Source organism: Carica papaya, chromosome 6 (assembly GCF_054855325.1).
Source record: "Carica papaya isolate Zhongbai chromosome 6, ASM5485532v1, whole genome shotgun sequence".
NCBI classification, from domain to species: domain Eukaryota; kingdom Viridiplantae; phylum Streptophyta; class Magnoliopsida; order Brassicales; family Caricaceae; genus Carica; species Carica papaya.
Window position 1 is genome coordinate 17,415,394 of NC_142314.1, and position 72,089 is coordinate 17,487,482.

Here is a 72,089-nt window from a genome sequence, read left to right on the forward strand (position 1 = left end):
ACCATTGGGACTAAGCATGTAAATCCAACTAAATGGATCCAGTTAAGTTGATTCAATTTTAGATGTTCAACTTGACAAAAGAAGCTTTAGTTTGAGAGATTCTGAGAACTCGCTGAGCCATGATATGATATGTAAAAACTCCAATATCTATTTGATGAATGGAAGGAACTAGAGCGAAAGACATTAAGAGAAGAGATGGTCAGGTCATCTAATGATGTGACAAAAAACCTTTCAAGTCAAGAAGAGATTCATGCTCCTGTAGAAGTCAAACACCTTATCATAGAAGTTACAAAAAAAGGAAGCTAGCCACCAAGATTAGCCTTGTTTAGTTTCTTATTCTTCTTTTTCTAGTAATGATATCTTGCAGGACTCTGGAGAAAACATTCTACTTTAAAAAAGACAAAATTCGTGGATGAATCTTTTTGAAGAAGGGGGAGATGATATTTAAAATAGTTAGGCCAAAAAAAGTCCTGGAAGTCCAAGTCGAGTCCACCTTTGAAAGGGCTAAGACTCCTGGCCCAAGTAAGAGTCCAATAGTGGACCAAGCAAAAAATTCGTATAAGGAGGGACTTGAAACTCAATCTAAGGGTCCAAAAGAGAATAACTCAAAGCCCTTGCACATGGGACCAAGTAGCCAACTCAATAAGCATCCAAAGAAGCCCAAACCTTATGTCTAAGTTTGCGTCAAGAAGGGGGACAACTTTGGAGGCCCATAAGTTGCTAAAAGAAGGCTCAACTGGGTCTAGAGATCCAAGACAAAATAGAAGAATGGGTTTGAGGCCCATGAGAGAACCCGTGGGCTTGGAGAATCTCAAGAGAAGAATTAGGGCCAACTTTTTTCTCAATCCAAGAAGGCATCAAGCCCTCTCGACCGAGGGAGGCTGCGACCAAGGAAGGGCCAAAATATTTAGCTACATACACACATGCGGGGTAATCGCATATGTGGGAAGAATTACCTGCACACCTGCGGGATCTTTTCCTATATGAGAAGCAAGCTAGGCATGCAGGAAAGACTTGTCTACATGATGAAAAGTGCACATGTGTAGAAGCAGCAGATCACACACGTCATGCGCACAAGGAGCCACCAAAAACATCACAAGCCATGTGCATGCAGGTGAAGCATTTAAAATGGAGATAGAACTCGAGAATGACTCTTCTTTTTTCCTAATTCAACATGTAATTTTCCTGGTAAATTTTCTAAGGAAAACTCTTCATCAACTTCAAGTCTACATAGAGATTAAAACACATGGAATATATGAAGATAAAGAGAAGATTTATCTAGTATTATTTTATTAGTATTTTTATTAATACTTTAATGTTAGGTTTATCATTATGATTAATTAATTATTATCTTATGATTAAGATTAGGATAAATTATTATTTTATTAAAGTCTTTTAGTCCTAAGGATAGATACTTATTAGAGTTTCAATTAAATACAAGTGTTTGCAATTAAGTAGAATTTATTCTATGAAAGCTTGTAAAAGGGCCTCACCTTAGGCTGTAAAATAACAACTCATCAAATCATAACATTCAAAGCTTTTGCTTTCTTTCAAATTGGCTTGGCTAATTTTTGAGTGTTCTTCAAGTTTTTCAAATTAGGGAGCTTTCAGAAGCCTTGTTAAGTTAGGAAATCAAGATTGACTTATTGGATAAGCTGTGAGTATTTTCTTTTCCTTTTCAATTTTCCAATTATCTTAATTATTGTATTCTATGTTGGTGGGTGAAATTATCAAGTAAAGAGGGTGAATTAGGTGGTTAAGATCTTCTGATCATATGTGGTGTGAGGTTCCAGGAGTATTACGATCCTTCTAAGTCCTTCCAGCATCTTGCAATCTTCATTGTCATATCCGCCATCTCTTCTAGATCTAGATAGTGGTGTAGCTCAATAACATTGGCAATCTCTCTGTTTAGCCCGTTTAGGAAACAAGCAATGGTGGCTTCAAGACTTTCATAGACGTTGGCCCTAATCATTGTCATCTCCTTATGGTAGTCTTCTATAGACATAGATCTATAGGTCAAGCCTTGCAGGTTTTGGTGCATTTTTCTATTATAATAAAAGGGAACAAATATTTTTCTCATAATGGACTTCATCTCCCTCCAGGTTGAAACAGATTATCTCTATCACTCTTCTGAGAGTTGTCAATTGATCACACCATAATAGAGTATAAGTTGTAAATTCTATTGCTGTTAGTTTTACTTTCTTTGATTCACTGTAATTGTGGTAATCAAAGATGAGCTCGACCTTCTATTTCTCCTCGAAGTAGGTCTCAGCATCATTCATTCCTCTTAATGATGGTATCTGCATCTTGATGGATTTGATGTCATCATCTTTGGTATGATATTCTCTTTTGTCATCCTCACCATTGTCGCCACATGATTCAGCATCTTCTTAGGTAGGTCGATGTTTGGTATTTGTTCTTCTTCTGTCCCTTCCATCCATTTTAGCTACTAGATATTCAATGGCTAGACTAAGCTTGGTAAATATGTCCTTCATGCATTCTTCTAGATTTCCTATTCTATTAGTCTCACTTGGTTGAGACATTGTGATACCCCTAAAAAAAGGTCAATGGAAAATAATACTTCCTTACAATCACCCTTGTTAACACTCAACTCACAATCTCTCAACTTTCACTCTTCTTCCCTCAAGTTAAGGGGTAGAACTGGATCTTTTTAAACTTAGACATACAAAATTGTCTTTAAGAATGTGCAAGGAATCTCTCATTTTTAGAAGTTTAGAATTAAGCACACAAATGAAGGAGATATGTAGCTTTATTATTATGATGCTAAAGTAACTAAAATGCAATTAGCTACTTAGATGTGTCACAGAACAAAAACTTAATGGAAATAATGAAACGTGGAGTGCAATGAAGACAAATTTGGACTTAAAACGTAATGGATTTGATTAACCTCTATGAACATAACAAAATATATAATACTTAAATATTCTACCCGATTATGACTACACTCGACGAATGATTTAAGTTCTTTATGTTAAATGCATATGCAATGCAACGGATGCAATATGCTGAAAATAGGAGAGAAAGGGGAATCACACACTTTTTTGTGTTTGTGGAGGTTGGCCTTACACCAATATGATAGTACACTATTTGATTTACTATGAATGATGTATCAAGTAAGAATGTAATTAAATAACCTTCGATTTGCTTTTTTAAAAAAATAATCGGTCTTCAGTGATTTTTCTTACTATAATAATACGATCACTTGAAAAACAAATATAAACAGAATTTCAAATGGTATGAAAAAAATGGATTAACACTTGTATGTAACGTGTGCTAATTATACAAAAGAAAATGTAAGGAAAAAAAATCGAAAAATGATAGTAGATTTACTAGAGTATAAGCTCTGATACTAAATGATACGAAACTCGGGATAAACAATACAATATAAAATTTGGTATTAACATTAGCATGTAAAAAACTTAACCCTAAGTTACCCTATCTAATTTGCAATCAACATTGTAAAGGCAAGCTAAGGTAACTGGAAATTAAGAAATAAAATTAAAAAGACGCCATGAGCTTACATTGATAAGTATATCCAATTTCTAACTCAACAAGATAGCTGAAGAAGCTCTCGATGAATGCTAACATAGAAAGATAGGTAACAATAATAAACTGAATATTTTATTAATATGAATTGAAGTGAATACAACTGAAAGGGTTTGCCCTTTATATAGATATTCACCTTACATATTTACTAGAATTTGGAAATTAAAATCTTAATTAAACTCTTAATTTAATTATATTTAGGATTACAATAAAATAACTTTAATTAAAAGATAAAATCTTCTCTCTTTAATAATTTAAAGTCTCCTTGCCGAACTTGTCTTTTTGAACTCTTTGAATTAGGACTTTGATTAATTAATTATTTTATGTTGTTGAATCCAATTGAGAATTATAGTAATATTTCATTGTTGAAGCTGAAATAAAAGACACTTTCCAAGAGGATTCTTGATAGAAGAATTCAGCTAGGATCAATCTTGTTCATGGTCGATTCCTTTTTCATTTCTTCCTTTATTAGTTAATTAAAATTTAATTGAAGATAATCCTTTCTTGGAGTCTTGTATCCAAAGTCACATGTAAATCTTCCTCTTCCTGCAAATATAAATCCTAAGAGGACTTCTTGGTCGTTCTTGAGAGGAAGAGTTGGAGGTAGGATGATTCCTCCATGGGTTAAAATTCTCGCATGGGTAAGAGTGATCTTCCTCCTTGGCCACGTCTTTCACTCTCTTTATGACTCAAACTCGAATGCTCCTCGGACTTTTTTTTCCTTATTTGTTATCTTTATTCAATTTGGAGTTGAATTCTTCATACAAATCAAAAGGAAAATTAGTGGAGGAATCAGATTCCTCATGGGGGAAGAAATCTAGCATAAGAGGGATTCTTCTTTTCCTCATCTTCTCGACCAAGTGTATGAATCACATATGGCTGCATGTGTGAAGCATGTCGCGATTATTTATGGCTAAATAAGCCAAGGTTTATTTCTTTTTGGGCTAAGTTGAAGCTTTTCTGTAACACCCCACCATTGCGCTAATTTTGTATGTGAAAATCTCTATTTATTCAGGTCTTAAGGCCACTTGAACTCATTTAAATTTATCTTGTAGTTTTATATCGTATTTTATGATTTAAATTCTTAATTTTAATTTTATTCTGATTTCGTTATTTTATTTTATTTTTATTTATTATTATTATTATTTTATTTTATTTTTGTTATATATTTTAAAATAATTTTCAGGAGAAAAGAAAAAAAAAGGGAAAATGGGTAAAATCCCACAGGAAAGGCCTACTTACGCGGGCATTACACGTAGTGCACGGGCATGCACATACGGCCAACGCAGGACGTGAGCACTGTGCATACGTCTCGTTCGCACAAAAAGCGAGACCGATCTACGCGCGCGTCACATCGCACACAGATAGGCCAATTTGCTCGGGGACAAGGCCAAGGTGCGTGCGCCGTTCGCACAGTAGGCCTACACGGATAGGCTTGGGGGCATGGGCCTGTGAATAGTAGACTTGCGTGTACCACCCTGTGCACTGTAGGCCCTGCACGCGACAGGATAGGCTTGCAGCGTGCAGCCAGCTTAGGGAGGCACACTGCTGCCTCGATCAGTGTGTCGAAGTCCCTTGGCACCGTGTGACACCTTGGGTAGTGTGCCGCCACCACCTTGGGTGGAGAGCCACTGCCAGTTGGAGGATTCTTCCTCCATTTTTCGCACTACCGTTGCATTGCGACAAATCACTCATCTTCTACTTAACTTTCTCTCTCTTCACTAGATTTTGCCACTTGATGCAAATCTAACAGTACCCATTATCTATAAATAGAGACCCCTTTATTCCATTTTTCTCATCACTTTTATTTCATTCTTCCATCCTCCAAGAGTTTAGGGATAGATGGAGTGATTTAGAGAGAGAATTAGAGGAGAAAAAGAAGAAAAGTGTAGGAAATCTTCAAGGTTTCGATAAGAAATTTAATATTTCCTTAAATATTTTAAGGAGTATTTCAAGAAATCAAAATTATGAAATTTGAGTTTTATATTTTGTATAATTTATGTTTATTAGTTTCAATAAAGTTATTTGTTCTTGATTAAGCATGTTATGTGATTCTACAGGCACTTACATGTAAATTAAAAAATATGAATATGGAGATAATTTTGTGAAATATATATAAAAAAAGGGAATGAACCTAAAATGATCCAAAAAATAAATGTATCTATATTGAAATGCATAATGCATTAAGTATCTCGTTAGTCTTTTTATCTCTGAGAAATTTTTGTTTTTTCTTCCCCCATCTGGTCTGGAAAGACATGAGAGAATCGCTCTATGTGAATGACGACATACCATCTAACGAGAGCGGTGACACGAATATCTGTTAGGGGTCACTTTTAGTTAAGTAATGTCATGACTATAAAATATCTAATAGGACCATTGTGGTTGGTATGGTCGTGGTCATAGATCGTACCATGGTTTGGCAAGCCAGAAATATACTGTGAGGAAATTGCCATTATATATTTGATCGGGTCATTCCACATTGGTAGTCAGAAATATGTATCTACCCTCAGTAGATGGAAGTTGGAACGACTTCACGAAGTATGACACAAAAATCTGAACATTTCATGATTCATTTTGTTTTCTATATTGTTAAACATGATTTGATTTGTTTGTTGTGACTATGATATGATGGATCTGATGTTTTTTTAATAAATAAAATTATTTTTATAAAGTAAGAAAAAATCTTGACGTGATCGGATGGTAAGTGTTGATAACATAATTATTCACTTTTAAAATCTTATGATGTTATTTAAATACTATTTTTCTTACTGAATATATATAACTCACTCTTTTCTATGCCCTCCTGATGAGGAAGATAGTGAGGAACTGATTCTTGACCTACCTCTTGAAGTTTATGAGGATTCCGTGGATCCACAAACCTTGAGTGCATGACTTGTCCTACACTCTGATGAGTCTATTCGCATAGTGAAAGAAGTGGCTTCTTTTGTATTTTGATATTTTGTATTTTTTTGTCACTTCTAACCTCAGTTATATATATGTGTAATTGAAACTTATATATTTTGGTGAGGGATTTGTAATAATTTGCTCCGCTGCATATAATTTTATCATGCACTCATAATCTGTTTCAGTATCTGTCACCTTTATGCCTTAATTAGCATTGGAGATGTCACACTTTCTCCCTGCTATACAATACCTTATGCTCATGGGAGTCCAAGTCTGCCTCAAGTATGCGGGATAGCAAGCTTTCCTCAAGCTCGTGGGAATCCTTCTTGTCGAGGGACTCTTTCCCACGAGATTTCTTCTTGCTTTAGGAAAACTTTTTGTTACACGATTCCTTAAACTTACGAGTCCCTCTTTGCTCACGAGTTTCCATGCTTCTTCGGTTCACATCAAGTTTCCTAGATAAGATTATAACTAGAATTAATTTAATATTTTAATTTTTGAGTTCAAATAGAATTGGTAAGGTGAATGCCTATATAAAGGCTTTATTCTTAAGTTATAATAATCACTTTTTAAATTAATAAAATTTAAGATTATTTTGCTTTAACTTTGGATATTGTGGGTGCTCTTGTGGAAGTTTTTCAACCGTCTCGTTGAGTTAGGAATTGAATATACTTATAGAGATAATCTCGTAGCCTCTTTTTAATTCTAATTCTTTGTTTTTCAGTTACCTTAGTTTGTAGTTATAGGTTGATTGTGGGTTAAATAAGGAAGGTTTATTAGAATTTAAGTTTTTCATGTTAAAATTGGATGTGGGAGTTTTGGATTGCATGTGTTGATCTTGAGTTTTGCATCATTTGGTATCAGAGTTTAGGCGCTAAATAAATTTTACTATCTTGCATAATCTATCCTTGCATATTTGTTCCATCGGTTATCCTTTTATATGTCTTTACATCATCTCATACCCATTATATAAATAAAAATAAAATTTTAAAAAAATCATATTCATAGTGTATTTTCTTGTAGTCTAGGTTTTTTTTTTCATTACACTTTTATTCCATTACATCACTAAGAAATTAATTGTATTCTACTTATTTAGCCTCATATATAAACATACACCATCATCATCTATGTGTTTAAATTTTATCGCATATAGAATTATGTCACAATTTTCTTTCCCTAGGATTCCTTAAAGTGTTTTAAACAAAATTTGATTACATTGATTTGAGAGAATTAAATTATGGTATTCAACTTGAGGGAAGAAGATTGAGAGGTAAAGTTTAAGAGTTTGAGTGAAACTTGTGAGGAAGTGTTATTTCTTAACTTTTCCTTGCAAGTTTTCACAATGGCTTTATATGACGATATAAGGTTCTTTATGAAAAATTTTCAAAGAAAGGTTATAAAGCTGAGAGATAGAATATCTCAACAATAAAGTGAAGCAAAGAACTCCTAATTCATCAAGAGCCAAAAGTTGAAGATGAGGCCCATTCATATGATGATTTAGAGGAAAGATAATCCCATCAAATGGAAGAAAAAAGAAATCTTCTATACTTGTTGTTTTATGAGTGAAAAAGTGTGTAGCCTATAGATTGATAAAAGTAGCTGCACCAATGCACTTAGTCCTATAATAGCTGACAAATTGGACTTAACATATACAACATATTCTCATCCCTACAAGTTATATTACTATATGAAAGTGGAGATGTGCAAGTATCCAAGTAGGTATTGATTTCTTTTACTATTGAGCGATTGACTAACAAAGTTCTTTATGATGTTGTGTTCATGAATGCTACTCATATATTACTTGGGCAACTATGGCTAAATAATAAGTGTGCAATCCATGATTACTTTAGGAATCGTTATTCTTTTAACATGAATGGACAAAAACATATTCTCACTCCTTTACCACCTCAAGAAGTGCTTAAAGATCAAATATGGATCAAGAAAACACTTAAAAAGAACATGAGATGTGAAGATAAAGAGTAAAGAACAATAATGATGTGGGAGGAAAGGAGAATGATGCCGTAGGAGAAGAGAAAAATAATGCCATAAAAGGAAAAAAAATTGATTGTGGGAGAACAAAAACATGACACCACATGAGAGAAGAAAGTTGATGATGACCCCTTAGTGGAATAAAGAAAAGAGACTTTATCTAACCTTAACCCTTATTTGTCTAGGGTTTTATTTCTTTCTTGCGAGAGACGAAGTTAGTCAAACCACAACATAAGAAAGTCCTAATTTAAGGATAAATCATTTTGAAGAAGGGGACATGATGCAAACAGATGAGAAGGGGGCAACTCACACTAAGATCCCATAACCAAGATGGTTACAAGCAAACAATTAAAAGAGTCCTCCCAATTATGGACTCTTGAGTATTTCACATGAGGGAGTCGTATACTCTTACTGAGAGAGTCATAATTGGACACTCATATCTTTTAAGACACATCAAACATATGAATAATAAGAGTTATAAAGATTTTAGACACTTTATTATTCATTCTTTCATAAGAGAACATAACTCTCCTCATAAATGGTTTTCAACTTCAAGTAAATCTCTTAAAAATTCAAGAATCCTTATCATATCAAGTGTGATTGAGTTTCAAGAGGTTTACATCATCAAACCAAGAGTTTTCATCAATTTAGAGTTTTTGTCAAGATAAGAAAGGAAGAATCTTTTTATTACAAGTCTTGGTTGTGATTACACTTTTCTTCATCTCATGGTAGATTTTCTCCTGAATTTTCTTTTAAATTTTCTCCTAAATTTTACTTTAAATTTTCTTCTAGATTTTCTTATGGAAGAGGAATTATCTTTCTAGTTCAAATTAGAAGCCTTTAAAGCATCTTCAAATCACAACATAAGAACGTCCTAATTTAAGGATAAATCATTTTGAAGAAGGGGACATGATGCAAACAGATGAGAAGGGGGCAACTCACACTAAGATCCCATAACCAAGATGGTTACAAGCAAACAATTAAAAGAGTCCTCCCAATTATGGACTCTTGAGTATTTCACATGAGGGAGTCGTATACTCTTACTGAGAGAGTCATAATTGGACACTCATATCTTTTAAGACACATCAAACATATGAATAATTAGAGTTATAAAGATTTTAGACACTTTATTATTCATTCTTTCATAAGAGAACATAACTCTCCTCATAAATGGTTTTCAACTTCAAGTAAATCTCTTAAAAATTCAAGAATCCTTATCATATCAAGTGTGACTGAGTTTCAAGAGGTTTACATCATCAAACCAAGAGTTTTCATCAATTTAGAGTTTTTGTCAAGATAAGAAAGGAAGAATCTTATTATTACAAGTCTTGGTTGTGATTACACTTTTCTTCATCTCATGGTAGATTTTCTCCTGAATTTTCTTTTAAATTTTCTCCTAAATTTTACTTTAAATTTTCTTCTAGATTTTCTTATAGAAGAGGAATTATCTTTCTAGTTCAAATTAGAAGCTTTTAAAGCATCTTCAAACCACAACATAAGAAAGTCCTAATTTAAGGATAAATCATTTTGAAGAAAGGGACATGATGCAAACAGATGAGAAGGGGGCAACTCACACTAAGATCCCATAACCAAGATGGTTACAAGCAAACAATTAAAAGAGTCCTCCCAATTATGGACTCTTGAGTATTTCACATTAGGGAGTCGTATACTCTTACTGAGAGAGTCATAATTGGACACTCATATCTTTTAAGACACATCAAACATATGAATAATAAGAGTTATAAAGATTTTAGACACTTTATTATTCATTCTTTCATAAGAGAACATAACTCTCCTCATAAATGGTTTTCAACTTCAAGTAAATCTTTTAAAAATTCAAGAATCCTTATCATATCAAGTGTGACTGAGTTTCAAGAGGTTTATATCATCAAACCAAGAGTTTTCATCAATTTAGAGTTTTTGTCAAGATAAGAAAGGAAGAATCTTATTATTACAAGTCTTGGTTGTGATTACACTTTTCTTCATATCATGGTAGATTTTCTCCTGAATTTTCTTTTAAATTTTCTCCTAAATTTTACTTTAAATTTTCTTCTAGATTTTCTTATGGAAGAGGAATTATCTTTCTAGTTCAAATTAGAAGCTTTTAAAGCATCTTCAACTCAATTTCTATTGCAATAATTAATTAAATATTTAAGACCAAATCCAAGTCAAATAAAGTGTGGAGAATTCGACCATAACACCATCACTTTTCAAGAGACAAAATTTTTTATTTTACTTGGTTTGTCTTTCTAATTAATATTCTAATAGTTTCGTAGATAAGGTTGTAATTAAAATTATTTTAGAAATTTAATTTTTGAGTTCAAGTAGAATTGGTAAGTGAATGCTTATATAAATGTTTCAACTTTTTAGTTGTAATAATCACTTTTCAAATCAATACATTTCAAGATTATTTTGATTTAACTTTGGCTATTGTGAGTGCTCTTTGGGGAGGTCCTTCAACCGCTTCGTTGAGTAAAGAATTGAATCTACTTATCGGGATAATCTCGTAAAATCTTTTCAATTCTAATATTTTGTCTCCTAATTACCTTATTTTGCAGTCACATGTTGATTATAAGTTAAATAAGGTAGGTTTATTACGAATTTAAATTTTACATGCTAAAATTGTATATGGAATTTTAGATTGCATTTGTTGATCCTAGATTTTGCATCAATCTCTCTCTCAACAAACATCATTTTCTGCTCTTTACACTCTCTCTCTCCTCAATTGCTTCTACTGTTGGTGAGTCTCAGACTTTTCCTCAAGCTTCTTTCATGAGCATTTAATGAATGTGTTTTAAATGTGAGATTAGGGTATGAATGTGTGGGTGAAGAGGACACTTATCTCCTAAAAAGCATAATATTAGAATCTAAGAAATTTGTTCTAAGCATAAAATTAATCCAAAATCTAAATAATTTTTTTGTTCAAATTATAAAATTAGAATAGTTACATAATTGAATTTATAAAATCTAAAACTACAGAAATTATACTAAAATAATGTTAGCGTTTAAATAATATAGTCCTTGTAATTTCAATCCCAAATATTTTTTTGTGTGTTCCAAAACAACTAAAATTTATGAATCTGATGCAATAAAAAATAGCCTTTATTTGACAAAGAAAACCATCAGTTGCTAAGCAATGAAACTTTTCGAATCAGTAGGAACCGTTTTAGTGGGACCCACCGCTTTCTAGCAAAACCCAGTCTCCATATAATCATGATTTTAATTTAAAGGCGGAAGCGGAACCTAACATTCGCGATTACAACATGAACTAAGCGGGAGCCAAGGGGCGGCATCTCCTTCTGGTAGAAGCTGAGGTATATCTACCGAAACCAAAACTTTTCTTTACTTCTCAGTACTGATTTTTATCATAAATTTAAGATTCTTGTTCAGTTCCCTGTTTTTTTGTCTTCTTGTATTAGCGGGATAACCTTGTCAAGCACTGAAAGTACTGTTTTCTGGAGAAAAGCCTAAGGAAACAGAGGAGATTGAGAGGCTTTGCTGGTGAATTGCAAGGGAAGTTGAGCGGTCACTCAGGGTCGCAACCTCTTTAGGTACTTTCGTGAAATCTAATGAACTTAGGTTTCGCTCTTGTTTCCTCGTGAATCTCCGCAAAATGATTTTTTTTTTGAGATAAAGAATCTCCGCAAAATGATATGGCTTTTATTATTATCTAATCATTATGTTGGAATAGTGTGTCAATATTTCTTGTTCTCCCTTGCTTTAGATTCTAGCAGATACGTTTCTTTTTCCCCCCCTAATTTTATCTAGAATTAAAGCTCATTAGAATTTGTAATGAAGCAAAACCAGAACAGATTTTACTGCATGGCCTTAATGGATTCGGGCGGCAATTCCCTACCGTCTGGAGCCGATGGGGTTAAGAGAAAGGTTTCTTACTTCTATGATCCAGAAGTGGGAAACTATTATTATGGACAAGGTCACCCTATGAAGCCACATCGCATCCGAATGACACATGCTTTACTTGCCCACTACGGTCTACTTCAGCATATGCAGGTTTTGAAACCCTTTCCTGCCAGAGATAGGGATCTTTGCCGCTTCCATGCTGATGATTATGTGGCTTTCCTCCGCAACATTACTCCTGAAACACAGCAAGATCAGCTTAGGCAACTTAAGCGCTTCAATGTTGGTGAGGACTGCCCTGTTTTTGATGGTCTCTACTCCTTCTGCCAAACCTATGCTGGTGGTTCTGTTGGCGGTGCAGTAAAGCTAAACCATATGCTGTGTGACATTGCTATTAATTGGGCTGGTGGCTTGCATCATGCTAAAAAATGTGAGGCCTCTGGATTTTGTTATGTTAATGATATTGTCCTTGCAATCTTGGAACTTCTTAAGCAGCATGAGGTTTGTCCCCTGATACAATCTCATATTTAAAATCTAGCATTCATCTGTTTGCTCGTATGATTTTTGTTATAATAGTTTGAAACCCTCTAATGTTATGTGCGCAATAGTACTGTCAATAATTTTCATATTTAAAATCTAGCATTCATCTGTTTGCTCGTATAATCATTTGTTATAGTAGTTTGAAACTTTCTAATGGTATGTGCGCAATAGTACTGTCAATAATTTTCACTATGTATGAATTATTCGCAAATTGTCTTCTTGACATATAATGGCTAAGCTCATTTAGCTTTTCATCGTGGCATTGAGCATCGGATAAAGTCTAAAATGGTGTAACAGCATTCAATTAGAAGTTTATAGTTTTTCAGCTAAATATTTTTTAAAAAATAGTTTTCAGCTATATACTCAATGTGAATATTATGTTTAAAATAACCAGGTCGATCTTATTTTTCATAAATACCTTGAGTATCTGATCACATTCTGAATTATCTTTATTACTTTGCTTTCAGTGCCTTTATTTTTCTCCTCTTCTCTTTTGGCAATTAGGAACGATTTGTTATTTAAATAATCTGGAAGCACATATCTACTTCTTATGTAATTGGGCCTATGATCTCATAAGCTTTTTTTTTTTAATTGAAATAAAAAGTATAAAAATCTATTAACAGGTACCAAGGAGGTGCCAACCTGTATGCAAAGTATTTACAGCTCTAAAAAATGTCTATAAGGTCCCCAACATTCTCTATAGAATAAAGAGGATGACCTAAAATAAAAAACCAAGAGTATGAAATCATTTATTTCTGATCCTATCAAAATCTACCACATCAATAACCCCTTCAAAAGCTCTTTTATTTCTCTTCTATTCCTCTCCTGTGATCTCATAAGCTTATTATCATGACTATACAATAAAGCTTGCCTCATTTTTTGGCACTTGATCACCTGAAGTATAGAACTTCCCTTTTTTCGGATAAAAAGGAAGGGAAATAGAACCTACAAGAGAGATGAAGAGGAAAAGTTATTCTCCCAGCAAAAAAGAAAGAAAAAAGAGAGCCAAAAATTATAAAAAAAAAAGAAACGAAATTCCTTCAGAACTATAGAGGTCCAGTCCCTTTGCAAACTGTGTAAAGACGTCCTGGAAATAAAAAACTATGCACTGTAGCCCAAAGAGGTGAAGAAAATTATCCCATGTCAGACCATTTGAAATGACTTAAAACTTTGAAAATTGTTCTAATTTCAAAAAATTGGAACTGTTGGCTAAACATTCTTGCATTATGTGCAACCTGCCCCCAGATCAGCTAACGTGATCCCTCTCTGCAACATGTATGCTCTATGTTCTACGCCGTGTTGATAGAAATTCCTAATTAAAAACACATGGCCATATAACTTTAAACATAGAAAGCAATTTACATCACAACTTTCATGCTACAAAACAATGGAGAAACAAATGAAAATTGTTCTCTAAACTATGAAAACATATCTAAAAATTTGCAGGAGAAAGACCTTATGAGATCTACAATTTTGTAGAATATCATTGGTGTTGATCTTATAATAAGAAAAACAGTCCAATAAATAAGAAGTAGCTTTTAGTTTCCAACGGTTTCTAATCTCATAATTTCTAGATTTTCTAAGCTGTACGAGTGGGTATTCTGAACATAGACAAGAAACAGAGGATACTAGAAAGTCAAGCTAGGAGGGGTGGAACTCAATCCCCTAAAGAGAAGAGAACATCTTCCTGATTCTTGAGATGCGTGGTGGTTGCGATTTTACTCAGGAAAGGGTTCCAAAACATGGATTAGCACCAAGTGGCACCCCTGCACAGGTTTTTGGGCAATGCAGAATACTGCAAGTCAATATTCACAGCAAGATCACTGATGACATAACTCTGAAGAACTAGTTCTAGCCTATCCACTCTTCTTTAGATTAGTAGCAAACTTGAACAGTCTTAAACACTTGTAAAAGGGAGATGATGTTAAGAAAGCCATTCTTATCTTGAGGGATGGAAAGGATATTTTCATTTTCAATTTGCTAATAGGAAACTTCCAGATTCTCCTTTCCCATAAACAAATCCTAAACAATCCCCTATCTACTCCATAGGAAAGCATATTACTTAAAAAATCAACTACCAAGGGGGACAAGAAAAGAAAAGAGGTTCCCAGTCTCACTCCTATTTGACCTTTAAACCAAGTTTTGGGCTCACTGTTAATAAGGAAATAGAACTTAGTGGAAGAGGAACACCCTTGATCCTCCTACATCTATTGCTAAAAACATTGATGTCCATGACTTTATCCTAAAACTATAACTAATCACATTGCATACTTTCTTAAAATTTAGATTGAAAATAAAACATTTGTTCTCCTTCTTGATCTCCTCCTCAACTACTTCATCCGCGATCAAGAATTTCTCTATTGGAGACAAAAACACTTTTTGATTAATAGAGATTGTGTCTTGAACATTTCTACTAGCGATGAAGACAAGATTTTTGTAATAATCTTATAACAATGATCATCAGGTGATAGGATGAAAATCGAAAACAATAATGGACTTGTACTCTTTAGGTAAGAGTGATGTACCTAGGATTTATGCTAATCCCTATCCTCCCATTCGTATAGAACTAATGAAAAACCTTTAGCAAATTGCATCTCACAAACTCCCAAAAATGAGGAAGAATGGAATGAAAAACCTTTTCAAGCATAAAGCTTTATTAGTCCCTAACTCCCAGACAACCTTTCTTATCTGTTCGTCCTCACAAGGTCTCTTTAGCCATCTACGTCTAGCATCATTAACTAGATTCGACACCAACTCCTTAGAGAAAGGTCTATTCAATTCCTCTATGTATATTCAACTTTTATTTTCTTGTAAAACTCAATGATCTCAACCTCAATTGAAGCAAAATTCTTAACAAACATACAGTTATAGGGTTCCAACTCCTTAGTGAAGCTCTTGTGGTTTCTCCCATTAGCCACCTTGTGGAGAAACTCCATAGCCAATTTCATTCTAGATTTTTGTCTCAAACTAATTTCCTCCTTTAGAATAAATTCATTGAATTGAATGTGCACCAATCTCTCCAGTTGATTCTTTGCAAATAATTCTCGGACTTTAAATATATCCAAAATTGTCATTTGATTAAGGTCTTTCTTCTTATTCTTGATATCACCAAACACCTTATTGTTCCAAAATTTGCTTTTAGTGAATTGGGCAAAGTAAAATTTACTACTCTATTATGTGGCCTTTTTTTGCTTGTGGTACAAGTGTTTTTTGTTTTATCATTAGCTTTTGTACCCTTTTATTATAACATTTTGTTTTTTCCCCTTCCTGATCTTGGTTTGTCTAGCCATAAAATTCTTTGTATATGTTACAAGGAACTAACATCATTGTGTAAAATGACCAACTATTGAACCATAAGTACTGAATCTGCAGAAAAGAGACCACATGTACTGAAAATTGAAGAAAAAAGGTATTTGATTTTAATTCCCAATAAAGTTGAGCCTCGTGAATTTGTAACATTCCCATCCCTCTTTCAAAAATTCGCCAAACCATTTTTCCACCTGATTAAGCAAAGGAGGGTGTTGGAGCCACATTTTTTTAAAGAAAAATGAATGGCCAACACTAGTTGTTAGGGTCCAGCAAGATAGGAAATGAGTGACATCGAGTGAGTGTGAAACCTCATGCTTTAGACCAAGTTATTCCCTGCTAGTGTTGATGAATTTATTTTTCATCATGCTCTGCTAAAGTTTAGGATATGTTTGGCTTTTGTCTAAAAGAAGATTTAACATTTTCTTGACCTAAGCACTTGATACAAAACAAGAAGATCCTAAAGATGGACTTTTAAGTTTATTATTTCCTATTTACTTAGTATCTTATTTAGTTATTTTCTGTTAGACATTATTTTAATTAATTAGTTATTTTCCTATTTCATAGAATTCCTAAATAGACTTAGAAAATTCCTATGTTTATTGTACTTTGGTGCCTATAAATAGGATACACTACTTCAGTTCTTCAATAGACGATTCATGATTATTATACAAATATTGAGTTATTAATTGGATCCTTAAGATCTGAGATCTCTCTTTGTTTCTCTGCTTGCCTAATACTCTTCAATTCTTCCCAGGAGTCTTTACTTTTATCTCCTATTTCCCGCTGTCTATCGGGTCTTCTGTTTTCTTCCTGATATTTTCTCTATTTCTATACATTATAGGATAATCGTGTGTCTACTATTACTTGTTCCCCATTAGTGCCTTTTAGTCTTCATTTTGAATGTGTCAATCTTTTTACTTAATTCCTGAAGAGTTGTTTTTAGATTCTCTCGATGAGCTTTAAAACGATAGGAATAGCCCATGTGGGTCCTTTGACTTCTTTTCTCTTTGGATGGAACACTTGATTTCACTGTTTTAAGCCTTGGAAAATAATATTGAATTTTTATTTGATTATATTTTCGTTTGAAAAGCATAATATGCATATTCAAAGAGTACTGAGGGTGCAACTCGAGTACAAGAATATTTACAGTTCTGCCAGAATATCCTTTTGATAATGTCTATCAAATAAGCATCCCTATCACATAAGCAGTTTCCTTGGAGAGGATCAGGGGCCCAAGTAGCATTTTGGCTTATTTTAATTTTCTCCACATATCCATATTGATATGAAATTTTTTGTTACTTATCTTGTAGATTGTCCTTTGTAACCGAATTATATACTCGACAAAATCTAACTAGAAGAACACACCTAACTTTAGTCTTGCTGTAAATCCACCCAAGTTTCTCTTCTCTATATCTTTTTCTTAAAGAAATACAAAATATATCAAAAGGGCACCAATGGGGTGTCAACCGTATAGAAAGCAAGAACTAAGAGACAAAAGTCAAAAGAACAACAAAGGTTCCAAGATCCTCTCCAAAATAATATGGTACTTCTAAATAGAAAACTTAAGGTACAAAATCAGTGGTCTTTGACATTAACAAAAGAAGAGATATTTTCACAAAAATTCTCTATGTATAACCTGGGTAATGACCTGGTGTGTGAGTGGAATGAGATTGTTCCTATCCTTGCTAGTTGAAAAACCATTTCAATCCCAAATGTTTTTGACAATAGAGCCACTGATGATCCAAGAGAGATTGAGAAAAGAGGGAGTGGAGTCCCATAATCTTCCTGCCTCAAGACATCAAAGAAGAAGATGATTAGGGGATTTATTCTCTCATTAACAATGATTCTACACATCTTTTTATATTATCTAGGGTTAAAATTCTCCCCCATGCTGCTTTTCCAAGCAATGAACAACCATTAAAGTTATGCTTTCCTCTTCCAAATATGTTTCCAGACAAATTTAAAGGCCATAGTAGGCTGGGGCACAAGATTGAGATAGTAAGACTTCACAGAACCATTTAGAAAACCCCCATAGCAGTTTGTCAGGGATCCCAAAAGAGATTTGAGTATGAATCGGCCAAGTTAATAAGGTGGTAAGGTCATTGGTATGCCAATTATTAAGGTTATAGGATATTGCTAGGTCAAAAGAGGGAGAAGGGTTATCCTATGTCACATGGTGATTGTGAGGCCTTTTTGGGACTAGCAAACTCGAAAAGTTTAGGAAATTTAACTTTGAGGTATATTTTCTAGCACCAATGGTCATGCCAAAAGCTAACTCTTTGACCATCACCAACCTGAAATCATGACAAACCCATAAACTGGTTCTAAATCATATTAATCTTGTAACATCTTAATTCCACTCATGAAAGATATGTGATTGCATATAAGAACTCAAGTGATATACTATTAATAACATGATCTTGGACTTTTGAAGGCTGGTGATTTGGGTTCAAAAATTTTTTGGTTAGCAGTGCTTGGGCTTGGGTTATTATAAATCTCATTCCAGAGATTCCTTTTTATTTTTTTTATACTTTTTAAATAAAAAAAATGTGTACTAAGTATACGATACCAAGGGGATGCCACCTGTGTACAAAATATTTACATTTCGATTAGAACATCGCTGACTTTTCCAAAATCATCCCATCCATTAAGGTCATGTCCTAGTATTAGAGACCTAGAAACATTAAACCACCTATCGTTAATTCTGGTCATATCCCCAACACACACATCGAACGCTCGATTGTTTCTCTCTTTTCACACCATCCAAAAAACAGTAAGAGAAAAAGCTTTACAACTTTTGACTTTTTACAAATCCCACCACACGTCCAAAGTTTATCCCTAACCGAACCTGCAATTACCCAATTAATATCCCGTAGACTATACACCATAGACCAAATATTGTAAACCACCAAGCACCAAAGGAAAGATGATTACAAGATTAAACCGTTTTCATACATAAATAGCAACCATTAACCATTATTTTGCCCTTTTTCATTAGCTTATCGATGGTAAGGATACACTTCTGACCCGTTTCCTGAGGCAAAAAAATGATTCTTGGAGGTGCTTTACTTTCCATATCTGTTGGACCAGAAAACTGACAGTCCCTGCCTCTCTTCACCAGGTGAGCATAGGACTTAACAGCGAACATCCCATCCTTTTTCAATTTCCAAACCATCTTATTCTTGTCTTCACTCAGTTGCACATTGGACATAAGTGGGAGAAATACTGTAAATTTAACAATGTCCCAATCATTAAAATTTCTATTCAGATTCTAGCTCCACCGTCTACTACCATCCACTCCTCTACCACCATATTCTTCCTTTGGGCGATAGCATATATTCTTGGAAATTGATTCCTAAGGCTACCTTTCCCAATCCTCTCACAATCCAAGAAGTTAATGTGATTGCCCCTCCCAAGTTGCCATTGTATACATTCTAAGAACTGATATCTCTCCGACCCAATCTTCCTCCAAAATTCCGTCTCATAAGGCCTCACCACCTCATTAACAAAACCTCTCCCTAACTCCCCAACCCATCGAGCCTCAATCACCCTGCTCGATAACCTCCTCTCCTTTGTAAGATACCTCCATAACCACTTCCCCTTCAAGACCCTATTCATGTCAACAAGCAATCTAAGCCCCGAACCCCCCTTATCCACAAACTTCTTCAACTCATCCCATTTCATCAAATGGTATTCCCTACTCCTCTCATTATCACCCCAAAGGAAGCGACATCGAATGTTTTCTAACTTTTTAGCAATCTTTACCGGAACCGTCAATGCAAATAAGAAGTACATAGGCAAGTTGGTGAGAGTGCTTTTGATTAGAGTTAACCTCTTGCCTTTAGACAAAAAGTTTTTCTTCCACCCTCGTGAGTCTTCTCTCAAACATCTCTATCATTGGATCCCAAGTTCTCATATCTTTGTATTTGGCCCCTAATGGCAGTCCTAGGTACTTGATTGAAAATTCCTCATATTTACACCCTAACACCGCAGCAAGTCTGTCCCCATCACCCCTATCCCCAAGCTTCACTAATTCTTATTTATTCAAATTAATATTCAGCCCAGGGACAGCTTGGAAGCACAAAAAGCTCTTTCCAGAGATTAGTGCCATGAGAATGTTTGGTTTTTGTAGTTTGTCCTATCCCTTCCGCCTCATATTTAGCTGTGATGACTTCCTTTCCACAACCATTTGGCTAAGAGAGATTTATTAGGTTCCTCTTTTAAATCAGAAAAATATTTGATAAAGTAGATCCAAACAGCTTTATCCAACCTATGCTTGAATAAACCTTCCTATAAGAAAGAACAATTGAAAATTTTCCCGAAAAAATTGTGGAGTTTTGGCTCAAAGTTGACTTGAACTCAGCTTCAACAATGACTCAAAAATAACTCAACTCCAAAAATGGCTTTGCTTGAGAAGTGGCTAATGAAGATTTTCACATGTGGCTTATAGTGAGCTATATCCACACACGCCTTTCCTATAATTTTTGGATGTTAGGGTTTTAGTTTTGGAAATGAGTGTTTTTGGAGATCCGACATCTAGGTTTGATGGTTTGCTTAGCGGTTGGAAGCTTGAGTCCAGGTGGCGGGCACGTTTTTCTGGCTAGTGCAGTGGTTTCCGACAAGTTTGGAGGTTGAGACTTGGTAGGCTAGCCAGTTAATATCTTATGGAGTTAATGTTTGTAGCAATGACCTCCCCCCTCCTGGTGGAGGCCGATGAATAATGTACTGTTAAGTTGTATGTCTGGGTACCTGCAGTGACATTCAATATTAAGAGTGTTTGGAGGCTGTTGTTTTCAGTAGATTATGAAGTTTGGATGGGAAACTATGGGGGCATGATGAATCAAAGTTAGACTAATACCAATTAATGTAGGATATATACAGCATGAGCATAATACTTAAAGAAAACTATTAAGAATCAAAGTTGGAGATCCTAGATCTTGATAATCCAACCAATAACTCAATATTTATTGTATAATCCTATAAATAGTCTACTAAATAAGTAAGATAAGGTGCATTATTTATGGTAATGGACTAGAATCAAAATAAGAAATTTGAAGTCTATCCAGGATTTCTACTAATACTTTTGTACATGGGTTGACACCCCTTGGTATCCATATTAATATCACACTATACTTTTATTTCAAGAAAAAGTCTATCCAGGATTTCTATATGTTCTAATAAATAGGAATAATAAGCTCGTCTTGTTGATAAGCCTATAAATATTAGTCCCTAAATTACCGTAATTATACATAAACATATCTTAATATTGAAATATGTCCACTTTAGGATCTTCCTGTACTGCATAACATAGAACATGCGCTAAATGTTATTATATCTTGGAAGTTGGTTTAAGTTTCCTGATTGCTAGTTTAAACTTTCATGATCTCTTGTACTCTTGTGCACCTTTAACACAAGCTATTATATGCATACCACCAGTATTTTTGTGTCTTTATTGTCTAGCTTTTAACATTTCATTGTCTTTTTTGCAGCGTGTTTTATATGTTGACATTGATATTCATCATGGGGATGGCGTGGAGGAGGCATTTTATACAACTGATAGGGTCATGACTGTTTCTTTCCATAAGTTCGGAGATTACTTTCCTGGCACTGGGGATATACGTGATATTGGATATGGAAAAGGGAAATACTACTCACTTAATGTTCCACTTGATGATGGAATTGACGACGAGAGCTATCATTTCTTATTTAAACCAATTATTGGAAAAGTGATGGAAGTTTTTAGGCCTGGTGCTGTGGTTCTACAATGTGGGGCTGACTCACTGTCTGGAGATAGGCTTGGATGCTTCAACCTGTCAATAAAAGGCCATGCTGAATGTGTTAGATTTATGAGATCATTCAATGTGCCACTCTTGTTGCTAGGAGGTGGTGGTTATACCATTCGGAATGTTGCTCGGTGCTGGTGTTATGAGGTATAATTTTCTTCTTGTGGATGTAGTTTCGATTTGTTAATATCTTTTATTATATCTGTGCTGGGCAGAAAACTTAATTAGGTTGTGAACTGATTTTGTGTGTCTTGCCTAAAGAGAGAGGAACAGCAATAGTTAAATATGGTGAAATGGTGCAGAAACATGAATTATGATATTATATTTGATTTTCTTTTCCTTGTTTATTCAACTTAATGAGTCAACGGTGCTAGCTTCTTAACATATTAACTTCATTCTCACTAAATCTCTAAAAGCATATTAAATCATTTAATATCCAGATGATCAAGTGAGAGCTAATTAATTTTAAATGTGGCAGAAGATTCAATAACACATGGTTCTTGGTGTGAAAATTTTTGATGGGATTTTTGCTTTTCGTAGAATTTGTATGTTCTTATTGTTAAATGATTGTTCTGTAAGTTTTCCCTCTCTTGATTTTTTTGTTATTGAATCCGCTTCATGTAAGGCAGACAGGAGTTGCACTTGGAATGGAAGTTGATGACAAGATGCCACAGCATGAGTATTATGAATATTTTGGTCCAGACTATTCACTTCATGTTGCCCCTAGTAACATGGAAAATAAGAACTCACGTCAAATACTTGAAGAAATACGGTCTAAGCTTCTTGATTATCTCTCAAAGCTTCAGCATGCACCAAGTGTCCAGTTTCAGGAACGACCGCCAGATACTGAAATGCCTGAGGTGTGTTCTATGGCATTAGTAGCTATATTTTGTCCAAGTCCTTGTCTAGCAGTATCTCATTTATTCCAGCATAGAGTTTTCTCCTGCTTTCATTTTTTTTTTCTTTTGAAAGAAAAAGAGTTTGTTAAAAAGGCACTGTGGACGCCTCCATATATAAAAATATGAGGATTACGAATTAGCCGAATGTCCTCTTCAGGATTCAAAGGATCACCTTGGAAAACAAAAGGTTGAAACTGTGCATCTCTAAGTCTATCTAAAGAAAGGCACACACCCTATCAATTTCGTCTTATTGCAGATAACATAAAAGGTAGCCAGTTGGATAAGAGAGACTATTTTCTTTATGCTCTTATGAACTGGATACCTTGCCAAGCCCTGGTTGGCTTGTGTCAGAATCACCCATCAGCCTGAACAACTTGAGAAACTCAAGACCTATGCATGAGAACCAGTAAGAAAGGGGACACCAAAATGCAGATACTTAGGGGTGTCTGGTACCCTGTTGCAAAGGAGACTTATGAATGAAGGCATTGGTCATGAGATCTTTCTTCATTTCGTGCAAGTACATCATGTTTGGTTTCCATTTCACTAAAAATCTTGCAATGACTAGATATATTGTGGAGTAGAGTGGGATTTAGGGCTAAAGATTCTGACGAAGAGAAATCCAACCAAGACGCGCTGGTAGACAACCTTAAAGGATATTCTCTCTCTTGATTCTCTTGTTCTTCATTAGAATCTTATCAATCAACAATATTCTTGCGCTTTCATCTTTCTCAAAATTCCCTTGTAGTAACCTCTCGAATCCTTTTTTTGAAGCTTGGTTATGAAATACCAAATCAGCATTGGTAAAGAAACCAAAATCTGGAACTTAATTGGTGGGCTTTTTTGGCAACAAACCTTTATAAACAACAACTTTATATACTCAATTAATTAGACAGCAATCAAGAGCCATAGTAAAAGACTAGTAGATGTTCTCATCCTCGTAAAGATTCTTGAAAAAATATGTTATCATGAAACAACGCTGCTGGACTTCTCACCACTTTGTGTGACGCCTTGGTGTCAGTTTGACACCCACATCCGAAGAACAGATAATAATCTATCTAGAGTACAGCGAAAACATACATCCCATACAAAAAGATACTGAACAACTGAGGCATCTGATTATCAACAGAAATTTACAGGATTTGAAAATCTATTTATTTACAACCTCTCCAAAATGCAAAATACAAAAGATTAGGAGACAGCTTCCAAGAATCCCTGTCTAGCTCCTAGGTCTCCTTGAAGAAGTCTAGACATGGATCCGCTGGTAAACCTATCAGATCAATAAAAGAGTCTCGAAGGGAGTGAGCTCCAGTGGACTCAGTGAGAGAAACAGTATTAAAATCTCACAAATACGTTTGGAAACATAATTATATGCAGTTTGTAAAATTCTTTTATTAGATTACGGACTATTAACAAACAGTCCTATCAAAGCAATCAACTTACATGTACCTAATACCGTATCTGTTGAGAAATCGTTGTTGATGTCCCTTGTTAAATCATACAGATGTCCCTCAAAGGGCTCAACCTCAATCACAAGCAAATACAAACACATGCAAATACACGCACATAGACTGACTCTTCTTTTTAAGTCTTTTACATTGCTTAATATTCTCTCATTTAGTCTAACCGTTGCCATACCTACGGGTACAACTGCTGCCATCTATTCCCTGGGAGCCAGATACAGGACAACCAAACTACTACGTGAATGGGCGCGGATGTAGATAATATAAAATTGACGTATAGATAAATCACTCAAAATTCACTTAGGTCGCAGACTCTTAAAATTCACTTGGGTCGTCGTAGTCCATACCCCTAGCCGAGAGTATGAACTACGTTCAGTTTTTGAAGGACCCTAAACAAACAGATCTATCATTCACTGCCTAGCAATTGGCTTCTTAGACAAATAATGCCCCCAGGAAATCAGATACAATGGATTTGACTCAACTGTTGGGTTAATTAAGTCTTAGGCTCCTAATTATTTATTTTCTTTCAATGAAATTACACTAACTTAGACTTAAATTAAAATCCATAAATCACAATTAAATCCCTAATTCCAGATTACAAAATTTTTTCAGATAAAATCCTCACATGCACTTTCCATATTTCTTTTTCTAATTTCTTTAGTCCAATTTTATTCTTTAAATTCTAAATTTCACATTCAAATAAAACTAATTATTTACCTATAATCAGATTCTGAAGAGGGTTGCATAGCAGAAGGTTGTAGCCTTCACATTTTACCTACTGTGATCACCTAAAATTACTAGTAACATTTAGTTTCGCCTCTGATACACCAAACAACAACAATCCAACATGAAAACATAAATTAAATCATTTAAAAATGCATGAACAATTTTACAAATTCCTTTTTTCATACAACAATAGGTTATATGAGTTTACATGCATAAATTATCATTCAGATGCATCTAGAAAATTCAATATTTGTATAGATTAGATGAAGTTTTGAGAATGGAAAAATTCTCTTCTACTTATCTTATTTCCTTCACCATGAGGTGCTTATTTATAGGAAAGGAATACAACCAATTCCTAATAGTTTTATGGGGGAAAAGAATATCAATATATGGTTACCGGACACACCTTAACCATTTGATGATTCCTCCCACTAGGCAAACAGAAATTAAACCAAATTCTTTCGATAAAATGTCATCAAAGGTTCCTTTCGGTAGAGCTTTTGTTAGGATGTCTGCAATTTGTTGACTGGTTGGAATGTGCATAAGAATTATAGTTCCATCTTCCATTTTTTTTTTTGATGAAGTGTCGATTAATTTCTACATGCTTGGTTCAGTCATGATATATAGAATTTTTGGTCATGTTAATGGTTAATTGGTTGTCACACCATACTTTCATAAGAGTGTTAATTGAAACTTTCAATTCTAATAGTATCCTTCTCAACCACACTCCCTCACATATTCCATGAGCAAGCACTCGAAATTCAGATTTTGCGCTGCTACGAGATACCACTGACTGTTTTTTGCTACACTAAGTGACCAAGTTTCTCCAGACATAGGTACAGTATCCTGATGTAGACTTTCTGTCTGTTATTGATCCTGCCCAATCAGCATCAGTGAAGATTTCAACATCCTTATTCATTGTTTTTTTGAAGAACAATCCTTGACTCGGAGTCATCTTTAGGTATCTCAGAATCCAATATACGACGTTCATATGTTCCTCAGTTGGTTGATTCATGAATTGACTTACTGTACTAACTGTAAAGCTGATGTCGGGTCTTGTATGTGTCAAATACATGAGTTTGCTTACAAGTCTTTGATATCTCTCTTTATTAACTGTCTTATCATTGACCTTGGACCCTAGTTTCAGGGTTGGATCCATAGGTGTGTCTGCAGGTTTACTTCCAAGCATCCCTGTCTCATTAAGAAGATTTAGAACATATTTCCGTTGTGATACTGACATTCCCTTTTTGGACCGAGCTACCTCTATGTCAAGGAAGTACTTGAGTATTCCAAAATCTTTAATTTCAAATTCTTTAGCCAAAAACTCTTTAAGCTTCCGAATTTCCTCAATATGGTCCCCAATCAGAATGATGTCATTCACATAGACAACCAAAATAGTTTTTTTACCTGAGATATACAATGCTTGACAAATAGTGTGTGATCCGACTGACATTGGTCATACCCTACTCATTTCACTGCCTTTGTGAATCTGTCAAATCAAACCATTGAGGATTGTTTAAGACCATAAAGTGACTTTTTGAGTTTGTACACTTTATGAGGATTGTTTGTTAGTTCAAATCCTGGTGGAGCTTACATGTATATTTTTTCTAGATCACCATTAAGAAAAACATTCTTCACATATAGTTGACAAAGTGGCTAATCAAGATTCGAGGCAAGTGAAAGTAGTAACCGTATTGTATTATGTTTGGATACTGGAGCAAATGTCTCTTGATAGTTTATCCCATAAAACTGAGTAAAGCCTGTGGCTACCAGGTGAACTTTATACCGATTCATACTTCCATCTGGATTGTATTTAGTTGTAAAGACCCACTTGCATCCCACCTGATGCTTCCCTGGAGGTAGATCTATTAACTCTCATATTCCATTCTTCTCAAGTGCTGTAATTTTCTCATGGATGGCTGTTCTCCATTCTGGTACTTGGAGGGCTTCATGGATCGTTTTCAGCTCTGGGGAACTACTATCTAACTTGCTCACAAATGCATGATGTTTCGAAGACAGCTTGCCAAATGAGATAGTTCTGTATAAGATATTTGGTGCATGTTCGAGCCCCTTTTCTTAAAGCAATGGGCAGTTCAGTGTCAGTATTAGTAGTAGGGACATAGATCTCATTACCTGTTAATTTCTGGACATCTGGAGCAGGAATTGATTCATGGCAAGGCTTGGTTGATTCAGACACTTTCCCTTCTTGAACCTTGTTCCTTCTAGTGTAGACACGTAACTCATTAATTGCAGGCAATGTGTTTTTAGTTACTGCCACTGGCTCAGGCTCTGTATATGGTTTCAGATGAAGTATTAGGTTCAGACTCTAGAGAAGGTACATTTGGTGAAATCTGTCGATAAAGAGAGGGTATACTCACATTCTACAATTGATATTTTTGAATAAAATTCTCCCCCTGAATATTAGTTGTGGGGTAAAAAGGTTGGTTTTCAAAGAATGTGATATCCATTGTGTTATAGAATCGACGGGTATCTGAAAAGAGGCATTTGTATACTTTTTTATTAGAAGAGTATCCAACAAAGATGCATTTGAGAGCTTTTGGGTCAAGTTTCTTCTTGAGATGTGCATGAGTATGAATGTATGCTGAACAACCAAAAACTTTAAGTGGGAGAGTTTTTAAAATATGAGATTTAGGAAACGTTTGTAAAAGGAGGTTATAGGGTGACTGAAAATGAAAGATACGGGAGGACATTCGGTTTATTAAGTATGTAGCAGTGAGTATTCTCTCCCCAAAGATATTCTGGAACATGAGTGGTAAACATGATTGATCGAGCAACCTCAAGAATATGCCTGTTTTTTTTTCGGTTATGTCATTTTGTTGTGGGGTATGTACAAAAAAGCTTTGATGGATAATGCTATGTTCAGTAAATTATTTTCCGAGGGTGGTTTCGAAGTACTCACATTCGTTATCAGACTTCAACACTTGTATGGTGGTATGAAATTGAGTTTGAATCATAGTCTTGAATTTTTGAAATATAGGTCCAACTTCAGATTTTTCTCTCATGAGGAATACTTAGGTAATTCTCGTATGATCATCAATAAAGGATACAAACCATCTAGTTCTGGTGATGTTACTAACCTTGAAAGGTTCCTATACATCGCTATGAATTAATGCAAATGGTTTTGAAGGTTTGTATAATAGAGTAGGAAAGGAGCTTCGAATATGTTTAGAGAATTGACATATATTTCACATTGAAATAAAAAAGGATTCTTATTCTTAAACAACAAAGGGAACAATTTTTTTAGGCACAAGAAATTTGGGTGTTCTAGTTGATAATGCCACAACATGATATCAAGTATTTGAATGATTTACATAAACAGAGTTTACACATATTGCATTGTGAGTTTGTCTCCTAGAGGTGTCGGTTTGAAGAAGGTACAGCCCTGAATTCATCATATTATTGCCAATTGTCCTCCCCGAATCCAAATCTTGAAATTCACATACATTAGAGACAAATTTAACAACACAATTTAGATCTCTAGAAAGTTTCTTAACAGATAACACATTACAGTCCAAATTTGGGACATATAGAACGGAATAAAGAATCAGATATGGTGACAAAACAATAGAATCTATTCCTACCACTTCAGAGATAGACCGGTCAGCAATTCTAATTGTGAACCCTTCCTTACACGAGCTGTACTACTGGAGCAGTGAAGCATCACCCGTCATGTGATCGGATGCCCCAGAGTCCACAATTCAAACTTGCCTTTTTGCAAAGCAAGCTGATAAACTAAGGAGAATTTTACCTTTATGTGCTATCGAAGTACTGATGAGATGATTCTTCTAAGAAAGCATTCTCTGGAGAGCGTCCATCTGTTCTAGACTAAATGGGCAGCTTTCCGCAGCAATCAGTAGAGTATCTTCAGAGGTTGAATGATTCCCTTGGTGGCCGTTGGGTTTTTCAGACTAGGAGGGCTTTCTCTCACCAGGTCTTCCATGAAGTTTCTAGCATTTTTCACGTATGTGACTGGGTTTTCTGCAGTGGTCGCACCATGGTCGTCCCCTCTTCCCACGAGAATCCAGTGTTCTGGTTGTAAGCGCAGAAGTGTTTTCGATTAGGTGAGTGGATTACATGTCTCCCATCATCACTTTCTTTTGGCTTTCTTCCCGCCGAATCTAGGAGAACACTTCGCGGATGCTTGGTAGTGGTTTGATTCCTAATACCCGTCCTTGCACTTCATCCAGGTTTTTGTTTAATCCCATTAGGAACTTGAAAGTTCGCTTCTGCTCAATAATGGATTTAAAGAGTTTGGCATCTTCGGGATAGCTCCAACGATGTTTTTCAAATGCGTCAAGTTGCTGCCAGCTGCGAGATAGAGTATTGTAATACTGGGTTACGTTTAACTCACTTTGTTGCAGGTCGTGGAGACTGGACTCAATTTCGAAGATGGTAGAGGTATTCTCCTTACTGGAGTAGAATTCCCGAGACGCTTCCCAGATTTCATGCGCAGTCTCGTATAAGAGAAAATTCTCTCCAATGTCAGGCATCATTGAGTTTATTAACCATGACATAACCATGCTATTTTCGATATTCCATGTTCGGGCATTCAAATTGTTGGCAGGTGGAGGTACGATTTCGCCGGTGAGGTATTCATCTCGGCCCTTGTCTCGGATGAATAGCAGCATCGAAGATGACCACTGGAGATAGTTGTTGCCGTTTAGTTTGTGCCCAATAATGAATGATGAAGACTGTTCAACCAAACCATGGTTGATGGGTGCGGGAAGATAGGAACCCGAGGAAACTTCAGGTGGAGAAGACGGTAGCTCACCCGTGGCCATTTGTGACTTCGGTTCAGTCGGGGTGAAGTTCCTGGATAAGAATTGCTCTGATACCATGAAGTTTTGAGAATGGAAAAATTCTCTTTTAGTTATCTTATTTTTTTCACCATGAGGTGCTTATTTATAGGAAAGGAATACAACCAATTCCTAACAGTCTTATGGGGGAGGGAATAACAATATATAGTTACCGGACACACCTTAACCATTTGATGATTCTTTCCACTAGGCAAATAGAAATTAAACCAAATTCCCTGCTATGATTTTCTACATTAGATTACCATCCCTCTTACCTCAAAAAACACACAGATTAGAAGTCAAAACGCTTGAAGGAAGTGCTGTGAAAACACGAATTGGTCACTCACAGTTTCTGTCCAGAAACAGCCTGAGTGCTGAGTAGTTTTTCCTTTGTCTCTCCCTCAAGACAGAAGGTTTGAGCTCGATTAATGTGTCAAAAGTTTCCTAATAGAAAAGACTATTAGTCTAAAATTTCATAATTTTTAGAAAACATTTGAGTGTTCAAGTAATTAAAAAAACCGGAGTGTTAAGGAACACGCTACTCACCAGAGTTGCATGCAGGACCAGTCGTGGTTGAGGAATTGTTTCTCCCTCCAGGATAATCCGTTTCTCCTGATTCTTGATTCTAAATTTTCGTTAGACATGGCTCTACAACTCCACAAAATTTCAGAATTTTTTATGAACCCTAAGGTTGTAAACGAAATGGATGAAGTTAAAACAGAGGTCACGCCATACATACCTGAGCTACTGGTGTTCGTCCCTGGATATCTCCTTCAAGGAGAAAGCTTTCAGTCCTCTGTTTTCGCTGGAATTTAGCTACGATATAAGCCTAAACACTCACCAAATTTCATAATTTTTAACGTTCTCTAGTATAGGAAATGATTAGAGAAACAGTGAGAGGATGGAGACGCCACACCAAGCAGGTCTGCATCACTTCCTCTCAGGTCTGCTATCCTTTCTTCTCTCTCATTTGCCTCTTTTCTCTCTCTGTTTTACTGAAGGTTTCTATGGATTAAATGAAGAAGGACGGATTGAGAAGCTTTTAAGTCAGCTTCAAGAGTAGATCAAGGCCGTCCGATTGAATGCAAACAATGGGACCCTTGATGCATCAAAGTGGCCAGCAGCAGCTGAAGGGAAGAGCTGCGCTGCAACAGCTGGCAGGGGCTGGTCTCCACTGCCAGGTGGCCAAATCTCCATCTCAAGCTTCCAGCTTGGTGGTGTCCAAACGGTGCCCAGCAGGGAGGCACCCACATTTCTCCCTTCCCTTTTCCCATTTTAATTTTAGAAAAAAAGAAAAAATTTGATTTATTAATTAATTGCTTTTTTTTTTTAATTTAAAATTTCATTTTTTACATATCTGATGTCACACTCTACCCCTCAAGTTCTAGTTTCTTAATGTTTTAGATACCCTTGGACATTTTACATCAGAAAATCTTAGAGAGAGAAAGAGTGAGGCGACCGATTATCTCAGGGTGGGGAAGGGTGAAGGGAGGAGGAAGGTACAGTCGGAAGCAGTGGGGGGGATAAGGAGAAGAGATTGATGAAGTGGTATTGACGAAGTGGAAGGTTAGGTCGTCCCTGTAGGTTGACCAAAAGGGGCGTGGAAAATGGCAAAGTAGGGAAGGAAGTTTGTGGTGATCAAAAACAACTTATTTGATGTTGTCTGTGAGGGGTGGAAAATGGAGGGCATGAGGATAAGCAAGAATGGTAGAAGATTTCGAGTCTCAATATCTCTGGAGGAAGAGAATGTGGTGTGGCTAGTGGAAGCATTCGAAGACTTTTACTGGAGGAAGGGTGGTAAGTCATGGGGGAAGCACACAACGGAGAAAAATCGTAAATTATGGATGACTCAAACATAATTTGAATGGAAGGCATCTGGTTCTCACAAAGGAAAGAGGTAGTGCATTAAAAAGGATTTTATACCGAAGGAGCAGAGGAGGTGGGCTGGTGGAAGGTGATGAAATCAGTATTTGAGCTAGCGGATCATCCTCTAGTAAATTGAGACAAAAGGAAGAAGGAGATGGTGATGGAAGGAGGAGAAGTAAGGTTGAGGAGAAGGGGATTACTATGAGAAGGTAATCCATTAAGTGTCCTCATTGCTTGGTGAATCTTTGGATATTAGTGGAGTTAGGCGGGGGGAAGTCATACACGGAGGTGGTATGAACCAGGGGAGAAGGGATGAACAGAGTAGGGCAGAAACGACCTGTGAAGGAGGCAGATCAGGTCAATTTTGAATTTCAAAATGGGGGAGTGGACAGGCGATTGGGACTATATACTAAAACACATGAAAAAGGAGTTGTTTCAGGAGTCGAATTTGAGTGGGCTGCGAAGATTCAGTGCAGGTGGGTTGAACAGGGGAAGAAGGCTAACATGAGAGAAAAAAGGAAAGTGGGTGGAGAGGATTGCGCCGAGCAATGAGCCAAGAAGAAATATAAGCCCAAAGGTCTCATAGGATCTTGATCTTTCTATTGGTCTCCGTAAAAGTAAACGTCAGTGTACAATTCCTACGCCAACTTATCCCGTTGCTAATTTTATATCATATGACTATCTGTCTCTCTCGTTGAGTGTTTTAATTACTTTAATAGATTCAACTTCTATACGCAAGACAGTTAAGAAGGTTTTGAATCACCTTGGTTGGCATAATGCTATGCTTGAGAAGATAAACGCTTTTGATGATAATCATAGTTGGAATCTGGTAGATTTACCCAAATGAAAAAAGGTCGTAGGGTGTAAATGGGTATTTGCAATCGAAGTGAATTCAGATGGTTATGTGGTAAGACTTAAAGCTCGATTGTTAGCGAAAGGGTACGCTTAGACTTATGGGGTAGATTTTTTTGATACATTCTCTCTAGTGGCCCATGTTACCTCTATCCATTTATTCCTATCTATTGTAACCTCCCGAGATTGGCTCTTGCACCAGCTAGATATTAAAAATGCATTTCTTTATGGCGATCTCTTAAAAGAAGTGTATATGAAGCAACCATTTGAGTTTGTTGTTCAGGGGGAGTACGGAAAAATTTATCATTTAAAGAAATCTTTGTATGGTCTAAAGCAGACTCCCCGTACATGGTTTGGCAAGTTTAGTAAGGCAGTATGTGAGTTCGGATTGAAGAAGAGTAAATGTGATCAATCAGTCTTTTATAGATAATCAACAGCTGTTATTATAATTTTGGTTGATTATGTTGATGATATGGTGATTATAGGAGATGACCATACAGGAATATCCTATCTCAAGTCATTCTTGCATACCAAGCTCAATATCAAAGATTTAGGACAGTTAAAATACTTAAAAAAAGTAAGGGAAAGATTCTGTTATCTTAAAAAAAGTATGTACTTGATCTACTTGTAAAAACAGAAAAGTTGGGAGCTAAGCTATGCAATACATCAATTGTACTAAATGTATATCTTATAAAAGATAATGGTGATCCCCTTGTTGACCCAGAGAAATACAGACGACTAGTTGAGAAATTGAATTATCTCACTGTGACTCGTCCAGATATAGCATACCCTGTTAGTGTTGTTAACTAGTTTATGTCAACACTTATAGTCAAACATTGGGAAGTTTTGGAACAGATTTCGTGTTACTTAAAAGGTGTCCCGGGACTCAGTGTAATGTTTAGAAATTATGAACATACTCACATCAAATATTTTATATATGCTGATTGGGCTGGATCTAAGATTGATAGGAGGTCTACTACGGACTATTGTGTTTTTTTTTTGTGAGAATCTCATATTATGGAAAAGTAAGAAGCAAAATAGTTATATCTCGCTAAAGCGCAGAGTCTGAATATAAAGTTATGACACAGTTCACATGCGAAATTCTATGGATACATCATCTGTTAGATGAAATGGGCTTGAAGCTCACATCTCCTACAAAACTCTAGTGCGATAATCAGGCTGCCCTTCATATTGACTCAAATCTCGTGTATCATGAGAGAATCAAACATATTGAGGTTGATTGTTACTTTATTCAAGAGAAGATTCGGAAAAATTTTATATCTACTGGTTTTGTGAAGATAGGAGAACAACTCGGTGATATATTCACAAAACCTATAAATGAAACACGGTTTGAGTATTTTCGGAACAATCTGAGCATGATTAATATTTATATTCAACTTGAGGGGGAGTGTTAGAGTACTATAAAATATTTTTATATACATAATAATATGATTATCTTTTCAAATATGTAAACGTAATTAGAAAGAAAATAATTAAGGTAATTTATGTTACTTACTATATGTGAATCCGTGTATATGTATATATATCGCAATTTTCATTTCAATAAAAACATAAGAATTATTCAGTATTTTTTCTTTTCTAACCCTTTACAATATCAATTGGAAGGTTAGCAAGGAGAATAAAATTCTTTTTTGGGAGGATGAGTGGGTTGGTAGGGGAAGTCTTAAGCCTCATTTCCTACGGGTATATGTCACTGCACAATCTAAGAGTATCAATGGAAGCTTAAGCACAAAGAGGGGAATGGAGGCAGGGAGTGGATGGTGAATGTGAACTAGAATCTCAACGATTGGGTGTTGAAGAGTATGAAGCCTTGTTACTCCTTTTGTCTACAGTGCAACTAAGTGATGATAGGGACCAAATTGTCTTGAAATTGAAGAAGAATGGGGAGTTTACTGTTAAGTCTTTTTATAACCACCTTGTTAGTAGACATGTGGAAGGGGGTGTTAAGGTTTCCTATTAATCAAATATGGAAAGTGAAGACTCCAATAATTGTTTTTTTTCCTTGGGAAGCAGGAAAGGAATGTATTTTGACAATTGATAAACTGATGAGAAGGGAAAGAACAATGAATGGTTGTTATGTGTAAAAGAGTTGTTGAGTCCTGTAATTACATTCTTTTGTGGTGTCCAATGGTGTATGATCTTTGGATTATGGTACATGGTCTACTATGGATAAATTGGGTGATGGCAGGTCTCTTGTGGGATGACATTTGGGCTTGGGTGGGGGGAAGGAATGTGTAAAAAGAACAAAATTCATAAAGGTTATTCATTTGACTATTTTTTGAGTAATTTAAAAAAAGATGAATGGTAGAACTTTTGAAGGGATAGAGGGAGAGATGTCCAAAATTAGGGATAGATGATTACATTATTTTGACTCTTTGATTTTGGGGCATGATATCTATAGGTGGAAAGATTTTGGGAATATCATAAATATAACTGGATGGTACTCTTTGGGTGCCATATTAATATACTTCGTGTACCTTTTATCTCAAAATAAATAAAAAAAGCTGCTTGAGTGTTAATATAACTGGTTTTTTCGAAGATGAAAGTATCTCTTAGAGGCCGTTAACTTTTCTGGTGGACTAAACTCATGGACAAAAAACAGAAAGGGAAAAACAATATAGGTCTAAACTAATGGGTGAGGAAAAATAAACAGACGAGATTTCTGCTCATACAAAAAAAAATGTCTGCATATCTAATAATTCTAGCACAGAAATCCTAGTTTAGTTGCAAATATAGCTACTTTTTGCTGAGTTACATGTTTTCTGAACTCTTTTTCTTTTTTCAGGCAGATGAAGATCAGGATGATGGAGATGAGAGATGGGATTCTGACATAGATCTTGATGAAGATCGGTATATCTCCTTGCCTTATATTTCTTGTTTATATATAAGAAGGCATCCTACTGCCATGTTAGTAACTTCCCATTTGCACAGCAAGCCTCTACCAAGCAGAGTAAAAAGAGAAATAGTTGAACCTGAGCCAAAAGATCAGGTATGCTCTAACCAACCTCTCTTGACATTAGATGCTTGGGTTTTGAATCTTCGGGTTATGTTCTCTATGTTCGTTTAATTTGTTCTCAGTGCAGTTCATGTCCATAAAAATACTTGCATTTGTTCAATTCATGTTCCTTAGCCGAATATGGTTGTGCCCTTAATTTCCTCAGGACGGCCCGGCAGGGATTCCTGAGCATGCTAGAGCCTTTGATTCAACAATAGATGAGACTGCAAACACAAAGGTAATAGCAGGTGTACAGTTTTATAATAGAACCCTTTGATGCACAGAGACGTGTAGACTTCATACTAGAACCCTTTAGTTATTATACCTCTGACTTTTAAGCTTTGACCCTTCACACTTGCAGGCATCAGATGTCAGTCCCATGCCAATTGATGAGCCGAATGTGAAGGTTGAACAAGAAAACACAAACAAATGAAGTATCTGATCAGAGGCTTATACCAAAACCATACCTTCTTAACTGTATCTTCATCTCTGAAATGCGATTATGAGATCAGTTTACCAATGAATCTAATTTTTTTTTTGCTCCTGAAAATCTGTATTGCGAGGTTCTAAATAGCAGCATTTCATGTCGGATTGGAAGTTGTGCAGTGAAAATCTAAAACTATTATATATACACGCTCACACGCACTCGATATTGTTTTGAAAAAGAAAAGCTTTCTTAGGTGAACATGGTGCTAAGTTTCAGTTTTTTACAGTGTTATATGTACTTTGTTTATCAACTTAATTTATAAAGCAAATTATCTTTTATTTACAAAATGCCTTCTTTTTTCTTTTTTTAAAAAAGAAATAATCTTTTTGTTCTTATCGGTTTCTATACTAAAAACTACAACAAAGTCAAATTAATATCTGCAAACTTAAATCAACTCACCGCATTGATCCACCTTATATTATGTTTTGCCAAATTACAATATTTCTCAATGCTCTCTTTTCTTAATAAGCTAAGAAATTTTCTTCACTGGCTGAGTACATGAATCCGCTAATTAGCATTTTCATAAAGCTAATAAATTTACTTCTTTAGCTTTAAGGTAGACTTAGTTATTAAGGGTATTATTGTTCACCGATAATGATTGCTATCATGAGTTATAATTAAATTAAGTTTTTTTTTTCAGTAAGTTATAATTAATTTTTTTTTTTCAATAAGTTATAATTAATTTTTTTTTTGGTGTAGCTAAGTACTTGTATTATTAAAATTTGAAATTATTTTAGCTTGGTGGTGGATGTTATAATACGTAAACACCATATGTTTGCATTCATTCTCCTGCAATAATCATCATATTAATAGACGGGTTTATCCAATTTTCTTTATCCATACTTCTTTCTACCCTACTTTATTCTGTTCAAAATATATATGTTAGAAGTGAATGACAAGAAACCTATCCCAGTGCTTTTCAAAAACATACTGCTTTTCTAGACCGAAACAACGAGGCACCATTTATTCTTGGGAGACCTATCAAGGTTTTCTTGTTCTTGTCTCTTCAAACAAAATATTAATTAGTATCCCATCAATTCAAGATTTATCTTTAACGAATTTATTGAGTTTTTATTTTTTTATTTTTATTTTGTTAAGATTAATTCTATAATATCTTTTATAAAATTTGGAGCAGTTGGTTTTATTATACCATTTGCAGTAACTTCTTTTATTTTCATCAATGCTGGTCTTAGTAGAAACATTTTTTTTAGTGTGAGTTTTTGTCAGACCTAGTGCCTAGGTGGTTCGGCCGATAGTGGGTCAAGAAATTTTGAATGGCGATGTGGGTGGGAGTTTTTGAGGCATACAAATAACATCTAGCTTTTTTAAACTTTGGCGAGCATATGTGACAGCAGCAGGATATGTGAAGAATTGTTTTGACTCCTGGAATATCAACCCAATTGCATACAATATCAAAACTCAAATAACCTAATTAAAACTCCTCCTTTTAATTAAAATTACAATCATAAAATTAAGAAAGTAATAACAAAAACTAAGAAAACAAAAACGTGGAAAGGAAAGACGCAATGACTTATCCAATAAGTTGATCTCAACTCCTTGGTTCAATCAAGACTTTGACAAGCTCACCTAACTCGGAAGGACTTGAAGAGAAAGAAAATTAGTACTAAGTTATTTAGATAAAAGCTCAAAACTTTGATTTTTATTAATTTCAAGATGTTATATTACAATAGTTGAGTTAAGAACTTAATATAGGCTCTTAATTTCTAGTTCTACATGGAATAAGATTTAGGATTGCTATCTATACTCTAATTCCTAATTTAATTAAAAATTACATACATAACTAAATAAATAATAAAATCTTTATCCTTATTCTAATTTAATTAATTAAATAATCCTATTAATAAGGTTTACATTGAAATATTAATAAATAATAATTTCCTTCTCCTAATTCTTTAAAAATATTGTGACATCCCAAATATTAATTAAGGCATAAGGGTGCTAGATACAGAAATAGATTATGAGTGCATAATAGATAAATATATGTAACGGAACAAATAATTACAAATTCCTTACAAAATATATGAGTTTTCAATTATATATATATATATCTGAGGGCAGAAATGGCAACAAAATATAAAATACAAAAGAGGTCCAGTTCTATCATTATGTAAATAGACTCATTAGAGTGCGGGACAAGTCATGTACTTATAAAAGTTTATGGATCCACGAGTTCTCAAAGACTCTTAAGGGATAGGTCAGTGATCGATTCTTTACTATCTTCATCATCTGAAGGAGGGCATGGAAAAAGATGAGTTTTATATATTCAGTAAAAAAAATAATATCTAATTAATATCATAAAATTTTAAAAGTAATTAAATATACTATCGTCACTTACCATCAAGAGTCACGTCAGAGTACTTTATTAATTATAAAAATAATTTATTTTATTATAGAAAACATCACAACCATAAGATCATAGTCATATTATATCAATCAAATCAATCATACTGAAGATAAAGAAAATCAAATAAATCATGATGTGCACTATCTTTTATTTTATTCTTCACGCGGAGTCATTCCGATTTCCATCTACTGAGGGCAATACGAATTTCCGACTACCCATGTGGAATGAGCAATTCATTTTATTTATAATAGCAATTTACAGCTTGCCAAACCAACAACACATTGACGGCTTGTCAAACTATAACACGATTTATGATCATGGTCGTGCAAACCATAATGGTCCTACATATTAACTATGTCCATGGCCGTACTTTACCAAAGGTGGCCCCTACAATCATATAGCATCACCACTATCGTCAAAGGGTATACTGTCATCGATAGGAAGCGGTCCTCTCACGTTTTTTCAAATCAGATGGGGGAGAAATAAAAACTTCTCAGAGATAAAAAACCTAACAAAATACTTTATAAATTATGCATGCCAATACTATTATATATTTCTCATGTCTATACATTATTTCATACTTCATCATTTTTCCACTGTCAATTACATCATATATAAATATTTACCTCAAGCATTTAATCATTTAAATTTCACATGCCAAAATAATCAATTCATATTTGTTCCTAAAACATGTAATTAACAATATAAATCATTTCCCTCAAGCATATAAAATATCATACAAATATTTAGTTTAACCTTGTTAATTTAGTCTAGAAATGTTCCTTAGGATGTTAGAAGTACATATTAAATTCCTTGCCAAAATTTTGATGTTTTCTTACGCCTTTCTTCTTTTTCTTCTCATCTCCCTCTCTCTCTAAAGCTCTTAGCAGATGAAAGAATGGAAATGAAAATGATGAGGAAATGGTGAATTTCGAGTGAAGGAGTTTTTGTAGATCCGTCCAAGATTGAAAAAGTAGTCAACTAGAATTCATCCACCAATGTGGTCAAGGTACGTAGTTTCCTTGGCTTGGCAGGATATTACCGGCGATTCATCGACGAATTTGTTAAAATTGCTGCTCCATTGACCCAACTCACCCGGAAGGGCATACCGTTTGTCTGGAACTATGAATGTAGTGAGACCTTAATGGAATTGAAGCGTCGTCTTACCTCTACTCCTGTATTGATCCTCCCTAACAATGCAGGAAAGTTTCAAGTCTACTGTAATACATCTCATATTGGCTTGGGGGGTGTGTCTTGATGCAACATGATAGAGTAGTTGCTTATGACAGCTGAAGCCTCATGAGTGGAACTACCCTACCCACAAGCTGAAGTTGGTAGCCATTATCTTTGCTCTGAAAATATGGCGTCATTACCTATTTGGGCAGACTTTTGAGATTTAAATTGATCACAAGAGTTTGAAATATCTCTTCTCGCAGAGGGAGCTAAATATGAGACATAGACACTGGATGGATCTCTTGAAAGACTATGACAACAAGATCATCTATAACCCCAGTAGAGGAAATGTTGTAGCTAATGTACTAAGTTGAAAGGAATCTGCAATGTTGGCTCAAACCATAGCCTCCAGTTTTAAATTGATGGACGCTATGCAATCTCTCTGCTTTGGCTACTATGGCAAAGTATCTTGCCTAGATTCGAGCTCTGCTAACTCTCTTCATGAAAATCTGGGAAGCTCAATCCACAGACCCATAACTCATCAAGAATCTAGATAAGTTCACTTCTGACGAATCTCCTAATTTTAGGATTTCAGATGATGGACTGTTTAGATTTCAAAACTGAATTTAGGTCCCCGTTGCTATTAGGATAGATATTATCAAGACCGCCCTTCTAAGCTATCCATCCATCTCGGGAGTACCAAGATGTACTGAGACTTGAAGTGTTAGTATTGGTGGCCGGGAATGAAAGAAAATATAGTCAAGTACGTCTTCCGATGCCTTACTTGTTAGAGGGTGAAGACAGAACATTAGAGACCCAGTGGTTTGTTACAAGGTCTTCTGATTCCTGAATGGAAATGGGAGCATGTAACTATGGATTTTGTCATATGATTGCCTAGAACCTATTATGCTTGAAATGCTATCTAGGTCATCATTGATAGACTGACCAAGACCACCCACTTTCTACCTATCAGAATCACTGACTCCACTAGTAAATTAGCCCACCTATATGTTCATGAGATTGTTCGACTCTATGGTGTTCCCTAATCCATTATGTCTGACCGTGATCCCCAATTCACCTCCCACTTTTGGTATAGCTTTCAGGAAGCTTTGAGGTTTGGATTGTATTTTAGTACTGCTTATCATCCCCAAACAGATGATCAGTCAGAATGCACAATCCAGACATTGGAAAATAGTGTGCTTGCATCATTGACTTTGGTGATAACTGGTATGAGTACCTTCCCCTATGTGAATTTGTTTACAATAACAGTTATCATTCCAGCATCGGCATGCCTACATATGAAACATTGTATGGAAGGCCTTGCTGTTCTCCCACTTGTTGGAGTGAGGTTAGGAACCAATGCCATTTGGGACCATACTTCATTCAGGAAACCATTGAGAAGGTTGCAATCATCCGCAAGAACTTGGCCACTACCTAGAGCCGTTAGAAGAGCTACGCCGATAATCGTAGGTGACCCTTGGAATTTACCATGGGAGACCACGTTTTCCTTAAGGTTTTCCCCTACAAGGGAAAGATGCAGTTTGGAAAAAGAGGGAAGTTAAGCCCTCGATACATGGGACCTTTTCGGATCATTGAGCGCATTGGACCCTTGACATGCAACCTCGTTCTATCCTTGAGAGTTTACAGGTCTACATGACATCTTTCACGTCTCGATGCTAAAGAGGTACTAGGTGCAAGTACATGTCACGATGAGGTGCAAGTACAAGCCAACATGACTTATGAGGAGGTTCCCGTAGAGATTCTTGGGTGGATCGAAAAGGTCTTGCGCAATAAGATGATCCCATGGTGAAGGTGCAATGACAACATCATACCCCAGAAGAAGCAACGTGGGAGTTAGAAAGGGAGATAAGGGAGAAGTATCCGGACCTGTTCGAGACAAATTTGGGGACCAAATTTTTCTCAGGTGGGGGAGCGTAATACCCCTCCCGTCGTTGTGCTTAATTAATTTGAAAAATCCTATTTATTCAGTCTTTTAGACCACATTGAACTCATTTAATTCACTCTGCATGTTATTTATTGTAAAACGTGAATCTTGTTAATTTTTAATTATTTCGATTTTATTTAATATTATTTTATTTTAATTATTTTTATTTAATTTTAATTTAATTTCTTTCATATTATTTATTTTATTTTAGTAAAAAAATTGGAAAATTTGGAAAAAACAGCAAAACAGAAAAATAATTCCGCAGGAAAAATCCCGCGGTGAAGGAAAGCTACATGCGCAGGATGCCTGCGCAATGTGCTTGCGCGCACGTGTGCACAGCAGACGCAGGACATGTACACAGTGTACATGTCCCATCCGTGCACGCGACGTGGGGTCAGACCCTGCGCGCGTCACCTCGTGCGCAGACGGGCCCCTGTGCACATCACTTCGCTAGCGGACAGGCCCCTATGCACTTGGGGCCTGTGCACAATAGGCATGTGCATGCGGCGCCCAGCGCGCTTAGGCCTTGCGCGCGCGGCAGGTGGCCTGTGCGCTTGTAGGCTAGTCTACAACGTGCTGGGCGAGCCACTGTCACCTCGGGCAGTGCGCCGCTGTTGCCTCGAGTGACCCATTGCTGCCGCCACTACCTCAGGCAGCGCGTGTCTGCCGCTATCGCTTCTTCCGCCGGCGCCACTGGCAGCGCTCCGCTACCGTCGCGGAGGAGGCATTCCTCCCACATTTTTTGTTCTGAGCATCTTTTTCCTCTCTATCTTCACTGAATTTTATCACTTGTCGGGAATCCAACAGTTCTAAATATCTATAAATAGGTCTTCCCTTCCCACTCTTCCCCACACTTTCATTCTTCCATTTTTCAAGACTTAGAGAGAGAAAAAGAGAGAGAGTGATTTAGAGAGAGGAGGGAAAGAAAAAAAAAATGGTGAAGGAGGAAATATCAAAGTTTCAATAAGGAATTTAATATTTCTTTTGACGTCTTAAGAAGTGTTTTTATATAGAGAAAAATTAATAAATTATGATAATTATTACTTTGCCTGTTTTGCATGCTTGTGTGTTTGTAGGTCTTACAAGCTAAACTGTTATTATTTTTAAGCTTGCTATGTGATTTATAGACACTTGATATTTTGCATGTAATAAAATTAATATGAACCTAGTATTATTATCTGGAAAGATAAAAGAAATAAAAAAAAAGAAAAAGTAGAATGAAACATGAATGATCCGAAGTATGACTTTGTATTGACATGCATAATGTATCAAATGCTCATTAGGCTTTTTATCTCTAAGGGGTATCTGTTCCCCTAACTCTATCTAGGGTATCTGTGTCCCCCCCCACCCATATGGTCTGGAAAGACATAAGAGGATTGCTTCTTGTGGATGACAGCGTACTCTCTGATGAGAGTAGTGACGCGAATATCTGTTAGGGGTCATTTTTAGCTAAGTACTGCCATGACTGTAGATATATGATAGGACTACTATGGTTGGTACGGCCGTGATTGTAGATCGTACCATGATTTTACCAGCAGAAATTGTGCCTGGGTAAATTGTCGTTATTTGTATCTGATTTGGTCATTCCATATGGGTAGTTAGAAATTTATATTTGCTTTCAGAGATAGAAGTTCTAATGACTTCGCGAAGCATGACATAAAAAATGAGCATTTCATGATTTATTTGATTTTCTCTATTACCTGGTTGATGTGTGTCTGTTTTGATTATGTTAACGTACTGTTTTTTTAATAAATAAATTATTTTCATAATGTAAGATAGGTCTACGAAGTAGCCAATGGCAATTATTTTTGTTAAAATAATTCACCTTTAAAACTTTACGATATTTTTTAAATATTATTTTTCTTATTGAGTATATGAAACTTACTTTTTCCATGCCCCCCAAATGAGGAAGAAAATGAGGAACCGTAGGCTGACCTATCCCTAGAAGTCTATGAGGATCCTTTGGATCAATAAAACTTGAGTGCACTATTCATGCACTCTGATGAGTCCAATAGTATAGTGAGAGAAGTTGCTTCTTTTGTGTTTTGATTTTGTAATTGTAGCCACTTCTGACATGAGTTATATGTATGTAATTAGAACTCACATATATTTGTAAGGAATTTGTATTAATTAGTTTCTCTGCATAAACTTTTATCATGCACTCATTTTTCTGTTTCTGTATCTGACACCCATTTGTCTTGATTAGCACTTGAGATGTCACAAAACATTTACGACTTACCAAACAATGACACGTTCTACGATCACAGTCGTGCCAACCCTCGTGGTCCTACATGTAAACTATAGTCACAGCCGTACATCACCACAGTGACCCCTATAATCATATCACGTAACCACTTTCATCAGAGAATATGTCGTCCCCTATAGGTGTGACATCCTAAATGCTAATTAAGGCAAATGGATGTTAGATACAGATACAAAATAATGAGTGCATGATAAAATTTATGCAGCAGAAAAAAATTATTACAAATCGCTTACAAATACATATGAGTTCCAATACATACATAACAAAACATAAGGGCCACTTCTTTCACTATACTATTGGACTCATCAGAGTGTGGGAACAATCATACAATCAGACTTGTGAATCAACGGGATCCTCATAGACTTCCAAGGGTAGGTCAGCCTGCGATTCTTGACTTTCTTTCTCATCTGGGGGGTGCATGGAAAGAGTAAGTTCCATATGCTCAATAAGAAAAATAGCATTACATTAACATCGTAAGGTTTCAAAAGTTAATTATTTTGACCTAAGAGCTTACCACTTAACCTCATTGTTTACCTATCTCACATTATGAAAATAATTTATTTGTTAAGAAAACGGTACGATAACATAGACAACCAAACATATATCATGCCAATAATAGAGAAAATTAAATAAATCATGAAATGTTCAGATTTTTGTGTCATGTTTCACGAAATCGTTACAACTTCCATCTATAAGGAATACAGATTTTCAACTACCCAAGTGGAATAACTAGATCATATACAAATACAATAATTTGCTTAAGCCCATTTTCAGCTGGCCAAACTATGGTACGATCTACGACCACGGCCATACCAACCATAATGCCCCTAACAAATATCTATAGTCACGAAATTACTTAGCCACGGGTGACCCCTACAGATAGTGTGATACCACTCTCATCAGAGGGTACGCTATCATCCACTGGGAGTAGTCTTCTTATGTCTTTTTAGACTAGATAGGGGAGGAAAAAATAGATATCCCGAAGGGCAAGGGGAAAAGATACACCTCAAAAATAAAAAGCCTAACAAGACACTTGAAGCAATATGCATGTCAATATAGATACACTTCGGACCATACAGGCTTCATTCCACTTTTTTTTTTCCTTTTATAGTATTTATTTTTTACTGATTACATATTATATTTATTATATGCAATTCATCAAGTGTTTGTAATTCACATAACATGCTTCAAAACAAGAACAATTCGAATCATCTGAACACATAGGCATATAAAACAGGCAAAATCATAAATATATTAAATAAGTTTATCTAAAAATACTCTTTAAGACATTGAAAGAAATACTAGATTTCTTACCGAAATGTCGATGTTTTTTCTTCGCCGTTCTCCTTTTTCTTTCTTTTCTTCTCTCGCTAGATTACTATCTCTCTCTCTAAATCTTGAAAAATGGAAGAATGAAAGTGTAGAGAGGAAGGGAAGGGGAAGAGTAATTTATAGAGTTTTAAAATCATTAGATTCGCACCAAGTGAAAAAATTCGGTGAAGAGAGAGTAGAAAAAAATGCTCGACACGAAAAATGAGTGAGGAGGGCCTCCTCCACTAATGGCGGTAGCATGCTGCCTGAGGCAGTGGCCGCACACTGCCCAAGGTGGAAATGCCTTAGCCAGCGCGCTAGCAGGATAGCTTTCAGGTACACAGGCCTCTTGCCACGTGCGTAGGGCCTGGGCTAGTTGGGCATTGCGCGCAGGCCCCAGGTGCACAGGGCATATCCATACAGGTGTGTTGCACAGAGGGCTTGCCTGTGCGCAACAGGACGTGCGCAGGTCCTGACCCCGTGCCGTACACACAAAAGGGACGAGCACACTATGCGCACATCCCGTGCGTATGGGTGCGCATCTTGTGCGTGCACGGAGGGGACGTGTGTGCGTGCGTGCGGAAGGGATGTGCGCACTGTGCCCATGTCCCGCGACTACTGTGCACGCTGTGTGCACATCCCGGACTGCTGTGCACGTGTGGGCATGGCATAGTGCCCAGCACCCGTGCGGACAACCTGTCTCCCTGCAGGATTTTCTTCTCGATTCGCCATTATTCCGATTTCTCTTAAAATTTTATAATTAATTTAAATAAGTTAAACGCATAATAAATAATAAAATTCAAAATTAAATAAATTTAAATAAAAACAAATTAAATAAAAATTAGTTAAATTTACGAATCGTGATAAATATTAAGTAGAGTAAATTAATTAAGTTTAATATGGCCAAAGGCCCGAATAAATAGGGTTTCCAAATCATCTAAACATAGTGATGAGTGGGGTGTTACATCCCTCCCACCTTAAAAAATTTGGTCTCCAAATTTGTCTCGAATAAGTTCAGATACATTTTCCTCATCTTATCCTCCAACTCACACGTCACTTCTTCCGGGGTATGATGCTGCCATCGTACCTTCACCATGGGTCTTGTTACGCAAGACCTTATCGGTCCACCAAAGAATCTCTACAGAAACCTCCTCATAAGTCATGTTCGCCTGTACCTGCACCTTATCGCGAGGAATAATATGAGAAGGATCAGGGTAGTACCTCTTGAGCATCAATAGGTGATAGACATTATGTAGACACACGAACTCTCAAGATAGAGCGAGGCAGTATGCCATGGGTTCAATACGCTCGATGATAAAAAAAGGTCCCACATAATGAGGGCTCAACTTTCTTCTCTTCCCAAACTGCATCTTGCCTTTGCAGGAGTAAACTTTCAGGAAAATTTGATCTCCCGTGACGAACTCCAAGGGTCACCTACGATTGTCAGCGTAACTCTTTTGATGGCTCTGGGCAGTTGCAAAGTTCTTGCGAATGATTGCGACCTTCTCAATGGTCTCTTTAATGAAGTATGTTCCTAAGTGGTGCTGGTTCCTGACTTCACTCCAGCAAGTAGGGGAACAACATGGCCTTCCATATAATGCTTTATACGGGTCTATACCGATGATAGAATGATAATTGTTATTGTAAGCAAATTCATAGATAGGAAGATACTCATACCAGTTATCATAAAGTCGAGAAAGCAAGCATGCAACATGTCTTTTAATGTCTGGATCGTACGTTATGACTGACCATTCATTTGGGAATGATAAGCAGTGCTGAATTACAACCCAGTCCCCAGAGCTTCTTGGAAGCTGTCCCAAAAGTGAAAAGTGAACCGGGGATCAGCGGTTGAACACAATAGATGAGGGAACTCCATGAAGTCAAACAATCTCATCAACATATAGGCAAGCTAACTTATTAGTGGAGTCTGTGGTCCGAATAGGCAGGAAATGGGCAGTCTTGATAAGCCTATCCATGATGACCCATATAGCATTTTGATCAGAACAGGTCCTGGGCAATTCGGTGACCAAGTTCATAGCAAAAATGCTTCCATTTCCATTCAGTGATCGAAAGACCCTGTAGCAAGCCACCAGGTCTCTATTGTTCTGCCTTTATCTGTTGATAATTAAGGCATCAGGAGACGTAGTCAACTATATCCTTCTTTATTCCTGGCCGCCAATATTGTCGCTTCAAGTCCTATTACATTTTGGTACTCCGGGATGAATAGATAACTTGGAAGCATGGGCGGTCTTGAGCATATTTGCACGTCTAGCAATGGGGACCCAAATTCAGTTCTGGAATCTGAACAGTCCATTATTTAAGATCCTGAAATAAGGAGATTCGTCAGAAGTGGACTTACCTAGATTCTTAGTGAGTTATGCATCCATGACTTGGGCTTCCCTGATCTTCATAAAGAGATTTGGTATGGCTTGGATCTGGGCGAGATAGGTGCCCTCGCCGTAGTAGCTAAGGTAGAGCGATTGTACAGTGTCCATCATCTTTCAACTGGAGGCCATGGTTTGAGCAAACATGACAAACTCTTTCGGCTTACTGTATCAGCGACTATATTCCCTCTCTTGGGATGATAAATGATCTGGCAATTGTAATCCTTCGAAAGATCCATCCAACACCTCTGCTTCATGTTTAACTCCTGTTGAGAGAAGATGTGCTTGAGACTCTTATGGTAAGTGTAGATTTTAAAAGTCTAACCATATAGGTAATGCCAGGGCAAAGATGATGGCTACCAACTCCAAGTTGTTGGTAGGGTAATTTCGGTAATAAGTTTTGAGTTGTTGGGACCCAAAGGTAACTACTCTGTCTTGCCGGATCAGGACATACTCTAAACCAATATGAAATGCATCACAGTAAACTTGGAATCTCCCAACATTGTTAAGGAGGATTAACACAATAGCAGATGTGAGACGACGCTTAAGTTCTATGAAGCTTTCACTGCACTCATAATTCCATACGAATGGACCCCTTTTGGGTGAGTCGAGTCATAGGGGCAACAATCTTGGCGAATCCATCAATGAACTATCAGTAGTAGCCTACTAAGCCAAGGAAACTACGTACCTCGGCTATGCTGGTGGGCAGATCCTAGCTAACCACCAATTCTACCTTGGATGGGCCTACAGAAAATCCTTCACTTGAGATTATATGACTAAGAAAAGAAACTCAATCCAACCAAGATGAGCACTTGCTTAGTTTTGCATACAGTTGGTTTTGGCAGAAAGTCTCCAACACTTTAGCCAAATGCACAGTGTGTTCTTCAAGGCTTTTGAAATACACTAGAATGTCATCAATAAAAACGATGATGTACTGATCTAGTACGTGCCAGAAAACTTAGTTCATTAGATCCATGAAGGCTGCTGGGGTATTGATCAATCCGATAAGCATCACCTTAAACTCGTATAAACCGTATCTGCACCAAAAGGTGATTTTTGGAATATCTTCTTCTCTAACTCTCAACTAGTGATATCTGATGCTAAGATAGTTCTTAGAGAAGACCTGTCTCCTTACATGGTTAAAGAGGTCATCGATCCGGGGTAAGAGGTACTTGTTTTTAACGGTCATTTGGTTGAGTTCTATGTACTCCACATAGAGTCAGAGGGAACCATCATTTTTCTTCATGAACAACACTAGAGCGCCCTAAGGAGAATGACTAGGGCGAATAAATTTTCGGGTGATAAGGTCAGAAAGATGATGTTCCAGCTCTGTTAGCTCACTGCGACTCATGCGATAAACGAGCTTCGAGATCAGCTGGGTTCCAGGCAGCAATTCAATCAAGAACTCTACCTCACGTGGGGGAGGCAGACTAGGAAGTTTGGTAGAAAAAATATCCAAAAAATTGTAAACAATTTGTATAGACCACACAACAACAACAGCACCCATATTCTTGTTCATTCAATTGCTAGGGAAATACTAACACTAATTTTTTTTTATTTTTTTTTCGGGGATCATAAAGTTATAATTTTACTTTTACAGTCTATTATAACTCTATACTTTTTCAACCAGTCCATTCCTAATATTACTTCAAATCCTATAAAATCTAACAGTATAAGGTTTACACATACCTCTATTCTTGAAGTTTTTATCCTACAACCCTTATATACATAGTGAGCCTCAAGTAGTCCCTTAGAGGGAGTTTCTACCACTAGTCTTTTTCTTAAAAGTTCTAGTCTAAACTCTATATTACAAGCAAATGCATAAAAAATAAAAGAGTGAGTTACATCTGTATTGATCAAAGCCTTGGCATAAGTGTTATGAATAGAAAACATACCCTAGATAAGGACAAGAGCAGGAATAGCACTAGATTCATCTAAGTGGTACAGTCAACCTTATGCTACAAGCCAAACTATATCCTTTAGTCGTTGGGGGTAGTCCTTTATAAGGTGTTGGGTGCTTCTGCGCCAATAACATGCATTATTGATATGCTGACAAGGTAAGTCATCATGCGAGCAACCACAATGTTGACAGGGTTGGTTAGATCGGACAGGTGGAGCTATGGGTGGGGGCAAGGCAGGAGGAAGGGCAACTCTAGTTCGTTTGTCTGAAGGGTTACTTATTAGGTTAGACAATCTCCTTCTAAACTCTTGGGGGTATTTTTAGGTACAGACTCAGGAAATGCGTTGGTGCTTAGTCGAGATAAGGTCTTCGACCAACTAGGCATGTTCAAGTACCTCCGCATACGAGTTGGGTCTTAGCATCACGACCCGATCATAAATGTCGACATGAAGGCCCTTGAGAAACTTCTTAACTTTTCAGTTTTTTGGGACGACCATTAAAGAGGCAAACCTAGACAGTTGAACAAAACAGGCTGCATACTGGGCAACAGACAGACTTCCTTGTTGAAGGTCCTGAAATTCCTCCTCTTTCTTTTCTTGAACATAGGCAGGGAAGAAGTTATCAAAGAAAGCATCCGTGAAAACTTCCTAGGTGGTAGAGGTAGGCAGGACTTCCTTCTTAAGTCGCCACCAGTGTTCTACTTCACTGTTTAACATGAATGTTATAAGGGTAACTTTTTGTTCTTTGGTCAGGTATAAGATAGATAAGATCTTCTCTATCTGTAGGATCTAGGCTTCGGTTATTAAAGGATCAGGGCCACCTTCAAAGTGTGGGGGATTAAGTTTTCTAAATTATGTTATATTGTGGGAGATAAATTGATATGTGTTTCAGTATTTAGGGGCAGGGGGCAGACAAGGGTTGACCTAATTTTATCTTACGGCTACAGTTAATCCTTGGATAGCTCAAAAAAATTATGCAAATTCAGCCATGCTCGGATGATCTGGGACTTCAAGTCGCTCAATATGCTCTACAGATGGTTTTCCTCGCATCATTCCTACAAAAGAAAGGAAGACATTAGTTAGTGGTCTAATCTTAAAAAGAGTACTTTTTTGTTTCCTAGGTATTCTAAAGGGTTATCTACCTAAGGCCTCAGTGCAAGGGATTTGATATGCGAAATTCTGCTCTAATACCATCTGTGACATCCCAAATATTAATTAAAATAAATGGGTGTCAGATACAGATAGAATAATGAGTGCATGATAAAATTTATGTAGCAGAACAAAATTATTACAAATTCCTTATAAATACATATGAGTTCCAATACATATATATACTGAGGCTAGAAGTGCTAACAAAATAAAACATAAGGGCCACTCCTTTGCTAGAAGTGGCTGACAAAGTAAAACATAAAGGCGACTCCTTTATCTATCCTATTAGGCTCATTAGAGTGCGGGAACAGTTATGCACTCAGATTTGTGGATCCACGGGATCCTGATGGATTTCTAAGAGTAGGTCAGCCTGCGATTCCTCACTTTCTTTCTCATATGGGGGGCATGGAAAGAGTGAGTATTAAATTAACATCATAAGGTTTTAAAAGTTAATTATTTTACTTAAGAGCTTACCATTTAACCTCCTCGTTTACTTATCTCACATTATGAAAACCATTTATTCGTTAAGAAGACAGAACGTTAATATAGAAACCAAACATACATCATGCCAGATAATAGAAAAAATCAAATAAATCATGAAATGCTCATATTTTTATGTCATTCTTCGCGAAGTCATTACAACTTCCATCTTTAAGGGCAGATACAGATATCCAACTACCCAAGTAGAATGACCAGATCAGATACAGATACGATAATTTGCTCAGGCCCTTTTCTGCCTGGCCAAACTATGGTACGATCTACGACCACAACCATACCAGCTATAGTGGCCCTAACAGATATCTATAGTCGCAACATTACTTGGCCACGGCTGGCCCATACTGATAGTGCGATACAACTCTCATCAGAGGGTACGTCGTCATCCACTGGAAGTGATCCTCTTAAATCTTTTCAGACCAGATAGGGGAGGGAAATAAATACCCAGGAGGGCAAGGGGAACAGATAGTATCCCTCAGAGATAAAAAGCCTAACGAGACACTTGATGCAATATGCATGTCAATACAGATACACTTCAGACCATACATGCTTCATTCCGCTTTTTCCTTTTTTCTTTTCTTTTATAGTTTTTATTTTTACTGATTACAATTATATTTATTATATGCAATTCATCAAGTGTCTGTAATTCACATAGCATGCTTGAAAATAAGAACAATTCAACTCATCTGAACAAAGAGGCATATAAAACAGGCAAAATCGCAATCATATTAAATTAGTTTATCTAAAAATACTGCTTAAGATGTCGAAAGAAATACTAGATTTCTTACCAAAACGTCGATGTTTTCTCCTTCACTGTTCTCCTTTTTCTTTCTCTTCTTCTTTCATTAGAATATTATCTCTCTCTCTCTTTAAATATTGAAAAATGGAAGAATGGAAGTGTGGAGTGGAAGGGAAAGGGAAGGGTAATTTATAGAGTTTTGAAAATGTTAGATTCACGTAAAGAGGCAAACTCTTGTGAAGAGAGAGGAAAAAAGATGCTCGGTACAAAAAATGAGGGAAGAAGGCCTCCTTCACTGGTGGTAGTGGTGTGTCGCTCGAGGCGGAGGCAACGCACTGCCCGAGGTGGCAGAGCCCCGACTAGTGCGTTGCAGGCGCAAAGGGCCTAGGCGTGCTAGGCCCCGCGAGTAGGCCTACTGCGTGTAGGGCCTAGGTGCATAGGGCCTCTCCGTGCAGGCCTGCTGCACGGACGACGTGTGCATAGTGTGCGGCGCCTGTTTGCGCACTAGGTGATGTGCGGACGGTCACCCTGCGCGCGACAGGACGCATGCAGGTCCTGACTCCGCGGTGTGTGCGCGTTGTGCGCACGTCCCATGGCTGCTGTGCATGCATACACGCATGAATAGTGTCTAGCACCTGCATGAGCAATCTATATCCCCACAGTATTTTTTTCTTGATTCGCTATTTTTTCGATTTCTCTCAAAATTTTATAATTAATTTAAATAAGTTAAATGCAAAATTAAATAATAAAATTTAAATAAAAGCAAATTAAATAGAAATTAACCAGATTTATGAATCATGATAAATATTAAGCAGAGTAAATTAATTAAGTTTAATGTGGCCAAAGGGCTAAATAAATAGGGTTTTCAAATCATTTAAGCACAGTGATGAGAGGGGTGTTACAACAGGGAGCGATCCTCTTGCATTTTTTTAGACCAAATGGGAGAGAACAAAACCTCTCAGAGATAAAAGATTAACATATCATGTTAATTTAAAATGCCATGCATAAATATTTTGATGATCATTTCTCATACTATCCATGCTTTTCATATAATATTCATGTTTTTCACATATCATTCATGCTTCTTGAGTAAAATCATAACATCTCATGCATTACATTGTATATCATCATATTCACATCATTTAATTAAATTTCAAACATAAATATGTTTACTTAATCTTGCAAGTACTATTTCTCATATACAAAACTTTGACAATTACTAAACATATACATGCCAATTCTCATTTAATCAAACATTTTTTCATTTTATTATTCTAGAAATACTCCCTAAAATGTACGAAAAAATACGAAAATCTTCGTTACTAAAAACTTATAGATTTTCCTACATTCCTTTTCTGATTTCCTTCCCTTTTCTCTCTTTAGCTCTCTCTCTCTCTAGAAAGCTTTTAAATGAAGTAAAATAAAGATGGTGTGTTAAGAAGTGGTGGGGTGGGGTCCCTATTTATAGATTAAATGGGTCGTCGAATTTCTGCCAAGTGGTGGGAATCTATGAGGAGAGAGGGAGGGAAAAGTTGACTGACGCAACATGACAACTAACAGACGTGACTAACGAACGGCCGATAAGACGATGGTGATGTGACTACTGCCACGACGGCTGATGGCACATTGGCCAAGGGATGGGGCATGCCTCCTAAATGGACGTGATCAACCAGCCAAACGACGGTGTGCACAGGCGCACTAAGTCGTGCACTGTCTATGCGCGATGTGACATGCTCCCAGACTGCGTGCCTTGCATCTTGCATGGACAAGACGTGCGCATAGGCACACATCTGACTGCCCACGTGACTTTTGTACACGGCACGCGGGTCCAGCACGAGCAGGGTTTTGGTGGATTTTTCGAGGGATTTTTCTTCAATTTTCTTCATTTTTTCTAAAATTTCAAAAATTAGTGATAAATTTACATAAATAAATAAATAATAATAATTTTTCAAGTAAACTCAAAATTATACAGAAAATTTAAAACATCAATTTAAATAGTTAACAGTCTTAGGGCCCCCATAAATAGGAGTTTTATACAACATAAGTACGAAGGTTCAGGGGTGTTACAACCATTGCGACGCTGGACGTTCTGTTTTCATCCTTTTTCTTTAGTTCCTAGCATCGTGATGCCACAATCCACCATCATGCCACTGATCATTTTGGTTTCTTCCTTTTTCTTCAGCTTTTGGCATCGCGATGCCATAATCTACTGTTGCGACATTGATCATTCTGTTTTGTTCCTTTTTCTTCAGCTCTTAGCATCGTGATGCCATAATCCACCATCACCGACGCTGATCATTCTGTCCTCATCTTAATTCTTGATCCGAAATTGGCTAAATTTTGCATTGAAATTCCTCAAAATTACTCTGCACCCGATTTTCTTGTCAACCTAAGAAAATAAACACAAAACCAAGCATAAATATGAAAATAAATTCTCCAAAACCAATAAAAGTAGAATGAAAGTATCTAAATCATGAGTATAAAACTCACTCATCAGGATTAAAAAAAAACATATATATATAGGTGCAGGATGTAAATAAATACTAGATCTAAAATAAAACTCAAATTAATTCCATTAGATCGCACAAATATGTTTTTTTTTTAATCCTGATGAGTGAGTTTTATACTCATGATTTAGATACTTTCATATAAATACTAGATCTGAAATAAAACTCAAATTAATTCCATTAGATCGCACAAATATATTGCTGGAGTTGGTTAGATCTATCAACTAGGAAAAAGAAATAAACTAGCCACTCATGGTGGATTTCAATACAAAAGAGTTTTTCGTAATGATCAAAGAGAAGGAAGAAGATGAAAAAAGAGTGTGGAATCTATCACTAAAGCTCTGTGTGGCCTCGAGAAGAAGAATGATCCCCAACCTACTTAGTAGTTATCCTTTTTATAGATAAGGAGCTAAATTTTCTTTTTTTTCTTTTGTTTATTAGGATTCTTTTCCTTGATTTTTGGCTTATCCCAAGCTTTCCAGAATATTTTTCCCTTGATTTTTTATCCCAAATCTTGACTGGAATGATATCTTTTTCCAGATTTGGAAAGTGTTTGTTTTAATTTAAATCTAATGATATGTGCGACTCTTAACCTTACCCAAGACTAAGTTGTCTGTTTGTTGGACCCAAGCGTTGCCCAAGGCTTATTTTGGGCTGATGACTCGTTTCATGAACTCTTCATCTTTTCATGTTGTTTTTCCTCGTTTCCTCCTTAATCTTGTCCTATAATAAAACATAAAAAATAGCTTAGATTAAATAGCATACCATCAAGTTTAACAACTCAAAAGTGGGTGATAATGATGTTATTTTAAGGCACTATCAATTGGTGGTCATCTAGAAATTCGTCTTTTAGCAGAGAAAGTTCTTCACTTAATGGTAGTCGACTAAGGTGGTCTGCTACTAGTTCTCTATTCTCTTTTTGTCCTTTATCTCCAGATTAAAGTCTTGCAGTAGAAGTATCCATCTAATCAAACTTGGTTTTGCTTCGTTCTTTTTAAGCAAGTATTTTAGTGCCGCATGATCTAAAAACACAATCACCTTAGTGGAATTTCTCCAAGGCAAACACAATAGCCAGTAGTTACTTTTCGGCGGTTGAGTAGTTCATTTGAGCACTGTCAAGAGTATTAGAAGCATAGTAAATTATATACAGATCTATTCTCGTTCTTTGCCCGAGGTCTGTACCTACTGCCTAATTACTAGTGTTGCACATGATTTTAAATGGCAATTCCCAATTTGATGACTGCATGATGGGTGCTGACACCAACTTCTTTTTAAGCACTTCAAATGCTTCTCTACAGGACTCATCAAACTTGAACTCCATTTTTTTTGCAGTAACTAGCACAAGGGCAGGGTGATTTTAGAGAAATCTTTGATAAACCTCCTGTAAAAATTTGTTTGCCCAAGAAAGGAGTGTATCTGATGTACGCTCTTGGGGTAAGGTAGAGACTAGATCACATCAACTTTCACCTTGTGGACTTCTATCCCTTTTAAAGATACCACATATCCCAAGATTAGCCATTGATTAACCATGAAATGACACTTCTTGAAGTTTAAGATAAAGTTGGATTCGAGGCATCTTTTCAACACCTTAGTGAGGCTGTCCAAACATTCATCGAAGGAGTCATCGTATACTTCAAAATCATCCATGAAGACTTCTATAATACACTCCATAAAGTTAGAAAATATACTGACCATGCACCTCTTGAAGGTAGCTGGAGTGTTGCAAAACCCGAAAGGAAAATACCTTTAGGCAAAAGTCTTAAAAGGACATGTGAATGTGGCCTTCTCTTAATCTTTAGGTGCAATCAAGATTTGGTAAAACCCCGAATAGCCGTCCAAATAGTAATAATGAATTTTCCCTACCAGCATCTGCAACACTTGATCAATGAAAGGGAGGGGGAAATGATCCTTTTGCATGGAAGAATTCAGCTTCTGATAGTCAATACAGACTCTCCATCCATTTTTTTCCTTGGTTGACACCTTTTCACCATCTTAGTTCCCTACACTGTTATCCAAGTTCTTTTGGGCACCACTTATACCAAACTCACCCATTGTTTAAAATTGGGTAAATGACTCCAGTATCCAATAGCTTCAGGATTTCTTTCTTCACCACATCCATCATAGGTGGGTTCAGGCACCTGTCTGTTGGGGTTGCTATCCTCCTCAAATAAGATTCTATGATTGCAGATGGAGGGTGAGATCCCTTTGATGTCAGCAATAGTCCACTTGATTGCCTCTTTATGTTCACAGAGTATCCTGATCAACCTTTTTTCTTCTATTTGACTCAGCTTGTTGGAAGTTATCACTGGAAGAGTTTCGGTTATACAAGTTAGAGAACGAGTCATATCTTCTCTGTGGCTGGTTGGGAAATCCTCCTACAACATTAACATGTTGTTGGTCATCCTCTTAGAGTGTGGGCGCATATTTGTTGGGTGCCCTGAGTGCATGCAGATTCCACAAACGTTTGCTCACAGGGTACTCCCTGTAGCCATATTTTGCACCAAATGGGTTAATTCAAAAATATGAGATTCAAGAGAGGAGATACTTACGTCATTCACCCTCCGTTGGGTGTCTCGTGGGGCTTCGAATTGCTGTGAGATTACTACCATGATTGATATTAATTCTTTACCTCTCAGGGTGGCATGTTTACTATAATGCCTCCACTGGTTGCATCCAACATTCTTCTTTCTAAAAGGAGTAATCCCTCCTAGAAGTAGTGGATAAATGATTGCTAAGATATATCACGTTGCGGGTAGCTTGTGCATAACCTTTTAAATTTTTCTTAATAGTCATGAAGGTTTTTGGTGTCTTTTTGTTTAATCCACATATATCTCTTCTTATTCATGCGGCGTGGGAAGTGGGGAAGAATCTATTTAAAAATGATGTGATCATCTCACCCCAGGTTGTAATTGAACTGGGAGTTAAGTAGAATAGCCAATCCTTGGTCACATTATCTAGTGAGAATGGGAACACCCTCAACATGATTTATTTATAGGAAACCTCCTATGGTTTCATACTAGAACATACCTCATGGAATTCCTTAAGGTGTTTGTGCAGGTTCTCATTCTCCAATCCTCTAAATTTGGAGTGGATCACACTAGATTTTAGCTTGAAGGGTACATTCAAATTTGGGCAAGTAATGCAAAGAAGCTGCTGGTTTGTAGGTGGAGCAGCCAACTTGTGACATCCCAAATGCTAATTAAAGCATGAGGGTGCCAGATACAGAAACAGATTACGATTGAATAGAGATAGAATGTATGCAGTGCAATAATTAGTTATAAATCCCTTACAAAATAATAGTAGAGATCCACACAACACTGAGACAGAAACTAAATTAATTATAAGTCTCTGCAAAAGATGGACTCATCAGAGTGCGGGACAACTATGCACTCAAAAAGTCATCAGAGTGCGGGACAACTATGCACTCAAAAAGTTCATGGATTCACGGGATCCTTAAAGGCTTTAAGGGAAAGATCAACGATCGGTTCCTCACTATCTTCCTCATCTTGGGGACGGGGTGGAGGAGGATGAAAAAGGGGTGAGTTTTATATATTTAGTAAGGAAAATAGTATTTAGACAACATCATAAGATTTCAAAAGTAATTAAAAACTACCACCATTACTTACCATCAAGAGTCATGTTAGGGGTTCTTTATTAATTATTAAAATAATTTATTTTATTAAAGAAAACATCAAGTCAAAGTCATATCATGTCAATCAAATCAATCATGTTAAAAATGGAGAAAATCAAACAAATCAAGACATACACTTAATTTCATTTTGTTCTTTGCACGAAGTCATTCCAATTTCAATCTATTAAGGGCAATACAGATTTCTGACTACCCATGCAAAATAACCAATTCAATTCATGTTATAATAGTGATATGTGGCTTGCTAAACCAAGAACACATTTACAGCTTGCCAAACTATGACACGATTTATGACTATAGCTGTACCAACTAAAGTGGTCCTACTTGTAAATTATGGCCATGGCTGTATTTTTTCCAAAAGTGACCCCTACAATCATATCGCGTCACCATTCTCATTAGAGGGAATGCTGTCATCCATAGAGAGAGGTCCTCTCACATCTTTTCAAACAAGATGAGAGAGAAACAGAAACTCTAATAGATAAAAAAAGTCTAACGAAACATTTGATAAATCATGCATGCTACTACCAAAGGATATTTCTCATGCTTATATATAATTTCTTGCTTTATTACTTCACCATAAAACAATATATCATGCATTAACATTTATCTCAAGCATTTAATCGCTTTAATTAAACATGCAAATAATTGATTTATATTCGTTCATAAAAACATACATTAACACGAAATCATTTTATTTAAGCATATAAGATTAAGTATGGAACCGTTTAATTTAAAACTTCATTAATTTAATCTAGAAATACTCCTTAGGATGTTTAAAAGTAAATAAAAAATTTCTTACCAAAACCTTGGTGTTTCCTATGTCTTTTCTTCTTCCTTTCCTCTCCTTCTCTCTCTAGATCACTCACTCTCTCTCTCTCTAAAACCCCTTTGGTGGATGGAAGAATGAAGTGGAAGTGGTGAGGAAATAGTGAAGTGGGAGTCCCTATCTATAAAAAATGAGGACCATTAGATTTGTGCCAAGTGGTGAAATCTGATGAAGAGAGAAAAAGTCAAGGGGAAATGATGTGATGTGACGATTGACGAATGTGATCGACGGATGGATGATGCGATGTGATGGCAGCACGAAAACTAGAGGTACGTGACCCAAACAATGGTGGCATGTCACCCAAGCGGTGACAACAACACGCCACCCAAATAGGTGGCATGCGATACCCAAGGGGGTGGCACGCACAGCCCAAGACAGCGCGCGCAACCCTAGCCTGCCGCGCGTGTTGGCCTATTGCGCGCAAGAATATCGCATAGACAATGCATGTAGACCGTGCCTTATGCCCCTCATAGATGGGATGTGCACACAGGCACACGTCCTGTGTTGGCTGCATGCACGCACGCGCAGGCGACAAGGGGCCTGTGCAAGCGAGGTCCTTCTTGCGGGTTTTTTTGCCGTTTTTCCTCCATTTTTCTCCTGAAATCTTTTTAATTAAATTTAAGTATAGATTATCTACAAATAAATTAAATAAAATAATTTTAATAATTATCTAACTAAATAAATACGAAATTAAAATACGAAATTCATCCAGAAATTTAAAATACGAAATTCAAAGAGTGTAAACGGCCTTAAATCCCAAATAAATAGGGGTTCACATTATAAATGTAGCACGAAGGTTTGTCGGGGCTTTACACAACTCCCTTAGGGTGCGTTCCTGCACCATTGGTTCTAATTATATCTCAAGTTCTATGGTTGAATCACTTTCTTTAGCTCTTGTATCTTGTTGGCACATTTGTCTTCTTAGTTTGATCTATTTCCTTAGACTTTTGGCCATTTTTTCTATCTCTGGATCGTAAAGGAGAGGTTTCTCATGATCAAACCTAGTCATAAAAGAAAAAAAAAATTAGTTACTTAGATTTCCCAGCAGTGATGCCAAAATTTTATGGGTTTCGAATCCACTAAGAATAAAAATCATATTTAACTAGTAAAACAAAATTATAATAGTAATAAGTAGGGTCAAATCCTCAAGAAATTGAGAATAAATTCTCTTCTTTGATCAGTGAGTGAAAAGTAAAACAATGGGGACCTTTTTTTAGTTTCAAATAGTCGGAGAATATAAAACACCAAACTAGAACGAAGTAAAATGACAAAGAACTCTTAGAGGCAGTTTAGAGAATAAGCTAGATGTAAGAACAATTCCAATTAAAGAAATAGCTAATTTTTACTTACGTAATTGATCATAGTGCAGGAAACAAGTTCTAGTAGTCGAAAATATTCACCAATTCTTTCTTAGTCCTAGATGGTTAACAAATAGTAATAATATATATGTAGAGAAATAAGCAAATAGTTGAACTTAAATAAAACAAGAATTAAGCCAATTCGATCTCACAATACAAGCTAGAGTTTCACTAGATCTGTTAACTGGGAAAAGAAGAAGTTATCAACCACTCATGGTAGACTTAATACAAAATAAAGTTCTTGAATACTGAGAAGAAGAAGAAGAAATAAATTTGCAGAAGGTTACAGGTATTGCAGTATGTGGCTGTGATAATGATGATGATGATTCCTTGCTTTTGGTCTCCTTTTATAACCTAAAACGACTAGGATTTCCTTTTTACTTTGATTGAGATTTTCCCAAATGATTTCATTTTCATGTTTGCTTTTCAAAATAATCTTTTCTTTGATTTTTTGTTGCCAATCCGAGTTGCAACAAGATTTCTTCTTAATTTTAAAAAGCATGCCCTTTTTTCAAGATCAGCTACTGCATGTGACTTAAGCCTTGGCCAAAGCTTGAGCATATAAGAACCAGAGTCTACTGCCTGTTGCTAGTTCCACGCCTTGATCAAGGCTTATTCCCTAGTCTGACAACTTTTTCACGAAATCTGCCCCCTTTATACTGCTTTGGTGATTTTGACCCATCTTTTGTCTTTTATCAAAATGAATGGAGTAGCTTAAATCAGATAACAATTATTCTAATTAAGTACCTGAAAGTAGACAATGGAGATGTTGCTTTTACGCACTATCAATACTTGTAGTCAAAGACTTTCCTGATGTTTCCCTTGAAGACCTTCCAAGATTGTTGCCTGATAGTGAGGTGGAATTTACTACAACTAAGGACTCAACCAATTTCAAAAACCCATATAAAAATTATAAGGACCGAATTAGAAAAACTAAAAAAAAAAAACTCCATGAACTAGTAGACAAAAAGTTCATTTGGCCGAGTGTATCGCCATGGGGTTCACCAGTTCTGTTTGTAGAAAAGAAAGATGGATCAGTGAGATTATATATAGATTACAGAGATTTAAATTAGGTGACCATTAAGAATAAGTACCCACTTACAAGGATAAATGACTTTTTTAATCAGTTGTAGGTAACCCGAGTGTTCTTAAAGATAGACTTATAATATGGTTATCATCAGTTGAAAATCAGGGTGGGTGATGTCACTAAAACAACCTTTCGAACTAGATATGGGCTCTATGAATTTTTAATCATGCCTTTTGGACTAACAAATACTCTTGCAGTTTTTATGGATTTAATGAATAGAGTATTCAAGATATTTTTAGATTAATGTGTCATCATTTTCATAGATGACATCCTAATATATTTCAAGATTTAGGAGGAGCATGCATAACACTTAACCGCCGTATTAGAAGTCCTTAAGAAAGAATGATTGTATGCCAAGTTGAGTAAGTGTGAGTTTAGGTTGGAGCAAATAACTTTTCTTAGACACACTATATCCAAAAATAGAATATCTATAGACCCCTCCAAGATTAAATCCATAATGAATTAGAAGCAACCAATAATGGTAATAGAGATTCAGAGTTTCCTTAGGTTAGTAAGGTTCTATCATCAATTTGTGGAAGGCTTTCTAAGCATCATGACCACACTCACTAGGTTAACTAAAAAGAATGTGAAGTTTGAATGAGATAATGACTGCAAAAGAAGCTTTGCCAAACTGAAACATCTGCCACCACTCTAGTGTTAACCATTTCCAGTGGTGTAGGAGTTAACACTATACATAGTGATGCATTGCACTAGGCTTTCAGTTGTATATTAATTCAGCACAAAAAGATTGTTGCTTATGGATTTAGGCAATTAAAAATACATAAGAACTACCCAACTCATGACTTAGGATTGGCAGTAGTGGTGTTTGCATTTAAAATCTAATGCCATTTTTTATGCGACAAAACTTTTAAAATATACACAAATGATAAGAGCCTATAATATCTCTTCTCCTATAAGGAACTCATATGTTTTGTAAGAGGTGGATGGAATTACTAAAAGACTATGATTGTCAAATTTAATATCATCTAGGTAAAGGGAATATAGTAGTAGATGCTCTCAACAGGAAGAGTACAAGATTCTTAACACATATGATGGTCTCTAAATGAAAATTTTTAGAATCGATGCAGAAGTTGGAAATCAGAGAACAAAAGGAAGGAGTTTATTTAGTCAATGTAAAGGCTCAACTTATCCTAATTAAAAAGATTAAAGAAACTTAAATAACCATCCTTACCTTATGGTCACTCAAGAGAGACATTGAGAAAGGTTTAAAGCCAAACTTTAAGGTACACCACGATGTCTTGCTTAGATTTAAAAATAGATTGTGTATTCCTGATGACAACAACTTAAAGAGAGAGATTTTTCAGGAAGCTCACAACTCTCAAATAACCGTACATCTGGGTAGCACTAAAATGCACCATAACATATAGCCCTATTATTGGCAGAATGGAATGAAATGGCACATAGCAGAATTTGTAGCCAGGTGTCTAGTATGCCAACGTGTTAAGGTGGAACATCATTGACCTAGTAGACTGCTGCAACCCTTACCAATGCCAGAATGAAAATGAAAACACATGTCCATGGATTTTTTGGTTAGACTACTAAGGACCATATCGTATCATGACACCATTTGGGTAATGGAGGACGGATTGACTAAATCCTCCCCCTTCCTTGCAATAAAGATTATAGATCCACTAGATAAACTGGCCGGACTTTATATCCAAAAAATAGTCAAACTTCATGGAATTTCAGTCTCTATTATATCTGATCAGTACCCTCAGTTTACATCTCAATTTTTGGGATAATTTTTAAAAGACACTTGGAATGCAGTTGTGTTTCAGTATAATCTTCAACCCATAGACGAATGAACAATATGAAAGAACCATACATACACTAGAGGACATGCTGCAGGCATGCATCATGGATATTGGGGAAAATTAGGATGACCACCTATCACTGATAGAGTTTGCATATAATAACAATCATCAGAGTAACATTGGGATGGCTCTATGTGAGGCACTTTATGGTAGACCTTGTAGCTCACCAATATGTTTAGAGGAGACAAAAGATAGAAAATGATTGATTCATGATATAATTGAATTTTATAGATACTTTCTATTTTGTTTGAGTTCATTTTGATTGATTTTTGCTACATATACTATTGAATTGTCTTTGGCGCCTTTTAGGAATGATTTTGTGACTTGGAAGCAAATTACAGTGGATTGGAAGAAGATTTGGGGAAAAAAAGGGTTGAAACATGAAGATATGGGAAACATGACCATAACACATAGCCATGTGTTAAGGAGCTAGCATTTCTATTTTTAAGGAGGAGTGAGACATGATCGTGTGCCTAGGAGTCACAATTGTATCCCTTATACCGAGTTAACACACGATAATGTGTTAAGAAGCTAGTGTTTCTATTTCGTTAAGTGAAAGAGACACGATTGTGTGCCTAGGAGATCAACTCTATCATGTCTATAAGCTAAAAATTGACATGATTTCGAGAAAGACACGGTCGTGTGTCAATTCGACACGATCATGGGACGTGCTAGGTTAGATTTGGACTCTATCAAAGTTTGAGGTCTTGAACTATATAAAGAGGGGGTGATCTCAAAAAGAAAACATTGACAGGAGGAGGAGAAAAGAAGAGAGGATGATTGCAGAAATCAAGAGCTTTTTCTTGCATCTTTGTTTAATATGAGTAGCTAAACTTTTCTATTGGGATTTTTTATGAAACCGTAAGGGATAATTTGATATTTCTTTAATTAATTTATGACAATTTTTTCCCCCGATTTTTATGTGTTATCTTGTACCTTGCTGCATAAATAGATTGGTCATTTATTTATTGATTATTGATTATAATATCAAGTTAGCATAATAGATTGAATGTGAGTACAGATACTTGAAATGATATATGTATTTGATGATTGAATGTTAATGCACTAATTCATACTAATCCATAGCGATATGTGCACTATTATGAAGTAGGTAGGGTAATTGATCTTGAGAAAGAGATTTCTACATGCTTGAATGAAATTGGGTGAAAGCTCTTATTATAGATTGAACTAAGGAAACTTATAGCTGAACTTAGGGTGGATTTTGAGATCTTAACTGTCATTACATCTTGATTGTTGATAGTTTTAATACATTGCTTTCTTGGATAAGTTTTAGTTTATATTCAATCTCTTAGTCGTTAGCCAAAGAATATTAATCAGATGAAATTCTAGTATTTGTTATATTGGTTTTTATGGGACGATATCTAAATTTACTGCTATAGTACGTGTTCGAACTAGTGCATTTGTTAGGTGAGTTCACATCACAACAAGTTTTTGGCGTGGTTGTCAAGGACTGATACAAGCAATATTAGAATTGGCTGATTTTTATTAATTTGGTAGTTTTAATTTGTGTGTTTTGTTTTGTCTAGTTATTTGGAGTGGATTCTGTAATATATGACCAGAAGTAGAGAAAAACTATTGATTTTTTATGTAAAAATCGAAAGGACATACCGTAGACTAAGAGCACACACAAGAAGTAGACGACACCTGTCTCATGTTAGAAATTCATTGGGAAGAGGATTGATAATGGCTGACTTACAAGAGGAGTGAAGAGAGCGCAAAATGATGGATTATGCTATTCCATCTCTTGTTAAAATTGAATCAAGTGTCGCAAGGCCGGTTGTAGTAGCTAACAACTTTGAGATTAAGATAGCCATCATTCAGATGATTCAGAAGAGTGTACAAATTTCTGGGTTCCCTGCTAAAGATTCTAATGAACACATAGCTAATTGTTTTGGAGGTTTGCGACACTTTCAAGCACAATGGAGTGAGCAATGATGCAGTCAGGTTGAGGCTCTTCCCTTTCTCATTAAACGACAGAGCTAAAGATTGGTTAAATTTGTTAATGACTGGTTCCATCATTACTTGGGAGGATATGGCTCAACACTTTTTAGCCAAGTATTTTTCCCCTTTAAAGACAGCTAGGTTAAGGAATGACATCACCATATTCGCACAATTAAATAGAGAATAACTGTATGAGTCTTGGGTCGCTATAGGGATCTACTAAGGAGAGTTCCTCACCATGGTCAATCTATGTGGCCTCATGTGCAGACATTCTACAATGGTCTCACTACCAAAGACTATGATTGATGCAGCAACTGGAGGGACATTGAATAATAAGACACCTACGGTAACTTATAAGTTAATTAAGGAGATGGCAAACAATAGTTACCAATGGGAGAAGGAGAGATCTTCATCAAGAAAGAATGTTGGTTTGAATAATGTTGATAATTATGCAAATTAAGGCCTTAGCTCAGAAGATAGACAACATGAGTATGTTGGAAATGCTCCAAGTTAACAAGGGAATCTTTATTCTAATACTTACAATCCTGGATGGAGGAATCACCCTAATTTTTCATAGGGCAACCAAAATAATCAAAGACAAACTGGCCCACCAGCTTAGCCCCCCATTGAACGAAGGTCAAACATGGAGGATATGCTCACCAAATTCATGACAGAAACGAATATTAGGCTGTAAAGTAATGAAACCTCCATCAAAAGTCTAGAGAACCAAATTGGGCAATTGGCAAAGTTGATTTTCGAGTGTGCCCAAGGAACTTTGTCAAGAAACAAAGAGACCAACCCAAGGGAGGATGTGAATACTATAACATTGAGGACTGGAAAACAATTAGTGGAGGTGGAACCAAGGAAGAGAACACAAGTAGATGAAAGCAACCCAAACAAGGAAGGAAAAAAAAGGAAAGATATTAAGAAAAAGAGCTGCCCAATCTAGGATGAGAACACTCCAACCTTCCATATCTAGAGAGATTGAAGGAACAAAAATTAGATAAGCAATTTGGTAAGTTTTTGAATATTTTTAAATAATTGCATATTAACATTCCTTTGGTTGAAGCTTTAAAATAGATGCCTACTTATGTAAAGTTCTTAAAGGAGATTAACTCCAACAAGAATTAGAAGATGTAGCTATGGTGATGCTTAATGAAGAATGCTGAGCTATTCTACAAAACAAGATGCCACAAAAGTTGAAGTATTTAGGTAAGTTTACTATTCCATTTGACTTAGGTGATCTTTTAATTAAAAAAGCATTTTGTGATTTAGGTCTATCAAAATTTCAGATGGAATAATAGAAGATGTGCTAGTTAAAGTTGACAAGTTTATATTTCCAGTAGACTTTGTGATCTTAGATATGGAAGAGGACTTTAAGATACCAATTATCCTAGGAAAATCATTTTTTACAACAACTAATGCTTTAATTGATGTTCATGATGGTAAATTGACTCTTAGGGTATATGATGAGGAAATTACATTTTATATATCTAAATCCATGAGATATGCATATACTTCAAATTATACTTGTTTCATGATTGATATACTTGATCCGATCGTGCAAGGTGTTTTTCAAGAAAATTTCTTTAAAGTAGAACAAGGTATCACAAATGGAGAAAAGAGTGACATGAAGAATGAAGAAGTCAAGGAGCAAGTAGCTTTACAAGAAGCGAGACCTCAGTTTAATGCACCAAGGAACTTCAAATTTGAGAAGATTCATAGATCTAGTGAAGAAAAAGACAAACCATCAACCAAAGAGCCTCCAAAGTTTGAATTAAAATCACTACCTTCACACTTAAAGTATGCATTCTTAGAGAGAATTTTAGGTTACTGGTGATTATTTCTTCATAATTATCAAACTTGGAAAAGGAGAAGCTGCTTTAGGTATTGAGAGATCACAAAGCTGCCATAATATGGAAGATTGTTGACATAAAAGGGATAAGCCCCTCCTTTTGCACTCATAATGTTCTAATGGAGGATGGACACAAGTCTTGTGTGCAACCCCAAAGGAGGTTGAATCCTAAGATGAAAGAGGTGGTGAAAGCATAGATGATCAAGATTCTTGATGTCAGAATCATCTATCCAATCTCAGAACAGCAATTAGGTGAGCCCGATTCAAGTAGTGCCAAAGAAAAGATGAATGATGGTAGTTCCTAATGAGAAGAACGAGTTGATTCCCACTAGAATAGTGACGGGTTAGAGAGTATGCATTGACTACTAAAAGTTGAATGATGCTACAAGAAAAGATCACTTTTCACTTCCTTTCATTATTTAAATGTTGGAGAGACTTTTGGGTTATGCTTACTACTATTTTCTTGATGGATACTCGGGTTACTTTTAGATCCCCATTGCACTAGAGAACCAAAAGAAGACAACATTCACATGTCCATATGACACTTTTCTCCATACAAGGATGCCCTTGGCTTGTTCAATGCTCCAGCCACTTTTCAGAGATGCATGATGGCAATCTTCACCAATATGGTGGAGAAATGTGTTGAGGTATTCATGGATTATTTTTCTATTTTTGGCACCTCATTTGATGTGTGTTTGGGAAATCTTGAATAGGTATTGTAACACCCCACTCACTGCCATGCTAAATTGTATTTAAAACACTCTATTTATTTGGGCCTTAAGGCCACACTAAACTCATTTAATTTTATTTCATAGTTTTACATTGTAATTCGTAAATTATGCCGAATTTATTAATTTAATTTATTTTGATTTATTATTATTATTATTATTATTTTTTAATAAACAATTTTCAAGAGAAAATGGAAAAAGGGGGAAAAATCCTACGAGAAAACAACCATGGGAGAGGAATTGCCCATGCAGGCACTGTGCGTTGTGCGCGCGCGACAGGCATAAGACGGGCGCACAGTGCACACATCCCATATGCAGGTGTCACATTGCGTGTAGACAGGACTGGCATCAAACACTATGTGCACGTCATCCGCGCAGCAGGCCTGCACGAATAGGCCTATGCGCGCGACGCCCCAGTGCATTGTAGTCCCTGTAGGCACATAGGCTAGCTCCTGCGTGCGGTAAGGTAACCTGACGCCTGTAGGCTAGGATTGCAGCGCGTGTCGGGCGGGTGAGGTACACTACCGCCTTGAGTAGTGTGCTGCTGCCCACCTTGGGTGGCGTGCTGCCACTTAGGGTGTGCCGCCGCCAGGGAAGGAGGATTCTCCTTTGTTTTTTATGCTGTGTCAAATCAAGCATCTCTCCTATTTTTACACACTCTCTCTTCATCGAATTTTGCCACTTGGTGTAAATCTGACGGACCCATTTTCTATAAATAGGGGCTTTTCCTCCCATTTTTTCATCACTTCCATTCTTCCACCTTCCAAGAGTAGAGAGAGAAAGTGATCTAGAGAGAGATGTAGAAGAAGAGAAGAAGAACGGTGTAGGAAAAAACTATCGAGGTTTCGATAAGGAATACTGTATTTCTTTAGATGTCTTGTATTTCTAGAAATTAAAATAATGAATATGTGATTTTGTGTGATTTGCATGTTCTATGTTAAGTAATTTAAATAAAATGAATTGTTCTTGATTTCAAGCATGCTATGTGATTTATAGGCACTTGATGATTTACATATAAATAAAATAATATGAAACTGCTAAGGTTTTTTAGAAAATAAATACACAAAAAAAGAGAAAAAAAAAGTGGAATGAAGCGTGAATGGTCTGAAGTACGTATATATCTGTATTGACATGCATAATACATCAAGTGTCTCATTAAATTTTTTATCTCTGAGGGGTATTTGTTTTCCCCTCCCCCATCTAGTCTGGAAAGATGTGAGAGAACTGCTCCCTGTGAATGACGACATACCCTCTGATGAGAGCGGTGACATAAATATCTATTATGGGTTACCCTTGGCTAAGTACTGTCGTGACTATAGAATATCTAATAGGGCCATTATGGTTGGTACAACCGTGGTCATAGATTATACTATGGTTTGGCAAGCTGAAAATGTGCATGAGCAAATTGTCGTTATTTGTATATGAGCTGGTCATTCCACATGAGTAGTCAAAAATCTGTATCTGTCCTCAGAGATGGAAGTCGAAACGACTTCGGGAAGCATGACATGAAAATCTGAGCATTCATGATTTATTTAATTTTCTCTATTGTCAAGTATGCTGTTTGTTTCTAATTGTTGTGACTATGACATGATGTTTTCTTAATAAATAAATTATTTTCGTAAGGTAGGATAGGACTTTGACGTGACCTAATGGTAAGTGTTGATGACATAATTATTCACCTTTTAAATCTTACGATGTTATTTAAGTATTATTTTTCTTACTGAGCATATGGAACTCACTCTTTCCATGCCCCCCCCAAATGAGGAAGATAATGAGGGACCGGTAACTGACCTACCCATTGAAGTCTATGAGGATCCCGTGGATTCACAAACTTTGAGTACATGATTGTTTTCGCACTCTGATGAGTTCAATAGCATAATGATAGAAGTTGCATTTTTTTGTATTTGACATTTGTATTTTGTAGCCACTTCTGTTCTCATATATGTGTATTTGGAATTCATATATTTTGTAAGGGATTTGTATTAATTTGCTCAGTTGCATACAATTTTTATCATGCACTTGTAATCTTTTTTTGTATCTGACACTCACATGCCTTATTTAGAATATAAGATGCCATAGGTATTAAGGAGATGTGAGGAGACCAATTTGGTGCTCAATTGGGATAAGTGTCATTTCATGGTAAGGGAAGGAATAGTCGTGGGTCATAAGGTGTCACACAAGGGGATTGAGGTGGACAAGGCAAAGATAGAGACAATAGAGAAGCTGCCTCCGTCAGTTTTAGTTAAAGTAGTAAAGAGTTTTTTAAGACATATAGGATTTTACCAGAGGTTCATAAACGACTTCTCCAAGATAGCGTGCCCATTAACTAACCTTCTTCAAAAAGAGGCACCCTTCCACTGCTCCAAGTAATGTAAGGAGGCATTCGAGACTCTTAAGAAAAAATTAATCAATGTACCCATCACTGTGGCACCGGATTAGGATCTCCCATTTGAGATCATGTGTGACAAGAGTGACTATGCAATCGAAGTTATTTTGGGACAACGAAGGAACAAATACTTCCAACTTGTCTATAATGCTAACAAGACTCTAACGGACACCCAATAGAATTACACAACAAGCAAGAAAGAGTTTTTAGCCGTTATTTTTATTTTTCACAAATTTAGATCTTGTCTTATTTATCTAAAGTGACTTTTTTTATAGACCGTTTAGCATTGAGACATCTCCTAGCTAAGCAAGATGCAAAATCGAGATTGATTAGATGGATTCTACTTCTTCAAGAATTTGATTTGGAGATCAAGGATAAGAAAGGAGTTGAAAACTTGGTAGCAGACCATCTCTCTCGATTGGAGAACCCAGAGGACAAAACAACTCATAAAGATGCATCCAATGACAATCTTCTAGATGAGCAACTATACATTGTTGATGTAAGTAACCCTCCTCGGTATGCAGATTTTGCTAATTACCTTACTGCTAATATTATCCAATGTGATTTTTCCTACCACCAAAATAAGAAATTCTTTTATGATATTAAGAATTACTTTTGGGAGGATCCATTCTTGTATAAGATATGTGTAGATGAAGTGATAAGGAGATGCATCCCTGACGATGACATTAAAAAGATCGTCAAATTCTGTCACACTAAGGAAGTTGGAGGGCATTTTGGAGCCACAAGGACTACAGCAAAGGTGCTCCAATTAGGTTTCTATTAGTGTAATGTGTTTAAGGATGCCCGTAGGTATGTTTAATCATGTGATGAATGGCAAAGAATAGGTAATATATCTAGAAAACATGAGTTACCTCTGAATAACATACTTGTTTGTGAGATTTTTTTTATGTGGGGGATAGATTTCATGGGACCCTTTCCCAGTTCTTATGGTGATAAGTATATCCTAGTTGTTGTAGATTATGTGTCTAAATGGGTCGAAGCATCTGCTTCTCCTACTAATGATGCTAGGATAGTCTACAAGTTCTTGAAAAAGATTTTCACCAAGTTTGGGACACCAAGAGCTTTAATTAGTGATAGGGGTACACATTTTTGCAACACACAATTTGAAAAGCTTCTAGCTAAATATGGTTTGAAGCATAAATTAACCACATCTTATCACCCTCAAATCAGTGGTTAAGTGGAAATCTCGAATAGAGAATTAAAATGATCATTGAGAAAACTATTGAACACACAAAAAGGATTAGATATTGAAACTTGATTACATTTTATGGGCTTATAGGATTGCATTTGAAACTCCTATTGGCATGTCTCCGTATAAGATTGTCTTTGGGAAGCCATGTCACTTACTAGTAGAGTCAGAGCATAAAGTATATTGGGCATTGAAATTTAAAAACTTCGATTTGAAAACTGCAAGTAACCATCGGGCCCTTCAACTCAATGAGCTAGATGAGTTGCATCTCAATGCATATGAGAATATAAAGACTTATGAGGAACAAACAAAAAAGTGGCACGATCAACACATATTGCAACAAAATTTCAACGTTGGACAACATGTGCTCCTCTTCAACTTTTGACTTCGATTGTTTTCGGGCAAGTTACAATCAAGGTGGTCAGGTCTATTCACAATTACTCATATATGGCCAAGTGGAGCAATTAAAGCAGCTCTTCAGATAAGAAATTCACTTCAGATAGGAAATGGAGAGTTTTAGCAAATGCATTACTTATCACACGGTCGTGTGTCAAGTGCACATACCCGTGCTTTTCCTGCACAAGCAAGCATAGGCCATGGGTTAAGCCATAGTTGTTTCTCTAATTTATGGATCTAACACACGGTCGTGTCATTTTAACACATGCTCGTGTTGTTTTACACATGCCTGTGTCATTCTAACACACAACCGTGTTGTATATGTTTTAAAAAAAACAAAAACATGGGATCTTTTGAACCCATGTATAAAACCCCCCTCCTTTACTCTTCCTCCTCTTTTCCACCATACCCCCTCTCCAACCCCAATCTCTCTATCATTGTTCTTCACTTTCTCACAACTAAAACAATCTCTTTTTTTCAAAACTCACTCAATC

The 72,089-nt window shown here is 36.2% G+C and overlaps 1 protein-coding gene across 5 annotated transcripts; it reads left to right on the top strand.

The window, feature by feature from the left end:
• The first annotated feature begins 11,587 nt into the window (after window positions 1–11,587).
• HD1 (histone deacetylase 1) lies at window positions 11,588–36,271 on the top strand. Of its 5 annotated transcripts, none has more exons than XM_088221821.1 (9): window positions 11,594–11,774; window positions 11,880–12,011; window positions 12,268–12,819; window positions 21,657–22,097; window positions 22,580–22,810; window positions 35,377–35,441; window positions 35,523–35,580; window positions 35,753–35,824; window positions 35,948–36,271. In XM_088221821.1, the coding sequence occupies exons 3-9, from the start codon at window positions 12,283–12,285 to the stop codon at window positions 36,017–36,019; spliced, it is 1,476 nt and encodes a 491-aa protein (XP_088077947.1). In that variant the 5' UTR covers window positions 11,594–11,774; window positions 11,880–12,011; window positions 12,268–12,282; the 3' UTR covers window positions 36,020–36,271. The 5 variants fall into 5 exon arrangements, with proteins under 5 accessions (XP_088077948.1, XP_088077947.1, XP_021896565.2 ...); XM_022040873.2 differs by having other exon boundaries at window positions 12,273–12,819; XM_088221820.1 differs by having other exon boundaries at window positions 11,596–11,774; window positions 11,851–12,011; window positions 12,259–12,819.
• The last annotated feature ends 35,818 nt before the right edge of the window (window positions 36,272–72,089 follow it).

Excerpts from the sequence above, each read along its gene's own strand:
- HD1 (XM_088221821.1), top strand. The coding sequence starts at position 12,283 with ATGGCCTTAATGGATTCGGGCGGCAATTCCCTACCGTCTGGAGCCGAT. Across the intron at positions 35,581-35,752 it reads AACCTGAGCCAAAAGATCAG|GACGGCCCGGCAGGGATTCC; the intron begins GTATGCTCTAAC and ends TAATTTCCTCAG. Across the intron at positions 35,825-35,947 it reads ATGAGACTGCAAACACAAAG|GCATCAGATGTCAGTCCCAT; the intron begins GTAATAGCAGGT and ends TCACACTTGCAG.